Source organism: Amblyomma americanum, chromosome 2 (assembly GCF_052857255.1).
Source record: "Amblyomma americanum isolate KBUSLIRL-KWMA chromosome 2, ASM5285725v1, whole genome shotgun sequence".
In the NCBI taxonomy this organism is placed as follows: Eukaryota; Metazoa; Arthropoda; class Arachnida; order Ixodida; family Ixodidae; genus Amblyomma; species Amblyomma americanum.
In genome coordinates, this window is record NC_135498.1 from 12,553,253 (window position 1) to 12,624,116 (window position 70,864).

At 48.4% G+C, this 70,864-nt stretch overlaps 4 protein-coding genes and 1 long non-coding RNA gene across 5 annotated transcripts in view; all 5 read left to right on the forward strand.

Moving 5' to 3' along the window:
* The first annotated feature begins 8,835 nt into the window (after positions 1–8,835).
* On the forward strand, positions 8,836–11,198 carry LOC144119528 (uncharacterized). Its single transcript, XM_077652113.1, has 4 exons — positions 8,836–8,841; positions 9,526–9,693; positions 10,271–10,405; positions 11,091–11,198. Exons 1-4 carry the CDS (start codon positions 8,836–8,838, stop codon positions 11,196–11,198), a joined length of 417 nt encoding a protein of 138 aa, XP_077508239.1.
* A 4,332-nt stretch (positions 11,199–15,530) lies between these two features.
* On the forward strand, positions 15,531–17,346 carry LOC144118340 (uncharacterized). Its single transcript, XR_013312014.1, has 3 exons — positions 15,531–15,604; positions 16,506–16,568; positions 17,305–17,346. It is a non-coding gene; the product is annotated as an uncharacterized LOC144118340 (long non-coding RNA).
* A 5,622-nt stretch (positions 17,347–22,968) lies between these two features.
* Positions 22,969–30,706, forward strand: LOC144119529 (uncharacterized). Its single transcript, XM_077652114.1, has 7 exons — positions 22,969–23,213; positions 24,346–24,514; positions 25,044–25,186; positions 26,385–26,517; positions 27,613–27,780; positions 29,530–29,655; positions 30,495–30,706. Exons 1-7 carry the CDS (start codon positions 22,969–22,971, stop codon positions 30,690–30,692), a joined length of 1,182 nt encoding a protein of 393 aa, XP_077508240.1. The 3' UTR covers positions 30,693–30,706.
* Positions 30,707–45,754: 15,048 nt separating this feature from the next.
* LOC144119530 (uncharacterized) lies at positions 45,755–51,474 on the forward strand. The gene is made up of 8 exons (XM_077652116.1): positions 45,755–45,765; positions 46,175–46,294; positions 47,046–47,126; positions 47,908–47,991; positions 48,207–48,369; positions 49,121–49,288; positions 50,243–50,377; positions 51,364–51,474. Exons 1-8 carry the CDS (start codon positions 45,755–45,757, stop codon positions 51,472–51,474), a joined length of 873 nt encoding a protein of 290 aa, XP_077508242.1.
* A 17,300-nt stretch (positions 51,475–68,774) lies between these two features.
* LOC144119531 (uncharacterized) overlaps positions 68,775–70,864 on the forward strand; it is a 6,840-nt gene continuing 4,750 nt past the window's right edge. The window contains exon 1 of the mRNA XM_077652117.1: positions 68,775–68,791. Within this exon, the coding sequence (XP_077508243.1) occupies positions 68,775–68,791 (17 nt within the window). The remainder of the gene's footprint in view (positions 68,792–70,864) is intronic.

Consider the following 70,864-nt stretch of genomic DNA (forward strand, 5'->3'; position numbering starts at 1 on the left):
GCTCGAAACCCTCTCGAAAGCCTGCAGATGAAGCCGAGTGTACGCATAGCCCGTAGAGCAATGCGTTTTGTATGAGAGGAGAAGCTGAGGCTACGGTCGAAAAGTACGCCGAGGTCATTAATTTCATCAACCCTGGGCAGAGGCGAACCATTCACCGAATAAGAGTAGAGAAGACTGTGCGTTTTACGCGTAAATGAGACAACCTTGCTTTTAGATGAATTGAGAGTGAGCCCATTCTTCAAGCACCAATCAGAGAAGTCGGATATGTCCGATTGCAATGACAAGCAATCGTGAAGAGTATGTATTGCCTTGAACATTTTTATATCGTCCGCATAAAGGAGAAATGAGGAGTTTTTGACCACGGAGGAAACGTCATTGATAAAAACAGAGAACAGAAGCGGGCCTAATACCGAGCCCTGAGGAACTCCGCTGGTTGGAGTGTAAACAAATGAGGTCTGTCCATTTACACTGACAAAGCAGGACCGATCAAGAAGATAGTTGCGTAGGAGGGCTACAATTGAAACGTCGATCTCAAACAGCAGAAGCTTTTGAAGAAGTAATGAGTGAGTAACAACGTCGAAAGCTTAGCTCAAATCACAGTACACAGCGTCTACCTGACTCCGCTGAAGGTCTTCAGCTGATGTATACGTCATAAAAGTCACAAGGTTAGTTGTAGTAGAACGACCTTTTATGAAACCATGCTGATTATGAATGATTACATTTTTGAGGTGGAAGGAAAGTACTTTGTGCAAAGCTAATTCAAAAAGCTTAGAGGTTGCTCAAAGAAGAGAAATGGGGCGGTAGTTCGAAACATCAGATTTGTTTCCTGATTTGAAGACAGGGAAAACACGCGCCGTTTTCCACACGCGGGGAAAGGCAGAATTTTTCAAACAGTTATTAAATATCGTGGTTAAAACAGGGACGAAGGTACTATTGAAGGCTTTTATTATGGCGGCTGGAATGCCATCAGGTCCAGGGGACAAAGATGGTTTCAAACACTTAAGACTCTCACTTACTAACTTCTCGTCGAGAAGAACGGAATTATGTGCGCCAGCTGGAAGGCATACGGAATCGCAACGTGGGTATTTGTACACGGAGGAAAAGTGTTGAGCAAAGCCGTCAGCGACATTCCGAATTTCATTCCCATGAGAGTCAACTAAGTGAATATGACTATCAGATTTATTCGAACGCTTGCGAACGTATCGCCAGAATTCAGTAGGACGATTAGAGGCACTATTCTCTAAATATTCAAGATAGGACTCATGATCCCGCTTGTACAGGCGTTTGCAAAGGGAGCGCAAGCGGCGAAATTCATCTGCCCTTGTATCCAGCCCAGGGCGTTTCGCTTTATGGTGGGCCCGCTCCTTAAGTTTCAGCGCTGTTCTAAGTTCCTTGGAAAACCAGAACGGAAACTTGCTGCGAGTAGGAGTGTGCAGAGGTATGTACTGGCGCATACCATTGAGAACTATTTCAGTGAAGCGACTGACTTGTTCGTCAACATCGCTGATTTCGCTTAAAACAGACCAGTCGACAGAAGAGAAGAAACCGAAGAGACCAACATAGTCGCCAAGTGCGTAAGCGAAACGGGGGGAATTCCCAGCACGATTTGAATTAGCAGAATTAGCAGAATAATAATAATAATAATAATAATAATAATAATAATAATAATAATAATAATAATAATAATAATAATAATAATAATAATAATAATAATAATAATAATATAAGTTTTTGGGGAAAGGAAATGGCGCAGTATCTGTCCCGTATATAGTTGGACACCTGAACCGCGCCGTAATGCAAGGGATAAAGAAGGGAGTGAAAGAAGAAAGGAAGGAACAGGTGCCGTAGTGGAGGGCTCCGGAATAATTTCGACCACCTGGGGATCTTTAACCTGCACTGACATCGCACAGCACACGGGCGCCTTAGCGTTTTGCCATCATAAAAACGCAGCCGCCGCGGTTGGGTTCGAGCCCGGCAACTCCCGATCAGTAGCCGAGCGCCCAAACCACTGAGCCACCGAGGCGGGTACCTATTTTTGTAATTTTTGACTTTGAGGGCCCGTGATGTGCCACACGTTGCCGTTGCTCTGTTGCAACGGTATGGCGTTCTCGGCGCATGGTCGAGGTGGGCGTATTTTTATGCTCACTTCTCATGCTGCCGGCTTTGCAGGTACGACCATTAAGTGTGTCGTGCCACTTAGTGTCGGCGAAATTCATTAGAGGTCCAGTGTAGCACACGTCAAACCAGTGGCGTCCTGAAAGCACACTTTCATCCGGTGCTCTGCCCACAACGGCGAAAATCTCCTCGCCTTCGCAGTGCTCGCGAGGACGTCCACAGCGCCTTCCTGCTGGGGCCGTCGCTCATGTGTGTGCTGGGCGGCATCTGCAGCTTCCACGCCGGCGGTAACAAGAGGGCGCTGAGGGTCGTCTCCCACGCGTGAGTATAGCTTTGTAATGATCCTGTGAGGGAAAAGAAGTGCGAAATATCTTGTCTGTTTATATGATACAAAGTATGGCGTGTTTCTATTACCGCTGTCTCGTTTCGTTAAGGCTGGTGCCATGGATGTTTGCCTTCCTTTTACGAAGAGCGTAACGGGAGAGGGGTAGATGCCGCTTTATTTCAATAGGAATTTTACGTCTGCTTGGTACTTTCAAGTTCTTTATTCCGATTACAGATCCGGGTGGGTATACGCGTAAAAAGTGAAGGGAAATTACTTGACGAATACTGGGCCCCCTTTTACAAGGAACGAGCAGCAAATATGAGGACATCGTAATATACAATAAAATAGTAGAATGTGTAAAAGATGCTGCATGATTATAGTTCATTCAGCGTCTTTTATGTATTCTCAGAAAATGTACTTCAAAAGTATTCCATTATTGCCTCAAGGGTGCTTACAGTAAAGCGGTACAAATTGCATGCAAACTGCTTCTTTCAAAAATTGCTTCTCAGAAAGTAGATCATTTAACAAGCTAGCAAGCTTTTTCGCATAAGTGCAACTACCAGCGTGAATGCTGTCATCTAAAGCGCTCGTTGAGCATCTGCTGCGAAAGTGTTTAAGCTCTGGTTTAGTGCCTACCACGATTGAGATGATCATCTGTTTGCGTAGTCGTGCCTGAAAGCCTCGCACTTTACAGCCAGCCAAGTAAAGAAAACTTGAACAACGGCCATGCTTTTTTTTCTTGAGACCAAGCCAAAATGACGCATACGCTACTCTGCATTGCTTAATGTGACGGTAAACATAAGCTTCTAGACAAAATGTACTATTCGGCGGAACCAGGCAGGTCAGGGTACCAATAATCATCCGCCTCATGAGGCAGGTGATTCTAGATGATACAGATCAAAGGAAACGGAAACTAAAAAAAAGAAATATCATCCTCTGCATTGAGAGCACCGAAGACATGGGAGGAGTATGGGCCTTAGTCATGCCTTAATGTTCCTGTACAGAAATGGCGTTTCTAATGTATTATTATATTTATCAGTGTCTGTTGTCAATGCCTTCAGGGCATACGCAGCTTTCGGCGAAATCAGCCATGCAAGACAGCGTACAACGTTCACAGGGACCTGTGCACGGCCTTGTGATCCCAACGTCACGCATATGGCCCCTCACGAAAGGGGCCATATGCGAACGCTATCGCTTGCAAGATGCTTGATGTCACTGGTGAAAAATTTTGAAGCCAGTTCACCAGTAGCGGCCATCCACATGATCTCAGTATAGGTATAGTCAAGGCGACACCTAAGTTGCCCTCAGGGCTGAATGCATGCTATATAATGCCATGAATAAGCGCGCTTCAAGATGTGGCGGCCTCTCACGAAGCGTGTAGGCGGGGTGTCAGTACTCAAGGGCCCAGTACTCAAGGGCCCAGTACTCAAGGGCCCATGCTTAACCATATCGCAGAGCGGACGTCACCTCTCCCCCGATGACCAGCGTCACATGGGCGATGGTGACATTACCCGGGGCCGTGTTGGCGCTCGTCTCCTGCAGCGCGGTCATTTGGCTTCTCTACGTGAGGCCGCAGTGAGTTTGCTTTCCTGCCTTGCCTCCACTGCACAGGCGAAAAGGCGGATCGAGAAGTTGTTAGTTTGGGGAATGGCGCACTCCCGGTGCAAGAATATGTAACAGGTTGAAGTCTAAATAACTGGCTACATCACGCTCAGAGAGGTGTCACATTTCGCATCGAAAATTCGGTCAAAATTTTGACCCCAATTCGCTTTTCCGCCTTAATCAAAGATTATAATGAGTCCGTGCATTATGAGGAGCCGAAGGGTTGCTAAGAATTGACAAAATTATCAGGTCATCTGTATAGTCGAATGAGCAGGTAACGTGGTAAACGCTGCCTGCCTGTCTGCAACTTTCAGCGTATTGTTACGACTTCTAAACAGGAGTTTCTGAAAGGAGCACTTTTATTCCGATTCATATCGATTTGGTGCAAGTGCAATCCACCCTCGGCGTTTCTTGCGTCGCAGTGATCCGGACCCGTTCTCACCGGAGAACCTGTCCGTCATGAGAGCTGCTCGGGAACGGCGCGCGGGTCGGCAAAGACAAAGGTCAGCCTCTCTCGCGCGTTTTGCATACAGCGCGCTTTACAGCGCCTCACGATGAGCCCAAGCCCCGCATATTTTTAGGAGGCTTAGGTTAGGCGCGCTGCCAACCTCTCAACGCATAGATGATGTTCGTATGACAGCAATTGCAGTTGACAGAAACCATCCACAAGGCGGAAATAAATGCCTCTAAAATTCTTTCTCTTTCAAGACAGCTGCTCGCTGTCGGTAACGTCACGTGGTCAGTCACGTGATGGTGACGTGACAGTGGCATTCGTGTCATGCGGTGTCACGTCACGCTCTACGTAAACGACGCCGCTCTCGCCCTTTCCCGGATTGTGCGCTCTCCCTTTGTTTTTCAATCTAATTTTCGCGCTATGGTTGCGTGACCTTTTAACGCCGTCAACCTCTTGACCTCGTCATGTCACCTTGTGTCACCTTGTGACCTTGTAGCTGTCTCGCTGGAATCATGTGATCTTGTGACGTCATTGCCATCTCAGCATTGCTTACATCGAATGATGTGAAGTGTAATGTTGAGAGGGCAGTGACATCCATCACAAGGATGTGATGTGAAGTCTAATGCTAAGAGGACAGTGACGTCACAAGGTCACGTGACCCCGGCAAGAGGGCGATGGCGTCACAAGGTCGCACGCATTAATGATACATCGATTACATACGAACAAGAAATGAGCTATACAGCACCCGCTGCTTAATTTGTGATTCGCCGCATAGTTGTTTCCTTGTTTGAAAGGAATGGACATCTTTTGTGGGCGCCTCCACTGCGCAGGGGCGTGGAGTTTGCCAGCGCTATGTACGTAGCCATCTTCAGCTTGGCGTACGCACCTTCGCTTCTGCTCGGCATCGATCCCCGGTGAGTCACGGCTATATGTATTGCCTGCCATCCCTCCAGCCCATAACAAAGCAGCAATAGTACACAACCTGATAGTATAGCGATTGTTCAGAAGTTTTAATGATAATGAAATCACAGGCAAGCCTCAGGCAATCATTTGGGTATAAGAGTTCCAACGGGTCTGCAGACACTGGTGTCAGGTATTAGTGTTTCTCTGAAATGATATGGAAGAATAGGCGCCTCTCAGAACGGTTTGCCCTAAAATGACGCCTTTATCTAAAAGAAAAAATTTGTAGTACTGCAATGCTCATTTTATGCGATGCAACGTGTAGCAACTACCTGTGCTTACATGCCGTAGTTATAAACTACGTGACCAGTACGCCTCTAGCTGTTTGGCAAGAAGATTGAAGTAGATTGTCAGCACCCGAGCTCGCATCCCCCACAGCGACATTGACATTCGATAGCTTTATGTTTACAAAACGACTGAAAAATAATGAGCCCCGCCTGCATCGAGCAAAAGGTACGACGGGAGTTTTCCTTCTCACCCTGTCCTCTTTCTAGGACCTGATAAATCTCAGCCCTGTCCCGGAATAAAAGCTCGGGTTGCGCCATTGCATGCTTCACGGGCAGGTCTTTTCATCCATTGTATGCTCTGCGTTCGGACACGTTTCAGAACGAGTCGTCAGCTTCCACTGCTGCCGAACGACGTGTCTTATTGAATGTTCATCGCATGATTTAAAATTGCAATTATCTAACCGTGGTTAAGAAATGTTTTTACGTTTCACTGTCTGCAGTGTTTCCATCAAAACTATGGCTTCAGAGAAGGCCTTTATTATACGCCCTGGGATCGACATCACCAGGGGCAGTTTGGAAGTGCGAACCTATTGAGGAATCTCCACGAAGCATCATCCACGCCTCTTATATACCATCTTGAGTGCTTAGCACAGTTTATCGCGGAACTGGTGAGCCGCTAAGAGCATGACACAGATGAGAACGTGCAGGATGGCTCTGCTGGGGGCGCTGGCGTCCATGATGCTGGCTACTAGCCTGCTGACGTCGTGCCTGCGGGCGGCTTTCGACTTCGTCCGGTCCATCTGGGAGCTGCTTCCCTGGGGAATCCTCCTGCTTCTCGGAGCCACGCAGGTCGCTTCCAGGCTGATGCAGGCACGCCACCGTGTATTCATTTGAGTTTAGCGTTGTACATTTAGCGTGACCACAAGGCCGGTTATTTAAAGGGGCTCTGAAATGGGCTCCGAATAAAGTTGGGGTATGCCTAGGATATTAAAGGACACTGCTACAAATATCATCCAGGAAAAATTTTTTAACGCGTTTTGTGGAAGCTGAGTTATCTGTAGTCAAAATTTGAATTTACGCGCCATTGCGCTTTTTTCCTCTCCTCACTTTTTGCACGCTGAAATGCCCGCGCTCGCCGGTCCCATCCACTCGGTCCCTCCGCCGGCTGCCGACGCGCGCGGGAGGAGGGTGGAGGGGGCGGAGTTTCCAGCCGCGGCCATGACAGCTGCGTGACGTCAAAATCAGACGTCACGGTGAACCAATGACAGCCCTCTGCTGCTGACGTAACGAGCGCTGCATGACGCGTTGCGAGCGGATTCGGGCGAAAGCTCGGCACCGCAGGTCGCCTCGAGGCGTGGAAGCGCGAATTGTTAGAAATACATTGTAAATAATCGGTGCATTTTTGAGGCCCTGTACGCGGCATGAACACTCGGTGGCCTATACTCTACATGATGCAAGCATATTATAGTCAACCTCAAACAGCCTCTTCAGGGACCCTTGAAGTCCAGAACGCACAGAAAGGAGCTGTGTGTGTGTTCTCATCTCGGTGTCCCTTCCTGTGTTCTCGATAATAGTGCTTATCAGTGCATAAGCAACTCGCCCAAACCGCTATGCTTTTCTCTAGGAAATCTCTGAACGAAATTGTTTCGAGAGTCATGCGTTTTGGTCAAGCAGAGGTTACTCGTTCAGGTCCAGTACAGCTGCCTATATTACATATTGTACTTATAGCTGGCTACGGTATGGATCGTGTTCTTCGCTTCAAATTCGCGACAAACAAAAATAGAGAATCAGCGAAACGAGGTCAAATGTCAATCCTGTATTTCAACTCATTCCTTTTCAGTTCCTTTACGGAACGTGTCCTCATATTTTCCGGCAACCATTACAGCTGTAGAAGGCAGGGAGCCAGTTGAGAAGGCGAGAGTGGGGCAAGACACGAGAACAATTTACAAATCATCGCCAATATTTTTTATTCGCAAATATAAAAAAAACAAAAGTGCGGAATTATTCCCTACCGTCCTGACGTCTTGCTCACCAAATATGAAAAGGCCAGCTAAATACAGTAAAATGTACAGAAATTTAAAGCTTCAAAATGTCGCATTTTGTCCCACCCAAGGACGCAAAATGAGACAGTGTACCGACTATAATCCTTGTAGTGAATATATACGAAGTTGGTTCCATGCCATGGACATCTGTCAATCTTTGCGAGCCTAATGACTGACGCTGCAATTGGAGAGACGTGGGACAGGCTTTTGCCCTGCAGTTGGCGTAGTCAGATGATAACGATGATTATGATGTACTCAGACCAAACCATGAATTTTTTCTACTGCCCACTATTTCTATGCAATTTTACCACCGGGCTCTGCGTGAAACATGGCTACGCGACATTTCTGAATTTCCTGCCTTCATCGCAACTTTTTTTTTATGTTTTAATGTCAACAATCGTCGCTCTTTCTCTCAGGCGAGTTGTATAGACATGCGATTTGATTCGATTCACAGAGCGTGAACCCGAAGTTTTTGTTGTGATAGCCTAAACTGAGCAGAACATGTCTCGTTGAGAGAACGTGTCAAAAAGCGGTTCATGGCCGCCGCTCAGAATGCGTCGTTGAGACATTTTATACAGTTTCCGCCTTTGATATCTTCCCTTTTCTTTTGCTATATATTCTCTGATGGCGCCTTCATTAGCACCAAAACGCTTAATGGTACCAGCATTGCTTGCGTCTCTCTAGAGCTTTCTTCCCGTATTTAGCGCGCTAGTCGACGTTCATTTCCTTTTTGAACATTTAGATCATCGTACTGATGGGAATAACACGGTTAGAGCATTCATCAGGATATAAACCTCTTACATTTAATTCAACCCAGCCAGAACATCACAACGTCGCGTTTTGCCCCACCTGCAGCCTGCTGCTAAATTAAGTAATTGCCCGAGGGTATGAAATAGTGAACTTCTCATACGCTAGGACTAATAACCAATTGTAATAACTAAACTCTACTTGTAATCGTAATAACTGAATTAACGTCACGTTTTTCCCCGTGTCGCGTTTTGCCCGACTCTCCAAAAAATGTGAGAAAATTTGCTGGTGTGTATTTAAAAAGAAGGTTACTTGGAGATCAGTGGAAGAACCTTCTGCCCAACAGTGGACCTAGCATGGCTAATGCTGGTAATGACGGCGATTGGTAGGGTGATGATGACAATGGTGACAGCGGTGATACCTTCCGAAGGCCTACCACTATATACACAGCCAACGTGCACGACGGCGTTTAATTCGTGCCTTGTGCCTTCAGCTGCCAGCATCCCTTTCTCGCTATCCCCCTCTTCTTTGCTGGTGAAAAGATCGGATGGCTGTCACAGTGCCTTGGAGGCCGAACTCGCGTAGCTGAGGAAGAAGCGGTTCAAGTGCGTTTCGGTAGGTTGTGGTACTGACCGCTGACTCGACAGCAACACTTCTGACCCCTTTCCGCTTGCCCTAGAGATTACTAGGCCACTGCGGCAGTGATAGCAGCCATCGCAGGGCTGTTTGTCGGGGTAATTGCAGTTCTTAAACGACTCTTACGCAGCAGTTATTGCTAGACGAAGTATCAGAGAGCTGGGAGTACTACGCAACTTCAACAACTAGAGTTATACTCACGGTGACGTGTATAATTGACATTGTCGCTGTATTGTTAATCAGTAAGAACTACTCTTTTTTTAGCCTGGTGTTTGATTTCAGCCCGTTAGAAGTTAACACTGGTCATCTGGGAAGGCCAAAATATTTACAAGACATTGGACGACATACATCCACAGATACATATTGCCGCAAGCGAAATTTTCGCGGAATTTGATGTTTTTTTTTTGCTGTTGGCAGGTGTACGACCTTCCACGCGAGGCATTCAAGATGGTGTCCCCTTCTTTCTGGAAGGAACGCAGTTCGATCGAGGTCCAGGCCATACTGGCCGTCGCCGCCTCGCTCATGGCTGAGACGGCGGACAAGCAGCTGCTGGTCGAGATGATGGCGCCTGTAGTAGTGCACATCGTGAGTGCGCAACCATCGCGAAGCGAAACGTCACTGCGTTGTCGTCGAGCACAGCGCAATGAAAGAGTCCTCCAGGCATGGAGGTGTCCGACTGGAGTTTTTACTCACTCCTCCACCCTCCATGTATGCATACGGAATCTTGCATCGTGTTAAAAATGAAAAAAAAGAATCACACGCTCATTACGATACTCTGTAACGCGTTACTACAGCGCAGCTGTTATTTGTGAAATCCAGTCTCTACCCATGGAAGTGATTACGTTGTTAATGTTTTTATGTTGATTACGTTAATATTAAGTTAATGCTCACTCTAAGGTCAGTGTAAGGTTCTTGTTTTCTGAGTTATCGACGCTGAGATCAGCAATGAATAGCCTGGAAGAGGAAATGTCAACGCCGTGTTATAAGAGGTATTTACGAGACGTCATGGGCGCCATGTTGTTGTCCAAAGTGCAGCTTGTTGTCCAGAGTGACGACGAAGTTGCCTACAGCAAACACAGTACTGTCTCGTTTTCGTGTAGAAGAGGTATTTTGTTTTCATTTACCCTACAGGGGGATATTTGTGGCCTCTTGTTTCGTGCAGGCCGAGATGCAGGGCATGTACCCGACGTACTACGCAATCCCGGTGATCGTCGGTGCCTCGTCCAATGTCGTCATGCCGGCGTCGGCTCCGCTTGCCATCCTACACGACATGGCTCGGATCTCCTTCGGAAAGTTGGTGAGAAAAGGGCGCCATATTCATTTGCATGTCCTGGCAGTGGCGACTGACTGCGCATTACTGCAGGGATGCGAGTGTGTTCTCACGTTCCCATGGGTAAAGGAAGTAGGCACTTGGTCTACGCAGCTATTATTGTGTAGTGTTTCCACAACTGCTTGCACATCTGGTCACACTAGGTTCGCAAGCACGAGCCATTTCTGCGTAAGAAAACTGCTCACACCACTCGAGATACCTGAATAAATCCGCACACCCCATCGAAGCGCCTCTTCTGGACCGGGTTAGTTATGTCTGTTTTTTTATTCCAATACAGTTTATAATTTTTTATTCCTTTCGTCCTTATTTCATTGTCAGAGGGTCGCAGCGCATTAAATGCCCTCCCTCTCTCCCTATGCAATATATTGGTAGGGGAAGTGAATAAATATGCAAATAATAATTAAATCACCAGAAGCCACCTATGTGCGTAATCTGAGCTCGAGCAAGCAATCAGTACAGGCGGAGGAAGGGTTCAAGGCGTCTCTCTGAGCGACGCAACGACCTGGAATTGAACAGCAAAACTCAGTGTGTGCTTCCGACTCGTATACTTCAGTGTTACCTTTCACTGCATGCTACTAAAGCGTTCTCTTTTATGTTGCCTCGACCTATATCCTTCACGTAGCCTGAGAGAACATCGCCTTTTTTTTCGCAGCTTCTGTTTGGCCTGTTCATCAAGATTATCGTCCTGAGCATGGCCATCATGACAGTCAACATAGCTGGCAAAGCCGACATGCTTGTCAGCAATGCGCCAGCCGAATGAGCCGCATCGTTTCTAGGCAGCAGTGCTCTCGTGACATTAGCCGTGCCCATAGAGCGCGAGCTAAGCACCTATCAGGAGATGTTGTCTCTCGTGTTGTGTCCGAAGCTTCTTAGTTTTTTTTCTTAAGTTTTCGATGTTTCGCGTTTTTGTATTGAATATGGTGCAAAAGCAAGGTGTGAGCCAAAGCTCTCGCGTCATCTTTACCTTGCATCAGAGTTTAATAGTAAGCATAGTTGTTTTATTAGTTGTTTTATACCGCTGAACCACATGACTACTGCCGACGTTTTGTTTCTGTTCTATTATCTAGCGTTGATATATGCGAATGAATGCTGTGATTGAAATGCCAGAACCACCGAGGTGAGGTGTGGATTCCACCTTAACCGCAGACAATGTTATGCAAGTTCTTCTTTCAACTCCAGTGCTGTATATTCGGCTGCAGTGTGGACCATGCTGTGTAAACAATCTTCCAGGGTTAACTGCATTACAAAATGGAGTGAACCCATACGAAGGACTGAGCCGAAATCAAGGAAACGATGCTGTTGCCTTTGTTGAAACTCTGCTGTAGAGAATGTGTGCTTCGCCGCAACTTGTCCTTGTGTTCAGTGTGTGTACCTCTAGTTGACTGCACATGTGCTCCTTTGATGGTAATGCGAACACCCAAACATGTCGAAACGTATGCATGTTCGTGCGCCAGTCGCAAGCAAATGGTTTGCAGAAGGCCACGGTGTGGACTGCATCATAGGTGAGTTTGTTAGTGCTTGACGCTGATGTAATTGCACAAAATTGCATTTATTCATATGTCGAGAAAACTAAATTGCTGGTTGCGAAAAGTGTAGCCTGTCGTTCGTCCTTCGTGACTGTTGATCTGCCAACCCATGTGAAACCTGGGTTGGCAGATCAACAATTACTGTCAACAAGACGGATTACTATTATTCTCTTCTGCAACAAATGATAAAGGTCAAAAATACAGTTTATATAGTTATGCCTAAGTAAACCTTTGTGGACAGCTAACTACTATCACCAATACGGATTATATTACCTTTCCAAATGATAGCAAATGATAATGACCAAAAATAGCGTTTATATCGTTATGATTCAGCTATTTAAACCCGAGAGTGGTGAGCATTAAAATGTGCGGGAAAGCTACATATTACGGCAACATTTCCTGTGTTTTCGGTACCACAAAATCCGTGGACCGGCCGTGTCCGAAAAACCTTGATTTTTGCCCTCTGCCGCACGACACTGTGTTGTCTGAATTTCTTGAATGGAAAAAAACACTTCCACGTGTAACTGTGTGCAGGCACGAAATGCTTCTGAGCTGCTTTTATAGGGTGCATATTTTGGTCCATACCTTCATTACCCATGTAATCCTTTCAAGCTTGCCAGCGTCAAAGGCTTGCCGCAATATACGGCCGTCATCTGGTACTATTTTAGAGCAGCGGCTCTGCTACTCTCTAGCAAAACCTCAAGGTCATGTCGCTCCGAAGAATGTCCAAGCAGCGGAGCGAGGATGTGGCTGCGACGCTTAGACCGCAAGACGCACTTGCCGATGTTTAGTGAAGAGCCAAGCCGGCGCTTTATCGATCATACGATCCGCCCGGCCCAGTGTGTGACCGTGACTAACCGATTTCAGAGACTTTACGGACAATCCATTTGACCACGTTTGCGCAGGGTGTGATAGAGCCTTCGCGCTCTAAACCTTTAGTTCAGCCGGGTTGAACCGCAGCCAATTTTTTCGGCCTATATTGTTTGTGTAGTAGGAAAGCTATTAGTAACGGGTGGTATCGAGAGAAAGCAAGATTTCCAACGACAGGAAACAGTCCGGCAGCCGTAGATGTCACTATGTCAATGGACCAGGCGCGCGATGAAGTGCAGCGTCGATTATGTTGGAATTGCAGAAGCCGGCGGCTTCAGAGAGCCGACATGTACCTAGCCTGCATGTGCCGCGCTATACATGTAGGCGTCCTAGGCGGCTTTGTTTCTCTACGGCCCTTCTTGGAAGGTCCTGACGCCTTGGGGGAAAAATGGGTTCTGTTGACTTTTACCTTGCTAACCGGCCCCCTTCCGAGAGCCATCAATGAACCCCAGTGTGGCGACAGACTCTGAGGGGATGACTCATGCAGTGACTGCGCACGTGCATCGATGTGTTCTGTGTGAGCAGTACCTGGTAGTACTTAGTTCTCTTCGAGGTTTCGTCAGGTGACGTCGTCGCCTGCACATCCGACGTTCTTCTTTCCATCCTGTGCACTAGGAGGAGGAGGAGGAAAAACTTTATATTTGATAGTAAAATGTGTTATTAGCGGTCGCGGGCTGTCTTCTTCATCTTCCAATGAGTTATTGCAGCCCGTCTTAACAGGGTTGGGGCCCCTGGTCCAGGGCTCCACTGAGGTATGCCGCCAGGTAGGCTCTCCGCACCAATCGCGCTGGACGGCCGGGTTCTCGCTGGAGAGCATCCCCTCCCACTGTTCCGCACTCGGGTTTTTGTTTATTGCAGCTAGATCCTTGTTTTTCTGACACACCCACGTTATGTGCATTAACGTGGGTTTTTCTCCACACCACGGACATTTGCTGCTGTATTGCGTGGGGTAGATTTTACTTCAGGTATTTAGATTAGGGAAAGTTCCCGTTTGCAGCAGCCTCCAGCCTACTGCATCTTGTTGGTGTAGGCTGCTATGGGGTGGCGGATATTTGAGTCGCGTTCCCCTGTGATAGTTTAGAATGTCTGAGTAGCTCAGGGGTACAGGGTCTGCTGCTGGGTTGTCGAGGTCAGTTTGAGTGGCGGCTCGGAGGTGAGTGGGAGTGTTTCATGCGAAATTGCCTAATGGCTCCTTCAGTGCATTAACGGCCAGTTTACTACAGTCTGTGAAAAAAATCGTTCCGCTAAGGCACGCTGGCTGTGTGTGAATCAAGCCTACACTCTAAACAATACGGCGATGTAGGAGTAGAAAAGGGGGTATGCTGTCGTGTAGCGCACTGCCCTTTATAAAAGGGAATGCGCTTGAGGACAGCTTACCCCTATCTTACTCCTTTCTGTTTCTATAGGGAGAGTGAGAAAACTCTCTTTTTAGGGAGACTCTAGGGAAGGTGGGGGAATAGGGGGCAGTAACGGCAGCGTTGCATCGGTGAATAATGCGTTTTTTCCCGCCGTGATCTAGGACAGTTGACACAGTGCGCTGAATCGTCATCTAATGTTGCAGAGCATTAGAGGAATGTCAGTATGAAGGTTGCGGTGAATGCATGTTTCTGCCGTCTCGAGAGACGGATAGTGTTGAGGGACTTTGCCTGATGTTCTTGTAGTATTCGGCCATTTGACCTGTGGGCGTCGCGGCGTCTTCCGTTCTCGTTGGAGGGAAGAAATCTGCGCTTCCCTGAAGCACCAGGCGCCCGCAGAATAGTGTAAGGACCCCATATTTTACTTTGCGCGCCTACAGCACCTGTATGAGGACATGGTTTATAACTACTTGCATCATTTCGCTTTGTGCATGAGGCGCCATTTTCGGTTGTTCGGGCTCCACAATAGTCAGCAGACATTTTTCCTGAAATTATTTTATTGCATAGCATTAGAGGTCACGTTCTTGAGTGTCACAAAAAAGCAGGGGACGATGAAATTAATTCAAATAAATTCAATGCAGTTAACATCTTCCCATCGTGACACTGCGCATCGGCTCACTGGGCGAGAGATAGGCAGCCTCCCAAAGAAATACATGCGCAAAAAGCTTTGAAAGGGCAACCTGGGTTTCACAATGCCCACTGGTGGCTGTGTTTGAAACAGCGACCTGCCGGCGTGGTAACGCACCACTTAACCGCTGCGCCACTGCGCCAGTAGTGGTATGTGCATTTCCCGCGATCTATGAATCTATGAAAGAAAAGGAGTAGAAGAGAGGGAGGCCTCCCGCTCTAGAATAGATCCCGGCATCGATAATGCTGTCGCATTGTACTGTTAAGGGTAGGTTAAGCGTCGTACAAGTTTTTCTTTTCCACACTCAACAACACTGGAATGTGCCGCACTTCTCCCACGGTCGCCTTGGAAACTGATATGTAATACATTTGTTTCTGAATGAGTCGTACAATGGCGTCAGAATACGCCACGACAACATTCCGCCGTGCTATGGTCGAAACGTCAAGAAACTGTTTCAAACGTTGGTCTACGTCTATACCATAACTGACCGTGCCAAAAAGACTTTCTTTTCGCTGAATTATATAATATGTATGTATTACGTTCATTGCATTCATAAACTCATTCCCTCAGAAACCGATTATACAGATAGTTTGCGCTGTAACAAAGACGAAGGCCTGGCAAGTCTGCACGTTCCCCTGACGCTTGCTCAGTTTGCCAGCGAAAAACACGACGAGGAAGAAGTCTGCTCTCTAGCCCTTCTTGTCAGGTTTTGGAGAGCTCGCCATGGGTAAGTTTAGGAAGTTCGCTGAAACCCGCCGTTGACCGGAACAGTTCTGTACCGGAGAAGGACTACAGATGAGCCGAGACAGCTAGAGGCGATCATTTTCGGCTCCTCGGCCTGTTTATGAGCAGTTCTTGCAAAGAAGTACCATTCATAACCACGGGAGTGCCCACCGGCGTGGCCTGTGTGGAGAGCATCGTCTCTAAAGGAGCAGATGCAGTTCATAATTCTGCGAACGTATATGACGACAGTGCTATAGTTGCGGGAGAGACATTCTACGTGGAGTTTGGAACAACGTGGTTGCGTCCGTTGACGGCGCTCTTCACTGCCTTAGTCATGCAGCTGCCCATAATTCATGTGTTGGACAGTGGCCACATATGCAGAGCGTGATCAAAGTAACCTTGTTTGCACCACAAGTGAAAGCGGTCGTCAAAGTGTCAGAGCTTTCGGGCCAGCAATATACAGTTGCACAGTAAAGAGCGACTGCGTGGCGGCACGCTTACGGGTGGCACCGCGATCAGCTTGAGAGCTAGAGAAAAATTGAGGGTGTTACAACCGGGTGGCGTCGCGGAGCTAGATCCGCGTGGGCTGGGGCGAGAACGCGCTAATGAGAGTATTTCGTGATTTGATTGGTTATCTTCTGTGAGGTCATTGTTAGTGGGTAGCGAGACGGGCGGCGGCCAGTCATTACCCGGCTTTATATATGTAGGAGTGGAGACAGCCCTGCGGTTCTAATGCACGGTATCTGAACGTCCGACGGGGCACAGCTACGGTTGCATGTTTCCTTTGCGTTCAAGGCGTGTCTTCTTAATACTGAATTTGTTGGCCTCGTTCTCCCCCAAACACGTCACTCACACACGTATACCTAACCGCGCTTAAAAGCCACATGACATGTCTTTCCCCGCAGATTCTTCTGATAGCGACCGCACCGCCATGCTTGACCCTTCGGCCTCGGACACTACAGGCGAAGGTGGGCAGTTAACATTACCTTCGAATGCTACCATACGTGGAGGCATATTGACGTTGTGTTTGCGGTTAATTAGCTAATATATTAGCTTATTCTTCGTCTTGTCGTTATTATCTTTTTAGGCAGTCACCTCGTTTTGCTAAAGTAGCCCTTTTATGCACTCCATCTAAAAATTTCTTGAAGGCATTTTCGTTACCACGGCCACGTAATTTATGGTTCAGAATGGTATATACATACCTGGGTGAGCGTGAAACGGCTTAAAATATGAGAGCATAACATAACAATAAAAGAAAATTAAAACAACAAAATTACCAACAAAAATAAGATTACTAGAGCAAATCAAGAGTACCGTTCGCTGGTATGTAGTTAGACGTGTTATAAAACACCGTACAAAAATAAAAGGTAAAACTAACGCTGAATCCATTTCTTTTGATACGGCTATATTCGAACTCTCATCAATCATGTACAGCGTTGTTCAAAAGCATTCAAGCCACAGAGCTCACGATTGAACCGTGTAGCCGAGTAGTTGCGGTCCACCCGAACTTCAGAATCTCCGGACAAGGAGGCAGACTATTTTCCCCACTTCTGCGAAGTTTTCGAGCTTGTGGCCAGAAGAATTTTGAACAAAGCTGTGCGTTTTGCGCTGCCAAGCTATCGCATACGACACTTGCTGCTATGTCGCTCGCTTATACGGCTGGCATTCTAACCTGCTTAATTTTATTTCTCAATTTTCGTCAAGACGATGGCCCTGGGACGTCCTCAATCGTCACTCCATTCAAGGGTAAGAAGCTTACTTGAAAATACAAGGCTACTCACTACTCCAGGTCAATATCTAGCACCTAACGGCCTGCGCCAGAATCACCCTCATTTACTTCCTTTTAAACCCGCTCTTGTTTACAACGTGAAAGAGGAAGTTGTAAACTGTCCATGCATCATGTCCCGATCCTGCCTGCCCTTCTCGAGTTCACTGGACTCGCACAAGACGCAACCGTGGGGGATCGGAAAGAATGGCGAATTAGTTTTTTTAAGATGCATTGGTCAGTGTGAATAAGTACGAATGCAAAAAACACTTTCCCCTCTGTAATTTTTTTTTCTGTATCGTGCATGGCACTGACATTTTAAACAACAGTATATGAGAACCACTTGTTACACAAAATTCAGTGTGGAGCGCCGACTTTCTCCTATGCTATCATTTCATTTTGCTTAATGAAGCAGCTGTAGCCGACTGCAGAGAAAAGCAGCGTTTTACGAATCGAGCGGTTGGGAAAAGTCGAAAGTGAACTTAATCACTGCGGAGTCTCTTTGGCCAAGGCCGCAAAGCGAACTGCCCGTAGCAGTGAAAAAGTGCTGCACACAGGTGTTTGCAGTTCAAGAAAGCATGCCACTAGGCCAATTGGTGAATGCCTTCTCTGTCTTTTCTTCTGTCCCTCATCCCTCATAGCCTGAGTAGCTATGGGACGTTAAACCCTGACAAACCGTAAAGCATAAACCATAAACCACCTTCTGCCCTTCGCCTAGTAGTAGTAGTATTAGTAGTAGTAGTAGTAGTAGTAGTAGTAGCAGTTTTCGTGCTGAGTTCTTCACAACAGGTCTTTGCACTTTTCAGAAAGGCTATTAGCGCATGTGCGCCGGTCTCCCTCACCGTCGGACTCTCTGAAGAAAATTTTATCTTGAGGGAGATTTGGCGTGGCACTGCTTTCAGGACGTGGGTTGGCAAGGATGACGCTTTCGGCTGGTCATTGACGTGATGGTTAAATCCGATTTGGATGAGATGGTTAGCTGATCTGTCCCGCCAACCTTTGACAAAGAGCCCCGAATTCACATCACAACTTAGAAATTTAAGCACGGCAGCAAGCGAAAGTACCGTCGTGTAGCTGGTTAGGATAGAACTGCCATATTTGTCTGCGTTGTGCAGTGTTGCCAGACACGTAACTTTTGATGGCTTTGCGAGTACTAACGCATTTTGCTGTAATACAGTCATGACTTGTACCACGCTCTCTCACCTTTGTATAGTGGCCACATTGTAAGTACACACAACTTAATAATTTTGTTGCCTCGGTAGCTTTCGCAGACCAGCATGAAAAAAATTACGAAGTGGCCTAGTGCATAACATGCATACGTGCTCAAGAGAAGCAAAGGAATTCTGCAGAACTACTAACATGGATTGCATGGGGATCTTTTAACGTCAGAAAAATTGAATTCAATCGAACGGTTACATCTAATTTGAGTGGAATGAGGAAAAATGAGGATTTGAGTGTATTGTCTGACACACGATTTGTGACGATTCACGCTTTTTGAAAAATCAGCACTGTAGGTGCTTTTGACGTCTTACTGCAGTTTTGTGAACATGTTTCCTTTCGTTTATCGCACTAAGGGCTTCCGAAACACGCTGAGTCACTGAACTTTCTCCAATCATCTATCTGCAAAAATCATCCGCCCAACCATCAAGTTGTGCGAATTTTCGGGTCAGCGGTATATATGGAGCGCGGTATCGAATCCAAAGAAATGATGAAGTAAACTGCGACATTTCGAGTGGCCCTCTTGACTGATGGAGTTTATTCGACTGCTTTAGAGCCTAGAAAAGAAACCCTACTGAAAACCCGGAGAGTTTCTGGCGTACTTCAGTTACTGATAGAATTTGTCTCTATTGACAGACCATAGAGAACAGCGCATAGGCAATACAAATCCTATAGGCAGTTTATAGACAATCTATAGATTTATGGCCATACATGTTTAGCAGACTTATTTCTATAGGTATAGACTGCTTGAACTATGAATAGACAAAAAGAAATATATATAGGAAGGCCACTGAGTCTATAAGAATTCTATAGAATCTCTATAGACAGTCTATAGTCAATAGTATATATAGTTGAAATGGGACAACAATGCACCTTTCTCAACGTTGTCGCCTTTTGAGCTTTGTGTTTCCTTAAATATAATCCTATACACAGACTGGTAGTCTCTACTGTCGGAGGTATATGTTCTCAAAACCTCACGCTACCGTTTCTTCAGGCAAGCCACTGTCTGCACTCACAGTGCATTCATAGGTCGTCCCTTTTCCCCACCAGCTGCACACCGCCGCTGTTCTTCACCATCGCCGGCCTGCTGCTGCTGTTTCTCTTCGGGTCCAACCTGTTCATGTTCGTCAGCGGTAAACGCACTCACGCTATTGTAACACAAGCGCTATACAGCCCGACAGCAGACGCATTTTGAAGGCTGCAGAGTGGCACAGGTCGTAAATGGACCCACAATTGGCCCAGCTCATTGCTCATGCCCAGGGCTCCTGGGGGTTATACGGTGTCAGTGCTCAGCGTCCCTTTTAGCAACGTTCACATGGATGCCGACTACTATCGTACTTGGGGGTTTTTAAGAATCCTTGGACCGTGCTTTTCCGGCCGCTCTGCTATAATTTTTAGGAAGCAGGCAGTTACATGGACGAAGATTGGGCGTTAACAGTTTATAGCATGAACTCGTGTCGTTTAAGAAAAAAAAAACTTGGTGTGACGATAGTGACAGGCTTTTTACAGCCGCCTCACACAGAATGACAGCATGCGGCCCCTGGCTGCGCTAGCTTGTCTGCGCTCTCTTTTACTTGGCGTTCCTGAATAGATACTCTGCCATTTCGAGAGCGTGAGAGCGGACGGCCTGAACGATGCAGTTAAGAGAAAACAACGCAAGGCTAAAGAAAGAGAAAAACATTACTTGAGGGGCAAATCTTGTGTGGTGAAATAGCAAGCTTTATCATAAAATTGCACGCGGACCATGTTGCTATGTATCCCAACTCGAACCTGTTTTTTTTTACATATTTTTATTCTTTATGATAAATTCGGCTTACGAAAACCATTCTCTCACTGTCGGTATTCTAAACACTCGTTTGCGGTCACACGCATGGTCTAGTTACGTCATACTTTGTTAGTCATTAGTCACATAGTAGTAATAAGACGAGTTGTTAGTAGCGCTCCTCCCGTTATCTTCTTTATCCGAGTTATTAGCTCCGCTGTGGCCATGTGCAGATTATAGGCCTTAAACAAATGTGCCTCTCAGCACATAGTAATCACCTCGTACGAAAGTTTAAATGAAATAGAATGTTATTATTGTAAAAGAAACTCGGGGTATTAATGACGGCATCAAACAGTCGCTCTGTCCAGCACCGGCGCGCCTTGGAGCTTAACTGCCATGTAGTATACATAGCAGCAACTACAAGCTCTCGTTGGCTACGACGCTGCAGCGAACGTGGGCAACGCGCCCAGCTTGGAATTCACAGCCGAGCCTGAGGTGGCGGTGATCGTCACGGAGAACGGTGTGCCTAGCATCGCCGTACGAGCGGAGGAGGAACCCGTAGAAGCAACCCGGGAGACAGCAGCCACGAAGACGCGAGGTATGCTTCTCGGCAAGCTTATAGAAAAGTTGCTTCACAACGCCTCCTTTGCGCAGCTGGACAAGGCTATGCGCCAGTTGGACGTTTTCTCTTTGGAAGCTTTTGAGCTTGAAGTGCGCATCGGAGGAACCAAGGTCACAGGGTGGCGCATCTCCCTGGTAACTGGTGATAAAGCATTAGAGGGAAAAATCATTTACCGCTTGAAACGCCGGAAATCCAACGGTAGAGTTACTAATTCAGACCAGCAAGCAAACGAATGAGCCGTGTGAGCGTGTGGGATTGTGTATCTACAAGACATACACTGCACGTGGGTCCGTGCGTGTGGGCACGAAGGAACTGAGCCCACAAGTTCCTGTCAGTGGACAGGTCCGACGTGGTATTCATGAAAGCCTAGCTGTTCTCTTGGAGGAAAAAAAGAATTTATGGTAGCAGCGAACCAGTCACCATACATTGCATTGGCTGTCGCCTGCTCTAAGACACCAACGGCAAGAACTGTCACTCTTTGATTCATTCCTCTCCTCTTGAAACGTGGCGTGGATGGATCTCTCTGCTTATAAGTGAACAAAGCGCGATATTCATATTATTCATATAACTGAATTTTTTCCAGTGTGTAATCCATTTCTATAATTCCAAGGCTGTTAAATCTTCCAGGCTAAGGCTTCCGGGTGCCTAGTGCTAAGAAATACTAAGTACACAATCATGGATAAAACACCGAGGAAGACTTTGGCGAAGGACACGCACACACATTGTCGCAAATTTCCATCACGTGCTCGTGATATGCGTGTGATGTGGCTTAATTTGAAGCTTAGTAATGTGGTAATTAATGGAGTTACCTAGAGACGTTCTAATTAGTGATATACATTTTAGAGTAACATTATCTCTGTGTACTGCTGTGTGGAAGAGCTGCCGACAAGAATGTGAAAACTGTGGTAGTAATTGAGATAAATGCGCTAATTAAGAACCGAGAGCATTAACTGAATGTGAAGAGAAACTGCTGAAGGGAGCCACTAATGTTGTCGCGCCACGCCTTTAAAGGCTGCGCTAATGTGTCCCCGTGATTTGTTAATGCGAAAGCTTAAGGCTCCCGTTCTGCAGAAAATCTGGCGTCGTCGGCGTTGGCGTTGTGAGCGAAAAATCCACAGACCTGGGTGGGCCACCCACGTGACCTTGTGGTGTCATCACAAGCACCCACCGGATTGTGAGCAAAGTGACCACCGTGGCAGGCGGCATTTAAGATAATGACTGGTTGCGAGGGGTTTCTCTGGAAGAGCAATGTGGGTCTTATAGGCTCCACCGGTGGCAGCATGCACCTGCCATCTCAGGGCAGTGGCGCATCACTTAGCCGCTGCAATACTGCGCCGGGAGTGGAATAAGGACTCCCACAGATTTATGAACGTAAAGCCGAGATTGGCCAATTACGCATATATAGCCATTAACCCATTAAAGCTATCACGTTACACCCTTAAGGTGGAGCTCGAGTGTACTCTCCAATTTTTCTTGGGAGTTTCAAAGCCAGGGCTACAGTTAACCCGTATTAGTGGGGTGCTCGTGGTACTTCCATAGACTTGAGGTCTGAGCGCGGCACGAAGACTTCGTTTAGAAAACTGGTCTATAGACAGTGTGTAGGCTTCTTATAGACTCTATTGCTTTCCTACAGATATTTCTTTTTGTCTATTCACAGTCTATAGACTATAGACAAAATTCTACTATAAATGTATGGCCATAAATCTATACATTGTCTATAGACTTTCTTTAGGAGTTATATTGCCATAGACTGTTCTCTATGGGTTATCCATAGAGGGTCTGTAGACTTTATAGACAGCGGCCTATACATAGTCTATAGACTGCCTAAAGAATTTTTTGTAAGGATTGTCTATCATTCGGTCTAGTATGTCTGCAGAGCTCAGTGAATGCTCTCTGGCGTTCCCCATGGTGCATGTCGACTCCAGCCACCCTTAACCTGCGCTCTGACCTGGCAAGTTCTGACCAAGACTGCACGGCTTTTCAGCAGCTCCCCGGGGTGACATGGTGCGCGTCGACGGCCCGAAACTGCTCCCCGGCCGGTCTCTGGTGTGCGTGCTGGGCGGTCGGGTCCAGGAGTACGGCGTGACGAGGCTGGACGGCCTCTGCGACGTGGTCTTCGTGCCCTTCTACGCACTGCCCAAGGGCGGCGACACTCTCCTGAACGATGGCCACAGGATCACGCAGGAGGTGCTGGAGGCGGCCGCCAAGTCGGTCACCACCACCTACGGCATCCACGTGCCACTCGGGTATGCGAGGCTGCATTGTCGGTCTCTGCGGCATGCGGCGGCCACCGAGAAAGAAAGCCAGGAAGAACCTTAACGTCACTATTTTAACGGGGTCATGGAGGAGCTCTAAAGGGAGTCTGGGGATGAATTGAAGTTGGCCTGCGTCGATAAATTATCGTGTCCTTATGACAAACGCACTAGTTTCACTGAAAGCGCAGCTTTCATAAGCTAGAAAAGATAAGAATATAACACAGGAATCTCCACCACCGGCCGTTTTGCAAACTATCTTGGGGTGGGGTCTTGACAGATTTTTTTTTTTGCGATGCGTATCCCCCAGTTGCAAACGCTGAGTACGCAGTGTGTTTCGGACCTGATATCACGGGCATCATTCATTCACACGAAGCATGCGTTGAGAGGCAGAAGGGCGTTCGGGTGACCACACCTGGAGGAAGGTATCTCAACCTGGTGGGGAGGACCAATAGTGAAGGGAACGAATTCACTGGAAATTACCTTGCGAAGGCTGGTAGTGCATACGTCGATCTGCGAGCTGAGTTTGTCGATCGTAGTTGTCATGTGGTGGCTTCGACTTGAATCGAACTGCAGTTACAACTTTGTGACGAGATTTTTAAAACTATTGTCCTAAATGCATTTTAACACTTGGAAGCCAAATGATATCTGTATTTTTGTTGTATATATCTGCGTATACTTTGATTGCACGAGCGTATGCTGACATGAATATAGGCCGGTGACGTAACTTTTACAAACTGAATTTGATTTCTCCATGCAATATACAGGATGAATCGTTCGGCAAATGAAGTCAATTCTAGTGATTTCACAGAAGTTCGGAGAAAGGATTGGGCTTAAAACCCTGTGTAAATACAGCAGTCAAACTCATATATGGAACTGACAGATGTGTTGTTCAGAGCTGCTACAGTTTGGGTTGGTTACAATGTGAGGCACCATTAAATGCATTAAGTTTCCATTTGAGGCTTTGGATTCTATAGGCGCGAAAAAAATTGATGTACGGCATCGTAACCTTAAGTACGGCGAATACTTGGTTATGAGGTATCGATAAATAATATACGTATAATGCTTGAATTGATCTCGACGCCACTACATTCCTGGCTGGGCTTTGTCACTGTGCGTGTTACAGAAAAGTTTCTCAAGTTATTACCGACCTGAAACGAAAGAGTGCCCAGCAGAGGATGAAAAACTACTGGATGAAATACAACATTTACCACTACGGGGTGCTAGACCTGCACGTCGGGAAAAATGGCACCACGGCCTCCGACGCAGCGGGACGAGTCTTCGCCCTGCTCAAGGCAAGTTTCATAACCCATAATAAGCCTCAGATTTTGCTATGTAGCCCATACAAACGCTGTTCGTCACTTAGCTCACACATCGAGGCTTCTTACAGGATTAAAGCATAATTTTTGAATAAGAGTAAAAAATAAATTGTGGCAGAGTTCTTTAGCTAACAAGTCAGTGCCATTAGGGTATCTACAATAGGTGCGCAGATCAAGAATATTATACTCCTGCAGGTGTTTCAAGCTTCCTCTTTTGCGGGCATAACCTTAAGCTAAGATCTGTAGTAGCCGCATGCACACGATATTAATGCTCGCGTATGTTGTGTGGTATGTAGGATTTAGCATCCCAAAACTGCACTCGGATTATGATAGACACCTTAGTGGAAGACTCCGGATTAATTAAACCGCCGTTGGATTCCTTAACGTGCACAGGTCTTTACTTTAAATTCTTATAGTTGATGTCTGAGCAATAGCCGGACATTCTCCCCGCACTTACTCATTTGATTTCTTATCTTGCTTACGTCTACTTTTTCCGCCACCTTAGGAATTTAGACATACACAGAACAATATCCGTCGGGAATCCGAAGTTGCCTCTAAGCACCACAGAGCGGCATACGTCGTTTTGGGTGTCCGTTCGCTCTTGGCAACCAACGGCCAGCTCTTCAAAACCCTCGAAGAGCACGCACGGTACGGAATGCTTGGGCATGTGGCAGTGATTATTTGCGAGTTTTAATGACTTAAGCAGGCAAACAATGCACTCTCACTTGCCCTGACTCGCTTAATTCGAAGTGCCCATTTTTCTTCATTCACGGCCTGGTCCCGTAAACACCAAGTGTATAAAAAAGTCCATCTTAAAGGTGCACTAAAGAGGAATATGAACTCTTCTTTTTACCGCGGGAACTCGATTCACACGTTGCGAGCATTCTTAGAAACTTCGAATTATTGTCCTGTGTTGCCGATTTTTCTAATTTAAATCGAATTAAACGTCCGGGCTCCAGCCTTTTTTTTTTTTGAACCCAACGCTGAAGGTAGGAGGAGTCAACTAACGCGCGGAGTGCCTTTAATCCAGTCCCGTGGCGGCCTGCCGCTCTGCCTTCGGCGGAGTGATACGCAAATCAGAGTCCATGAGTATTTTTATTTCCGTGGGCCTAATTTGCGGCTATGTTCTCTGCGACTGAAGCTATATTGATTCACAGCAACCTGAAAAAACAAAATGAAAGCGAAAGCGAAGCCGCCACTTGAATGGCACTCCATGCGTTGGTTGGCTCCTCCTACCTTCCGCGTTGAGTTCAAAAAAAGGCGGGAGCCTGGAGGTTTAATCCGATTTAAATTGCGGAAATCGGCCACACAGTACAATAATTAGAAGTTTCTAACAATGCTGGGAACGTGTAGACCGAGTTCCCGAGGTAAAAAGACGAGTTCAGAGCCTCTTTAGTGCACCGTTTAAGAATGAACTCTGCATAATGCGAAGAGATTTTTGGTGCGCTTCGAGTTGAATTTACTGAGAGCGCCCCTCTTACACAAATGGTCTATAGGCAGTCTGTAGACTTTATAACTTTTAGACTCTTTTGCCTCCTTATAAATATTTTCGTCTATTCATAGTCTATATACTGTCGATAGACAAAAGTCTCCTAAAAATGTATGGCCATAAATCAATAGATTGTCTTTAGACTGTCTATAGGATTTGTATTGCCTACAGACTGCTCTCTCTAGGGAGTGTGTATAGAAAGTTTATAGGCTTTATAATTTTTGTAAGGGCCTGTACTAAGGACTTTAAGAGTACATGCCTCACTTCTGGTGCCAACTTACGGTATGTGAGTGGTGTTGCTAATAACCCCAGCGAAGAGAGAGTCTATAAATGGTGCCCTCTTTTGCCAATCAACAGGTCGTTTGTGGTCAGCGCTTTCATATTTCGCACACACATCAGCGACAGTGAAGCGTCGACGCCTCATTACGGATGCAACGTCAACGGCCCTGCAGCGTACAAGATTAAGAACAGCAAGCATTTCATGGGAATGGTGAGGCTGCCGGCCTTAATGCCGTTTAGGCTGCACTCTCGACTGTGATGTCGAAAAAGAAATGTAATGTCCTTATCAGACAATGTTCAGTGCTTTTGATGGATGATACGGTGGTTCTTTTCAGAGAACTGACAAAACAGTCCCACTTCGTTCATAATTAAAGGAAGCTGTTTTCGGGGGTTTTTAAGTCTCACTTCGTTTATAATAAAAGCAAGCTGTTTTACGTGATCGTGTTTTTTTTTTGTACGCTCCTAAACATCTCACAATCGGGTGCTTAATAGCAGTTGAGTCTTGATTGTAGGTAGTTTTCATAGAGACTGCAAGGTTTTCAAGTTATCTTCAACGGATGCATTAAATTTCAGTACGAGCATTCTAACCTTATTTTAATTTGCCTATTTTGCTTATTGAGGAGGGATAGCTGTGCTGCCTTTAATGATGCGATAGCAGACAAAACAATCAGACATAATAGATTCAACGACGTCCTTCAATTTGTTTAACTATGAGAATCTCTGCTTCAGAAACTTAAAATCACGGCTGCTTGAAGCGAACTGTACTTGTAAAGATTTCGAGTATGGCTAGATCGATGTGGGGATGCGGTTTTTTTTTTTCAAAGTACATGAAGCATATGAATGCATCAGAAAGAAATATCTGGGCAGAAAGTCGTTCGAAGGTTTGGCAGTGAAATGGGGAAAATATGGAAAATAAATTTTAACCACTATTTCTATCAGGGCATTACCTTACAACCTGCACCGTGCAGCATTGTACCTCTGGAAACTCTGTTTGTTTTGCTGTTTAAATACGTTTGCCTTCGCACTATCACATTTAGAATATTTGGGCTATGTAATTTTTTACTATGCGCTGTCTAATTTTCGCAATTTAATTTGTGCTAAACGGCTAGGGCCCTTCGGGTACATATATCTAGGATTTATATTTTGTTCCCAAAACAAACGTTGTCGCTTGGGACGCTAATTATCATCCTCGCACATTACTAGACATCGTCTTTGCCGCCATGAGGAAAAGCAAAAACAAGCACGCAAGTGACTCATTTAAAAGTCGCCACGCCGATGGGCTCCGTTGGGTTTCCCTTTCCTGCAGGCAGATGCGGTGTCCTATGCGAGTAAGTTCAGCTGGGCCAGAAACACAACCCTGGCTGTCTCGTTCACCCTTTGCACGCGCCGCTACCGGCCACAGAAGGCTCTGCACATCGGCGCCGAATGCAGCAGGGACGCCAAGAGGAAGACGACGACGATCGCATCGTCGGCCGTGAGTAAAGCTGCGTATTCTCTACAAGTGCGCTTTAGACAATTATTCACCTGCCGCCGTTTGAGGTTTATATAGTGAATCTGCGTGCGAAACGTACAACGCCCGTCTACTTGGTGGCAGTTAGCTGAGAATGGGATGAGAGACACCGTGGTAGCGGGCTCCAAATTAATTTCTGCCGCAGGGGTTCTACAACGTGTTCTCACATCGCACAGAACAAGGGCGTTCGAGGATTGCGCCTTGATAGAAATGGGGTCGTTAAAGTCCGAAGCCTCGCCCCGCCGCGGTGGCTCAGTGGTTAGGGCGCTCGACTACTGATCCGGAGTTCCCGGGTTCGAACCCGACCGCGGCGGCTGCGTTTTTATGGAGGAAAAATGCTAAGGCGCCCGTGTGCTGTGCGATGTCAGTGCACGTTAAAGATCCCCAGGTGGTCGAAATTATTCCGGAGCCCTCCACTACGGCACCTCTCTCTTCCTTTCTTCTTTCACTCCCTCCTTTACCCTTCCCTTACGGCGCGGTTCAGGTGTCCAACGATATATGAGACAGATACTGCGCCATTTCCTTTCCCCCAAAACCTATTATTATTATTATTATTATTAAGTCCGAAGCCATGCTCCCCATGGCGGCAGGTCAATGCTTGTCAAATAACTCTCTCGAATAGAAATCGCTAGTTACTTCAGTTGGCGTTGAAGAGACCTTTGCCGTGCAGAAGGCGTAGTCAGGCTGCTGATGATGCTGCGGCTGCTGATGATGTTAATGATGATGAGAGGGTTAACGTCCCGAAGCGACTCAGGCTATGAGGGACGCCGTAGTGAAAGATTCCGGATAATATTGACTATCTGAGGTTTTTTAATGTACACTGACATCGCACAGCACACGGGTTTATATAGCGTTTCACCTCCATCGAAATGCGACCGCCCGCGGCCTGGATCGAACCCGCGTCTTTCGGGACAGCAGTCGAGCACCATAACCACTCAGCCTACGCGGCGTTTTCTTCCGTTCGAGTACCCACATTTATCAGATTTTGTCAACCGCACAAAATGCACTTTACTTCTTACGTTACTTAAAGCTTATTTAACACATGTGACTTTACATCACAGAATGCCAGCGTTATATGAGACTCTCTCCTAGTCAGTCTAATTCAAAACCTCAAGAAGGTGCAATGCATAGTAGCCAGGCGCGTCTTCTAAAATTTTCATGCGAGCATTTGTTCATAGATATGCTTAAAACACTGCAATTTCCTCCTTCAGCAGATCGCTGGAGACCTGGCAGGCTGAAACTTCTTTATCATTATTCATGAAGTACCTTATCCTTGATACGACACATTACAACAGTATCAATTTCTGTAGTACTACAGTATCAGTATCAGTTGCAGTTAAAAAATATCAAGTAATTTGCTTGAACGCGTGATTATAATCACCGCACTGTACAATCACACATTAACCCAAACATTCACTCATTTTTGCTCAAGGATTACTGCAGAACGAAACTGCTCACCAGCTGTTGTTCAGAATGCGATACATTATTATATTTTTAAGATAAAAAAATATGACCCGAATTTTACATATCTTGTAATGAGCACTCATAATTTTATTTTTTATATTATTGTTTTTGTCTAACAAACTTCACATTTTGTTATGAAACTGTGTGCGAATCTTTTCTGCCCTCCATCCTGTAACACCATTTACCAAAGAATGGTATTGTAAACTAAATAAATAAAAGACAGCATCTTTTTGCGCTAACATTCGGCAGCTGTGCAGTGAAAGGCCGGACTTCTACGCGAACCAGGCCATCGACAAGATCCAGCACACGGCCTACTCGTGGCGTAAACCGGACGTCGTGGCCACGTACGACACCGCGGATACGATGCGATGGAAGGCAAGGCGCCCAGCTCACGCACCGCACCTTTTCAAATTTATCTTTTACGGTGCAGCCGTACATTTAGTTGTGTTGGGCCTTTAGCAACAGCGCTCCAAATGGAGGATTTTACATAGATTTACATTTCACACAGACAAGAGAGCACCTGCGTTTAAACAGTGAAAAGCGCAATGTTGCTTCATGCTGGCAAAATGACGTGGACGCCCACTAGGAGCAATATTCAAAAATAAAAGTTTGTGGCATTTTCCACCTCCTCGGCACAAATTAGCAGTTGTCGTTCCGCTCCTGTGCATGTCTCACTGAGGCTCATGATATAAATACGAATAACATATGAATTTCTGCTTAAAAATATCAGAGGGGGCGCCTATGAGGCCTGTCGTAATGAACTTCTCAGGATTAATTTCGAGCTCCTTGGGTTTCAAGTTGGACCGAAATCTCGGTACACGGGCGTTTTCTCACTTGACTTCCATCAAAATGCGACCCCAAAAAGAAGTGTTCCCCTCCCATGCTGCAACCTTGAACAAATGCTTTGAACGAAGATTTCACACCGGCCACGTGTGAACTCAGAAGAAAGCAATTGGCTATGCACCCCTGCACCCCCCCCCCCCCCCGAAAAAAACACAAACAAGAAGTTCATGGCGCTATTTAAAGGTACCGTTCTTTTTCCTTTCCATCAGCTTGTTATTAATTTTATTTTCGTTACGAAGCGAGAGCGGAAAAAGTGACGGGCCAGGAAAGAGGTCTCGTTTATGTGCGGTATTCCTACATTGTGATTCGTTAGCAACTTGCCCATCTGCCTATTCATATCGTCTTTCTCTTTGCTTCTCTAAACGACGCAGATATGTTCCCTGGAGAAGACCCACCGGCATCTCAAACTGAGCGTCGCACTGTTCGACGCGGAATGCGAAGACTGGCGCGGCATGTGCACCCTACCCAGCACGTCGCACATGAGGGGCTCCGACAGGATGCGCAAACTGCACGCCTTCTTGCGCCAACTCTCTCGTCGGGGCAAGAACTCAAGCAGGGCCTGCCCCTAAAGTCCCCATGTACCGTGCGCGTTTGATGTATGCCATGCATCCGGTAGTTTACATATGGAAGCCGCACACTTCATGCGTGCCGCATAGATGCCCATGTCGCCCAATAAAAATCGATGAGCGGATCGACTAACAACAACTCGATCAATACTTATTTATGCATACTTGCGTGTCTGCAACCAATGTGACAAGAATGTGTCATGCGCCGGCTTCTCCGCTAACCTCTTGCTGGCGTCGCTAGTTTTGAACATGTGGCACCTCGTTCTTGCCAGAGCTCTGTTCTTAGAATCATTCCAGGCAATTATTCAGTTCAGTTCAGTTTATTACCTTAAAAGTCCCCCGGAGGGGCATTACATAAGGTGTCTAAGCTTGTCTAATTGTCTAAGCTCTTCCACGTACTACTTTATTACTATTGCAAGGAACAGCAAACAAAAAATGAAGTCAAAAGTAGCGCCGTTGTCTGCAGTCGAAATACTATCCACCAATTCCTCAGATAACAAAGATCCGGCTCCTGATTGTCAGCAGGTTGGTATGCAGTTTAGAGGGTGCTCCAAGCAAAGGTCCTCCTGCCTTTTTCGTGAACAATGCACACTTTCAAAATGAACAACTTGAAGACAGGAGCAGGCAACGAAGACAAAAATTATTTGTGGACTAAGAAAAAAGATTAAGAAAAAAGGGTCCCTGGCAGTGCCACTGGGTATAACGGGCTAGTTAATGAAGATATAAATTATATTGGGACTAGAGAAAGAAAAAAATTTGTCCTAGCTCGCTCAACTAAGTACAACGGGCTAGGTAATAAAGACAAAATTATTGTGGGACGATGAAAAAGAACGAAAGATAAAGATAAATACAGACAGACTGAATACAGGAGTAGGTAAAGCGGGAATCCATGGCGAGGAAAACCTAGAAGGCAGAAGTCCGGCGGCAGTTTTCCCTGGCCGCATACTTGGGCGCCATAATTTTTACTATAAGCGAATTTTATGAGTATATTTCTAGCAGTGAACAAGAATAATGAGAGTCTTTTCTCGCTGCATGGTGCTGAGAAGGTAGAGCAGAGAAGCGTTCGCCGTGTTCCCCGTTTGACTGTTCCCCTCGTATGTCTCCGTTGTGCCGCAAATGTCTTTTGTTTGCTTCAAAAAGATATCGTCTCACATCCGGTATATTCCACTGATCTGCCAAGAATCAGACAGTGGTCAATAATGCAGGAAGGGTGGACTTATAATACGGGGCGGAAGTTTTGTCAGTTAGACAAGTAATTGAATGAGGTAATTATTTCAACTGAAATTCACTCTTTTTTTTGTTCTGGCTAACCACTGCGGGTCTGCTAAAGAAAATAGTTCTTCGACTACAAGAAAATGGTCGTGCAAATATTCAAACACTCACGATATAAAAAGCACTTTACTGGAGGATTTCGTAGCATTCAGCAGCACATGAGCATTTGGGCAAAGACGAGCACCGCTCGCTGACTCATGGTTCGCCGAAGAGGAAGTGCAAGGCAGGGCGCGGGGAAGCACGTGCGCTCAGATTCTCGGCAGCGTTACTCGATTCTGGCATCCTGCCCAGCCATCACTGATTGGACTACGCCACTCTTGACTGTTCCTGCCGTTCCTCAGCTACCAGCATTGCCTACGATGGAGGAGAAACACGCATTTCCCAAGGAAGCAGGTGAGGGCGTTCGACGGTTAAAGGTACGGGGACATCTTGACGCTGTGACTACGGCGCAACGAAGCAGTCCTGTCCGAAGCCACGAGTGTACAAATGCGTCCCAACTAATTTTTTTTTGCTTCGGCCTCAGCATGTCGTTTTCTAGCCTTAAATCGATTTTTTTTGTTCTAACTGCAGCGCCACCTGAAGTGAAGCATTGATTTAGCGCTGACTGCGTGTCAGAAACCGGCAACGTATGAGATTGCTAGAAAAAAAGGCGAAACAGGAGTACAGAGCTTAGCATGAGGCTTCAATGCTATCGCATAAGACGCCTGTGTGATTTTCGATGTCAGCACACGTTGTCCTCTGGTGATCGAAATTGATGCGACCCTGCGCCGGTGGTTAAGACCTCCCACCTTTCCGTTCCTTTCCATGCACGTCAGATGAAGCATCACCACGCCCTTTTTGCAAATAGCGTTTGAAAGAGGATGAAAGTTGATGAAAACGACGATTTAGAAAGCATAGCGTGCGAGGCTTGCAGTTTAATACGTCTGGTGAATGGCTGCTCCGATGACTGGGTGAGCGACAGTTGTAGCTGTCTGTTCGCCCCTCCGTGCGTTCGAATCCCGCTCGCGGCTGTTTATTTATTTTCTTAGGAGGCGAGGGGGGGGGGGGGGGGGTGGCTGATAGACTCAGGTTGCTCTTCCCGAGCTCTTACCGTACACAACCTGCTACGATTGGCAGGCGGCCGATGTAACGCCGGACGGCGGTTGCCGAGTGTTTGCTCCAACGAGGCTCCTATATGCTGTCGCATAAAACGCCTGAGTGCTTTTCAATGTCAGTGCACGTTGGCCTCCAGCGGTCGAATTAATGCGCAACTCTGGGAAGTCAAATTTTCCATGTATAATGGAACGTAAAGTAGATAAGTCTCTGTATATTTTTATAATAACAATAATTGGTTTTTGGGGAAAGGAGATGGCGCAGTATATCAGTCTCATATATCGTTGGACACCTGAACCGCGCCGTAAGGGAAGAGATAAAGGAGGAAGTGAAAGAACAAATGAAGAAAGAGGTGCCGTAGTGGCGGGGTCCGGAATAATTTCGACCAGCTGGGAATATTTAACGTGCAATGACATCGCACAGCACACGGGCGCCTTAGCGTTTTGCCTCCATAAAAACGCAGCCCCCGCGGTCGGGTTCGAACCCGGGAACTCCGGATCTCCGGGAACTTCGGAGCAAAGGCCTTCGCTAAGAAGAGATGACAGTGTATTATAAACACCTAACCAATATGAACCATCCCCTTCCGCTTCCGTGCGTGCAAAGGCGAGCGACATGCGGAACCCGGCACACCGCACTCCCACAGCGCGCACTGGAGGCAGCGTGCATCGTCCATCTTGGTGGCCGATGAGCGCCGGCAGGGGTCTCGCAGCGTCTCCCATCTGGGGATCCTCATGCCGCTCTATCTGCTGCCCCTTCTCTTCATCGGCTCCGAGGTTCGTCACACGAGCTCCTTTGCTCTCTGTCGCTCTTCCGCTGCGTCATCCTCCCCTGCACGCGTGGGGCGGAGCATTTCCCGTTCACCCTCGCCGGGTGCGTGCTCCTTTTGCAGTACGGCGGCCTTCTGTACTGCGTCTGCTTGCCTCTGCTGCTGTGGACCTTCAACGCACTGCCCAAGCCTGTCACTGCGCTGGTGCACCTCGTCACCTTGCCGCTGCTGGGACTCATGGCACCGGAGAACGTCGCCAGCCAATACCTCGCAGTACGTAGAAGGCAGCGAGGAAGGGGCAAGGGAAGGGCGGCTGCTGCTAATCACATCATTCCCATTACACCTATAAAACCTGGAAAATGGCTGCGACAATCTTTACCTTAACGGCTAAGAGTTCAGCGGGAAGACTCGATTGGTCTGGTTCGAGATTTGATGAATGGCTACGGAATGAAATGCATAAATATACTTATTGTGCTGATTTTGAGCAGGCAAAGAAAAGAGAAATAAAGGGCTCGTTGCGGTATACACAAGAAAGAAGCACAGAGCCATTGAAACAGAGGAAAGCACTGGGGAGCGCGTTTTTTTTAAATGACGATGCTGATTAGAGTAGAAAATCAGGTGCGACATCAATTTGGATTCGAGATAACTTTACAGAAAGCAGAGGCATTAAGGTTGTTACAAGTACCCGCTGACCTCCAAAGATCGCCGTCAGCGCTGGATGCGCTATTATACTTTGCATTGCTGTTCCAGTGGTTCCTGTTCGGGTTCCTCCGTACTTGAGCGTTTTAGACAAAGAAACCTACGCACCACCTATAGGCTTTCGGTGATGCCCCATTAGAGTAAAGCTCGAGATGTGCACTGACAAACCACGGAGGCAAAGGAAGCAGAAGACACACCTGTCTCCTATGGTTTCGGCATTTAGTGTAGAAAAAAAGGTTGTCCGAGTTATATGCGTTCGCGTCCACATTTTCCGACACGGCGCACGCAGGGCAATGTACAGTCTTTGCCAAAAGTACACAGCCCAAGGCGTCCGCTTCTGAGCCCTTCAGCGCGGCTCCTTTTGCATACTCAGGGACCCTAATGTTACGAAGCCGGGAGGAACTTCAGTCCTCAACCCTCACAAGCTTAGGACTGTTAAATGTGCTAAATAGCCCCGCTACATGGCTCAGAAGAGAACCCCTTGGGCTGTATATTTTTGACAAAGACGGTACACGCCTCTGGGAACTACAAGTATACTCAGATGCTCGCCGTGTTTAATGTGTTCGGCCTGGCAACGTGTTCTGGCTGCCTCACAGGTCGATGTTCTGATCGTCGCGCTGCTGCTATTCCTGGTCGTGGTCGTCGACGCCTGGAGCGAACTGGTGAGGAGCCTGGCCCAGGGCGTGTGCGCACGCTTCGGTCTGCAGCGCCGCACGCTCTTCGTCGGCGTGTGCCTGTGCTCCTTCGTAAGCGCGTGGCTCTTCTCGGCCGCCGTGGCATCGGTGGCGTTGCTGTACTTGCTGGACCGCATATGCGCGACCATCTTCAAGAAGAACATGGACCGGCCCCCGGACGTCGCCCACTGCTCGCTTAGGCGCCCGTCGCAGCTGGAGTGGAGCTCTGAACGCCCAGTCCGCGTCGACGACGAGGCCCTCTTTGACCGGCTGGCGCAGGTCGTGCTCAGCATGAAGAAGCCCAAGCGTTCGGAGCACCGCCTTAAGACAGGGACTGAGTCTGAGGACAAGGACGCGGTCGTGAACCAGGGTTCCTCTGCCGCCGCCTTGACCCCCGTATCTATCGTCAATACTTCTCCCGAGGTACGTGTTCGGATGAAGTCTTGACTAAAGGTGTCTTATTAAGTTCGCGTCAGGCGTTGATGTCGTCGTTGTAGGCAAGGCTAGGGCCGATTTGCTTGCTCATCTGAGCCTCTAGGAGAAGAGGGCGATTACGAGTTAGTATCTCAGAGCATGAACACCGACGCGTCCTCTACTGATGAGGTCCTTTTTGTAGCCATTCTGATACCTGTAAACAGGATCTGCGATCAAACATAGAAAGACTGACACGTGCGAGGACTCTCACAGACTACAGCGATATATTTGTTTAATTGAAGTGACATAGACGAAGGCAAACTCAGAACTCGGATCTCGGAAACGCCTCAGAAACTGAGCCACGCAGATGAGGGCTTACGAAGCTTACGCAATGAAACTGCGATGCTGCATGATTTGACTGATTCCACAGTGTCTGTCACAACCTGAACTGCATTCCATGTTCAATGCCTGGTGTCGCATGTACTTTGGCACTCCACGGTACCTTTACGTGAGGCATTCCTGCTGGTTTAGTTCATCTTTAGGTGCCTAAATACGCGCCACATCTGTGCAGGTACATCGACAAATGCCTGAGGCAACTTCTTCGAGTGACGATGTGGAACTTACGGACGCCGGCAAGCCGCAGAGAAGCGGCAAGGATAAAAACGCGCGTTTTGGTCTGTGGCGCCTGCAGTGGTCCAAAAAACGTGCACCAGTCGACCCACAGGTCAGTTGCTGAGTCGCATCAATGAACACCCAAATCAATGTGAAAGGAAAATATTTGTTCATGATCATTCTAGGTGGAAGAGCAAAGAAAGCAACAGTCAGAAAAGCGTAGTTTTTTTTTCTTGTTGTGAGTCCTGCAGTGCGACTTGTGTGGCATTCCCATATCTGCAGATATTGCATGAATAAATTCCCTCCGCACCCCTCATTGCTTTGAAATGCTAGAGGCGCAACTGAACCTTTTCTGCGGTGCCCCGCATAAAGACTGGGCGATCTTGAGAATTTTGAAAATGATACCGAAAAAAAAAAACGGAACGACTTCTCTGAAACCTACAACAATGCTTTTGTCATTATTTCTCTTTACAATACACTGTCTTCACTGTAGTCGGAAGTAAGGTAATCATTGGTCCCTTCTATAAAAAGGAACGGTTGCTGCAGTGTTAAAGCAAGGCGCATTCAGCACAAGCTTTTGTCATGAGACTGAAAGCGGGCGAAATCAGGGCACCTGCGATTCGGTGCCCTCCTCGTTCAGTTGAATCAAACGATACACCTGTTTTGATCTTGACGCAGGAGAGTCGGGAAGCTCCGGCGGGCTCTGCTGCTGACTCGAGAGCGGATAGGCGACCCCAGGAAGACAAAGCGATGGAAGGCGATGACGTAGACCACCGAGCAACTTTGACGCCAGCTGGACCGTCAAGCGCAATGTCTAGCAGGGAAATCAGTAGCAGCCATCCCCGCCACGTGACGCAAGGTATCTTTTCAGGGGGCATATATTTCAAGGGCCTTTCTGTCGCAATAGGTACCTATTTATCTCCGCCATTGTAGAGATGTTTACCGCCGGTCAATAGGACATAAACACAGGCCTAATTTGAAATTCTGTCGAATGAGAATGGCTGTGGCAGTCGTGTACACCATCAGCCTGACTACTCCCACTGCAGAGCAAATGCCTCTGCCATGTCTCTTCAATTAACACGGTCCTTTTCCAGCTGCGCCCACCGTATCGACGCAGCAAACTTTTTAATCTCATCCGCCCTCCTAACCTTCTGCCGCCCATTGCTACGCTTGCCTTCTCTTGGAATCCACTCCGTTACTCTTAAGGACCAGCGGTTATCTTGCCTTCGCATTACATGCCCTGCCCAACCCCATTTCTTCCTCTTGATTTCAACTAGGATGTCATTAACCCGCGTTTGTTCCTTCACCCACTCTGCCCGCTTGCGGTCTCTTAACGTTACACCTATGATTTTTTTTTCCATGGCTCGCTGCGTTGTGCTTAACTTAAGCTGAACCCTTTTCGTTAGCCTCCACGTCGCTGTGGGAGCACGCGCACACACTTATGGTACCCGAGAAAGAATAATTCGTAATGTGAATAAATCAGTTCTTTCGCTTAGATTTAGACTGCATGCCTAATCGCATAAAGGTGCGCCCGCAGTGACTGCGAACAATTGACGCCTAAGACTCCTTGCCAGAACCCAAGGTACGCCTAGAATTAGACAAAACACGTATTCCAAAAGGGCTGATTGCACACAATAAGTGCATAGGAGATCATACGAGGTGATCCGACTAATCTGCGTTCGTTGCATTGGTTGTACATTTCGCTGCTACAATGATCATCTCTCCGTTACGACATAACAATGAAAACGACGGGGCGTTTACAATGACGTTAACCTCAATGTAGCAGCAGTCTCTTTTGCATGTTCTCGAACAATTCAAAATATAGGCTGTTTTGAATAGTGCTTTACCTTAACAAGCAAGAGTGAATTCCTATTATTTTCTGGGGTGAGGGGAGAACTGTAACTGCTTTGCGTTATTAAAGTTTGGCGAATCACTCACATGCTGAACATAGACGATACATTAAGAGTAGGGAGATCTAGGGAAAAATGCGTCACAAATTTGCTAAATGTCTCCATACTTCTATTTTCCCCAAAAAAGGCAGTATTGTTTGCTTTATGTTTTAGATACACGCTCAATAGAAATGAGGAGACCAGCTGAAACGAAACATAGGAAAAAAAATTTAATTTCAAAATTTCAAAATGTCGCATTTCTTCCCGACTCCGCGGCGAAATGAGTCAGGGCATGGGGGAAAAGTGGACGCCCCTGCAGAGTAAACGCATTAGTCGGTCTTGCAGAAAATGCACTAGAAATTTTCTCCATAGGCACCAGCATGGACTTATTTCTGTTGGCTTTCGTACTTTTTTGTCGACATGCAGAAAACGTTTTCTAAGTATTTAATCCATTAGACAGCTTATTTTAAGCAATGCCTGTTCTATTCGCACAGAACCCTTCAGCCAAGTGAGCCCACTTGCTACTGTGATGAAGAAAAAGCCGGGTAGGAGACAGCGGAAAGACCAGCGACTACAACAGCCGGAACAAGCGAAAACACAGCAGGATATTCAGTCCCAGGTTCCCTCACGGCCAAAGGTACTCGTGAGCGAAGTCGACAATCCGAAGACGATGCCGACGCCCATGGACGATGATCCCTCGAAATTTTCTAAGGGCACTCGCCAATCAGTTTTTATCGACATGGGGCAATATTCCCATCAAAACCAAGAAAGAAACAAGAGGAAAACTGAAAACATGAAAGCGCAGCCTTTAAGCAGCCCACGCTTCAAGTGGCTTCGTAAGTTCAATATCTTCGCGGGCACACTGCGTCGTCAGCTTCCACCCACCTCTCAGCCCGACCCGGATGCGGAACATGCTGCTCCCGAAAACTCCGCCGCGGCCGTGTCAGCTGCGGAGCTCTGGCGGTGCGACAACTTCGTCGAGGCCCGGGATGATGTATGTGCGCTCAGGCTTGCTTCGATCGAATACAGTGAGAGTCCCAGAAATGACATCGCGACGCCAGTTCGTGTGGCACTGCCAGGTACTGCCATCGCGGACAGGACGACCGCAAACCCTACCGTTCTCGACGCACTGGCCGATCAGTTTGACGTTGCAGCTAAGGCCGTTGTGTCTGCCGCCAGCAGAGTCACCGATCTTGCCCCGCAAACCGCTCCCTTTGGTACTGCGAAGAGTCGCGAAATTCAGTCAGAACCGGCGTACCTCCAAACACTCACGGACAACCGCGAACCCATCGGTGTGATTGAGGACACAAGACCTCTTCTCGAAAAATCTCGCAAGGCTGTTCCCGTTACCGCAGCGGTGATGGACGAGCCTCTCGAGACTAAGGAATACCTTGACGATGAAACCACCAGCAGGACACACTTTTCAACAACGCGGTCCCAAACTAACAAAAGCGCAGCAAGGAAGAAGAGAAAAAGCTCTGGAAGTAGCAGCCATTCCTCAGGGAGATCATCTGGCCGTGCCACTCCAAAATCCAAGAAAGGGGAGCTTTTAGACAAGAAACGAAGAGAGTCCGTTTCCGACAGAAAAAAAGACCAGTTGGAAAGTACTAAACATTCCGAGACCAGTCGTTCCTCAATGGAAGATGAACGCCACACAGCCAAAGGTGTCAAGCCTGCTCAGACCCAGAAGGAAGACCACCAGGGCGCAGAAAACAGTCACAAAGCCGTTCCTCTTCAATCGAAGCAACTCCAAAGAACCACAGCAGAGGCATCCCGTTTAGGCACTTCAGGCCTGGAGAACGCGGCACGCGAACATTTGCCCCCTGCCCCGTCTGTTGAGAAGCCTAAACCAACATCGGCAGCCGCGACTCATTCCTGCAACAAGATAGACGACAAAAAGCGCCCAGATGATGAGGGAAACTCCGACAAGGCAAGCCAGCTGTCGAGGTCTTCAGTTAAGAGCAAGACCTCTTTCGAACGCCTGAAGGAGACCAGTAGCGGGAAGAAAACCGTGAAAGCGGTGAAGATAAGACCCGACATTAAACAGTGTGTGAGGAAAGCGACGAACATTGAAGATTCGCGTCCGCCGCCAGCACCCTCTGAGAAAGCTCAGCAGGAGCAGCAACCTGAAATTACAACGACGGCTAGAAAGATCAGCCTACCCGATGCCCTGAAGCCATACGGTAGACAAGACGTACCCAAAAAGACGAAGCCAGTTGCGGAGGAAGCGGTACTCAACAGGTCTGACTCTGAATGCACTCCGAGCAATGCTCCGAGAGCTGGTGAGACAAAAGGCGCTTCGACCGACGTTAATGTCAAGATGTCCATACCTACTCGCGCGTCTGAAGCGGGTTTGACATCCAGGCGGAGCATACCGTCCGGTGTGTCTTTCGGTATGGACGTGAAAGAACTTAACCGAGATGAACCGTCATCATCGGACAAGGTAAGGCATAGTGGAACGCTGTGCGTTTGGTCGAGAGTTCGCGCACACGCTTCAGAGGCGCCCTCCCTGATTATTAATGCGAAAGCAAATCTCGGCTATGTCGACGGGGTCGTGTGACCAAAGCGTGTCACCAAAACGTGTACGCAGCGATTGTGACGTTCGCAGAAAAGGAAGTTTGAAACGAATGGTTGTGATAGAGAACGATGTGAGGATGATGCGCAAAAAAAAATGATGTCAACAGGATGATTAGTTAGAGCCAATAATGTCAAAAAACGTTGAAATAGCTTGGACGTCGATATAGTGAGTGTACGGGAAAACAGTCGTGGACGGCAGAATAGTGGGAAAATAGTCAAAGAAGTGAAAATAAAGTTTGAAATGAATTGAAATGTATTTGATGAGTGATAATTAATTGAGCAATAAAGTTTGACATAGATTAAGTAATCAGTTTGAAGCAAACGTCAATGGACTCAAAGAGGGGCAAGGAGAGGCGACGAGTGTCGGGGGGGCGTCAAAGCTTTCGCATTCCTGCAATGCAGGCAGCCGCATTGATCTCTAACGTTTTTCTAACAGCCCTCGCCCCTGGCGCACCTTGTCGAACTGGCACCTCAGACAGCGCGCAGACGACGACGCTCCTCAGCTTTTCCCTCGACTTCTGGTTCGTCAACGTCTAGGACTCGAAGGGCATCATCGGTGGACTTTGGCCCGGCGCAATTCGCTCTAATCAGGTGTGTATGAAAACAGCGCCAAGCTTCACGATCTGTCATTAGCTAACTGCCTCGGTGCTACAGCTATCAGCTGCATACACCTGCACCCATACACGTGCCCCCAAAATAAAATGGTTTACTTCAATACCATAAAAAATTCCGCGTGTTTCTGCTCTTGTTAAGACTAACTTCAGGCTACATATCTTTGTCGCAGAAATGAGCAGCTGTGAAACGGCATGTTCACAGACAACCTAACTGTCGGCTGACGAGCCGCAATATATAAGTTGGGGAATGTCGTAGTGGCGCTAGATCGGGGTATCACGTGAGCTGTGCCCACAGCCTCAAGGGTGAATCTACCTCTCCTGATACACCTTCGCTTATCCTGTGCACAAGGGCACATGCGGGAACACCGAACATCATTGCATAACCGGCCAGTGTCCCTTGTAAGTGTGAGTGTTCTAATGGACAATGGAGGGGCAACGCATCTAACATGCGTGACTCTCTTTCGGGTGTACGCGCTCCGCACCGGTGGCCTAATGGTTTGAGCGTCCGCCTCGCATGCGGGAGGTGCGCGGCTCAATCCCCAGTGCCGCCGGGTACCCACCGGTTATACAATGGGCACAAGCTTCCCCTGCCTGGTGCTCGGCTTCTTTAGGATGAAATGCGTGGGAAATGAGTCCTTGACACCACCTTGAGAAAACGAAAACCCTTGTGTCATGGCATTTTCTGGCCACAGATGCCCTTGCGGCATAAAAATTCATCATCTCTCTATTCGAGAGGATTGATCCTCCGCACAGCGTTGTCTTGTTTCCGTTCTCGACGTATGAGCAGGACGCTCCGTGTATGGCTATAGTTGACTCGGAAACTGAAGGGACATGCATTTCATTGCTGAGAACTGCTTCAGGCGCCAACAAGTTACGGGTGTTTTGATGCCGCGCGTAGCCCCGTGCAGGAGCATGGCGTCGTCGCGCCGCCGCTCAGTCTGCGGCGGCTGTCCGCTGCGGGCACCAGGCAGCGGCGTTCATCCGCAGCCAGTCTATCGTCGGTGGCTGACAGCGGTGCGCTGGACATGAGCCGACGACTCTCGACCCCTGTGCGCTATGTGGCTCGTTTCGAAGAGACGCCCACGAAAAGCCCATTTTATGGCCATTCACCTTTCAGCGGTGAGTGGAGGTCACGTCACGCGCCGGGTGATGGCGGGAACGGGGGGAAGCAATAGTTTGCAGCTGACTTGCCGTCAATTCATTTCATTTCATTCATTTACCTTAAAGGCCCCTTTCGGGCTATTACATAAGGCGTGGGGTAATCAAAATCCTTGTTACATTTTGTCACGATGATATGAGAATTTCAATGTTGGCGTTGAAGGATAATGGGCAGGCGATAGCAGCAACGGAGTGGGAGATGCCGTTCCAGGAGGAGGTTCACACCAGCGCAGACGTGTGATGTCGAAGAGGGAAATATCATGAGGCGTAAAAATACTCAGCACAAGACGGTCGTTTAGGCAACATCGTTTACTGCGAGCACGTATATGCCTTTGCCAGCTCGTCGAAATAAGGAAGAGAACTGCAGTTGACGGATGCCTTTTTCAGCGTCGCATGCGAGTTCCTCCGAAATTTCTGGCCCGCTTTAAAATTTGCCCTTCACTTGGAGAGGAAAACAATAAAAACATGAGCAAAAATGGGCGAGTAAAAATTATGAAACCTGGGAAGCTAGACACTTGATAAAATTGAAACGTAAAAGACCACAGGACATAAGAGCGAAGAAAACAATAACAAAGCTAAAAGGCAAAAAAACAGAACAAGAACCCGCAAGCTAAGAATTATCGTTGACGTGATTACACCGATTTCCGGTCATCACGTGGCAACATACCTGTTTTCTACGAATTCCTGCTTCCTGTTCCTGTTGAGTGTACAACTCGCTATAGTGTTTCTCCAGTCCATGCCTTTATTGTTGCTATTATTATCATGATTATTACTATATATTGTCACTGCTGGGCACTCTGCTGCCAAACACAACGTATATGACGGTGAGCATCGTCAAGCCACTGTTTCTCCCTTCACCTGAAGAATGTACAGTCTTTGTCAAAAGTGCACAGCCCAAGGGGTCTGCTTCTGAGCCCTGCAGCGCGGCTCCTCCTCCGTACTTACGGACCCTGTAGTCTCACCAACGCGAGAGGAACTCAAGTCCTCAACTCTCCGAAGCTTAGTTTTAGCAAATCTGCTAAAGAGCGCCGCTTTACGGTTTGGAAGCAAACTACTTCGGCTCTATATTTTTACAAAGACTGTACATGTGTTATTTGTTCGGAATAAATATTCTACTTCAAAATTCTTGCCCCGGAATAAACTTCCAGTTGGTAGTCAGCACTCATGTAGTCCCATTATCGCTGTTTGTTCCTTGTGCTCTACCGTTCTTTACGCCTAGGCTGTGTGCGCGTTATAACCTCCTTAGCGTGACAGTGTCTGTTATGCGTAATTGTGAATTTTATGTGCCGGAAACTCAAATGCGCCTTGATTTTCTTTTGTTCCCAGTCATACAGGTAGGATGCCAGCTCGGACTGACGACGGAGGCGGCGAAGGCGAGGAGGTGAGAGATCCCTCCTCGAGGAAAGGGAGAAGCGTGCTGTTGCAGGCATTTCTCGAATCCGCTTTTGCAGAGGAGCGCCTCGGATTTGTAAACGTAACCTAACGCATAACACAGCCCATGCACGCTGGCTTTTTTGTTCCATTCTAATAATAATAATTGGTTTTTTGGGGAAAGGAAATGGCGCAGTATCTGTCTCATATATCGTTGGACACCTGAACCGCGCCGTAAGGGAAGGGTAAAGGAGGGAGTGAAAGAAGAAATGAAGAATAGGTGCCGTAGTGGAGGGCTCCGGAATGATTTCGACCACCTGGGGATCTTTAACGTGCACTGACATCGCACAGCACACGGGCGCCTTAGCGTTTTTCCTCCATAAAAACGCAGCCGCCGCGGTCAGGTTCGAACCCGGGAACTCCGGATCAGTAGTCGAGCGCCCTAACCACTGAGCCACCGCGGCGGGTTCCATTCTATGCAAAGCAGTAGTTTTTGACGGGATATCATTAAGGGTTCCGTTCCGCAGAAAACCCGGCTTCATCGGCGTTGTGAGCGAAAAAGCCTTTGTGAAGCTAGAGAAGCAACCTAGGTGGCCCACCTATGTCACATGACCTTGTGGCGTCATCGCAACCTGTCAACAGGATTGTGAGCCAACTGACCACCGTGGCCGGTGGCAGCTGAATTAAAAATGACTGTTCGCGAGAGGTTGCTCAGCAAGAGTAACCTGTGTGGCAGAAGCCCCTCCGGTGGCAGCACCTGGCATCGCAGGGCAGTAGTGCATCGCTTAACCGGTGCACCACTGAGCGATGGCCGTGTACTTTGCGATGTCAGTGCACGTTAAAGAACCGCAGGTGGTTGAAATTTCCGGAGCCCTTCACTACGGTTTAGAAGAACGTCAGTTTGGGCTAGATGGTGCATTATTTGAGACAGAAATGGTAATAGCGCTGCAATTAGACGTACACAAGAAAGACTGACACAGGACATGCGCATGTCCTGTGTCAGTCTTTCTTGTGTACGTCTAATTGCAGCGCTATTACTATTTCCTTCACTACGGCGTCCCTCATAGCCTGAGTCGCTTTGGGATGTTAAATCCCCGTAAACAAACACAAGCGAACCACTAGTGGCGTGAGGACTACCAGGGATCTATGAATGTAAAGGAGCCGCCGCGGTGGCTCCGTGGTTTTAGGGCTGCGCTGCTGACCCGAAAAACGCGTGTAATGCTAAAGACCAGTGTACTGACGGACTAATTCTTCGTACCAGTGTTCTAAATGACAGCGCTAAGTCATGACGCCACGCGCTTAACTCGTTTTCAAAGCCCGTTATTGTTCGCTATCGTATTCGTGGAATGTCTACGCCGGCCGTCGTACTCCTGGCACTGAAGACACAAAGCAAAGCAACATCACACGCCGTGCCTTTTTTCTGCTCTATTAGCGATTCTTTCGACGCTCGTACTACATTTACTGCCACGTGGTGTGAATGACGTGAAACCACGTCATGCGCGATTTCTGTTCCAAATCAGTCATTCGATCCTGTTCGCCCACCCGGTGTCCGAAATCAATGCAGAATCATCCGCTGCTCTTGCCTCGTAGACAAGAACACAATAAAGAAAGTTCTAACATATTTATTCTTTTTTTATGCGAATGGCAACACATCTCTGCTTGCCGTGTCTTAACACAGCTGCTCATATGAACCGGAGACACTACAGCGATCTTTTTCATGCAGCGCCCGCCTGGACGTTCACAACGCCTTCCTGTTGGGTCCGTCACTGATGTGCGTGCTAGGAGGAATCTGCAGCTTCCACACTGGCGGCAACAAGAGGGCGCTGAGGGTCGTCTTGCTCGCGTAAGCTCACTGACCTCATTCACTAGTGTCCCGTCCGCGGAGGTGTACTTAACGGATGAAGGCATCGGCTGTGGCCGTGTTTCCATGCCGGTGCAGTTGGTTAAACTTAGCACGAGGTGTTATTACTTATTCCCAAAGAAAAACGGTGAAAACTTTCGGAACTTTCCTCTGTCTTCTTTCATCCTCGTACTAAGTCAAGTCTCGTTATAATGAAACCGTTTATAACGAAATAATCGATACAACAATTCGATGATGATTTTCCTTGGAATCTCGGTCAACACGCGCTATAACAAAACTACGGCTATAACGAAGTAATCGCCGGGCTTCTTCAACTTCATGGTAACAAAGTTTGTCTTGTCTTCACTTGATCGTTAGGTCACAAGATGGCGGCACCATTTTGATGGTTCACCCTCTCGATGTTCACTGCATTTACCCATGCTGGGACAGAAAACATGTGGACACGTAGGAGAAACACTCTCTGACGACGAGGTGCTCCCCTCGCAGTGCGGAAGTGAAGGACACTCCCGTGAATGCCGTCACCTGGGCGGTCATGACGTTCCCCGGAGCAGCGCTAGCGCTAATCACGTGCAGCGCGGTCATCTGGATGCTCTACCTGAAACCACAGTAAGACACGTTCATAACCTTGTGTGCACTGCGCACGCCGCTAGGGTGTCTCTCTGGCAAGTTAAGAAGCACTCTATCTTAAGCCGCCCTCCTATTCTTCGAACTCATATTGACTTGAAGCAACGAAGAGGAAAAAGAAGACGAAGCTTGAAATTTCAAGTAGATCTTAAATCACAACGCTGCCTTTTGGTTCAAGGCCTGCAAATTGCTTGGTACCCTAAATGCGCGCAGTGAGAACGTTTTAAAAAAAATGCCATTGATAATATCAAATTATCACATTTTGCACAGGCTGTTGCACACTTGGAGGGGGGCGCGTGACCACCGCACTTCGCGAAGCGTTGCCGTTGACAGCCGGAGAGAATGCGCGCCAGCACGCGCATGCGCGGAAAAAGCAGCCTGCCATGCTTATTACGCATGCGCATTTGTCATCGATCCTCCCGGACTTTCGGCGGCAGCGCTTCGCGAAGGGCGGTGGTCACATGACCTCGGTACCCTCTAAGTGTGCAACAGCCTGTACATGAGCTGTCGCTCAGACTGGCAGTGCTGAATTGTCGCTACGATTTGAGGAAGCGGAAGGAGTATATGAGGGTCTCCAGACGAGAAAGGCTCATGCGTATAGAACAAAAAAATCCCGGTGTTTTAGCGTATGACAACGCATCATGAGAGTAGCTTGTAAGTAGGCTGCCGTGCTTTTGATAGCGACTTCCCTATAGAGCGCGCACGGAAACGAGACTCAGACGTTCTTTCGCAGTGAGCCGGAGCCAATGTCGCCTCAGAACTTGGCCGTCATCAAAGCTGCTGAAGTGGGAGGGGCAAGTGGACGAAATCACAGGTAAGATATTTCTGGCCGTCCTCGTGGTACTGCTTATCTGTTCCTCACGGCAAGTTCTAGCGTGACTGTGATGCGGGAAGTATCGATATGCAAAGAATGGTACAGTGGTATCAAATAACGATAGGACATAGTTGTAGGAAAGCTGCTGAGTAGACATACGCAAGGAAACTAGGCACTCGTAATGACATACATATGAAAGAAGCCAACATTCGTCGAAAGCAAAAGGCATAGGAGAATCTATCTTTTTTTAAATTTGTGGTGTTTATCAATGGAAAATTATTAGTGTAGTTATTTTATCACTGAAAAGTAACTGATTAAAGAAGAAAAAGCCACACATGCCGAAACAGAGATCCAAACCCACGACCCCTGAATTTCACTTCGGACAAACAAATATCAGCAAAATCTAAGATTGGTGATTGCAGTGGTAGTGCACTAAAAAAGAAGCACTCCCCTATTCTCCTTGCTTACGGTGACTTCATATGTTTGTTATAAAAGCTGAAGATTGGTGAAGGTTTGTTGCATGCGCAGTTTTTATCACGAGTGTACAAGGAAAGTGTAGATACGGAACGAGCGAAAGACAGGTCCACTTGTGGGCCACTAACTGTATCGTTCTTGTGCTGCTTCATTGCGATCAACACTGCTAGAAGCAGCTGTTGTGGTTTTAGCAGTTTTGTTTACTTACGAGCGCACTCGCCGAAATCGTTTTCATTTTTTAATGGAAACGTTACTATGTTGCTGTTCAAGAAACCAAATACGTTTTTTTCCCTCCCCTTGCCTGTAGGGGTGTCAAGTACGCCGGGGTCGCATATGCGGCCATCTTCAGTTTGACTTACGCACCTTCGCTTCTTCTTGGCATGGATCACCGGTGGGTCAAGACAGAGGGGACTCCTACTCATATTTCGAGGGAGGCAATTTTATTGATTTTCCTTAATGCCCCCACAGTATATGTGACTCCGTGTCACAGTCGGTCGCCCAATACCTCCGCGACTCGTCTGTGTGAATCTCGTAACTGACTGCGTGTTATGTGATGTGGTGCAGTGTTGTTTGTTGAGGACACCTGGTGGCGCTGTGTGTGCCCAGGGTGGCTCTGCTGAGTGCGTTGGCGTCGATGACGCTGGCGACGAGCCTGCTCACGTCGTGCCTGCGGGTGGCCTTCGACTTCATCCGCAACGTCTGGCAGATGGTGCCTTGGGGCGCTGTCTTACTTCTCGGCGCTACGCACGTCGCCTCCAGTCTGCTTCAGGTATGCACCGCGCATGCGCTGAGAAGAGTCCATACTTTGCTGACGAGATGCTGGCTCAAGGAATGCCTTACTGGAGAAGATATTCTACCAGCCTCTGTCATGTCTCACAAGCAATCGTTTAATAAAAATTGAACTGTAGGGAAATGTCTTCATAACTTTAGCGTGAGCGATACCTCGTAAGCTGAGATAGCCGAAATATCTCGAATGTATTCTTGAGGCCCTACTTGAAGTCAGCGTCAATTTTAACACGTTTCTCAAGTCGGGGTGATCTTATGAGTTTACACAAAACATTTTCCACGTGTATGTCCAACAGTTCTTCCTCCATTAGTTTTCTTCATGCTCCCCGATACGGGCTTCTGTGCCTGCAAAAGCGTGCAGCAACGTCTTCCCACGTATATTTAATTAAGTATACGCAGGGAAGAACGCGTATTAAAAATTAGTCTAAAAATTATCCCATGGCAAAGAAGGAGAAATTTGGGAGCTGTTTGTCCCCTATAGGAACAAAAAGCTGATATACACAAAGCAACCAACTTGGAAGGCCGGTCAAAGCGCCTATGTACTGAATGTCTTCCAATAGCACTTAAGCTGCAAAAATAATCTGTTTTTTTTTGAAAAAAAGACACACAAGATGAATCTGCATAACAATGAACACGCGGTACGACCAAGATAGATAGAAGGCCAGACAGGTGGCTCCTGAGATGGCAGATGGTGCGGAAGAGAGCGAGGCGCCTTTGTCTTTGACCGTGCGCAGAATTACGACGTTCCCCACGAGGTTTTCAAGGCTGCGTCCAGCGCGTTCTGGCATCGGCGGAGCTCGCTCGAAGTGCAGGCCATGCTGGCGGTCGTCACTTCGCTCCTGGCCGAGACCACGGACAAGCAGGTGCTCGTCGAGATGATGGCGCCGGTCGTAGCGCACATAGTGAGTGCGCAGCGACGACCAGACAGAGCGGGTACCAAATGTGCCAAATGACGCGCGAAGAGCTAGGCATTTGTAAAGCCTACGGTTACATTCAGTTGTCACGTCGACTTCCGTCGTAGAAACAGCAGCCGCTTCAGCGTTAATAACCATTTATTACTTCCTGCTCAGTTAAATTGTCAGTGAGACTCGTTGCTGTTAAATTTATGAATTACACATGCAACTTTCAAATCAACTTAAGATCTGATAGATTTCTGCATTACCTGGATCCAGGCCTAACTATTACAACAAGATTACTGCATCAGCAATGGGAATGACGCGCACGCTTGACTGGCAAGAGCAGAACGAATTTCCATGGCACTATGTCAGTCGGAGGCTTTAATTCTTTCCATATCAGAGAAGAACACATCTTCTCTATGACAAAAACCTTGACGCCACTTGTGGAATAGCCGGCCAGGGTCATGTTACCGCCGGCGACCTCTCCTCCTCTCCTCTTAAAATTCCTATCTGTCTCTCTCTGGCGCCACTTTGCTATATATTCGGGTTCTTGAAACATATTTGGCGCTATATTACCCCAAGCCCCACATCACGAGTTAGACTTGCACGGCACAGTAGCATCAACAGCGGGATCTGCTGGAACCTTTGACAAGCGTACGACGCTTGTTCCTGACCTCTTCGCCGAGTGAAACTCGCTGAAAACTCGGGCTGTGTCTTCGGAGCACGATGTTCCCGGTCTGAAAGGCGCTGAGCTATCTGGGTCACATGGCAATATATCGCGCGTTCCCACTGCCAATCATTGAACGTTCACCCCGTCGTGTACACCAGAGAAAGTTCCATTAGCAGCTACAGTTGTTATGTAACTTGGGTTTCTAGTGTGTATGCTGTGCTGTAGGCGCTGTAGATGCGGTTGCCGCACTGGTGATTTTGCTTTTGCGCACTATCGTCGTCTTGATGCAGGCCGATATGAAGCGCATGCACCCGGCGTACCTGGCGACCCCTGTGATTGTGTGCGCTTCGAGCGGCGTCATAATGCCGACGTCGGCTCCCTTAGCTCTGCTGCACGACATGGCGCACGTGTCCTTCTGGAGGCTGGTGAGTGCTCTACGCCAGTGTTCGCACGTTGACGCTGTTGCACCAGCGTTGGCTACGCGGACTTGTCGATTGGCCACAGCGTAAAACAATGAGAGTGGCAATAACATTAGGCATAACATAATAGCGGCATGTAAAGAAGTTAAGCCGGGCGCTTGAACGCTTGTTTGATTGTTCATGCGCAGGAGCGTGCGTCGCTCAGTCTGAGTTCCATAAATACGCGAATCCGGCCTCCGGGTCACAGACTTGCAACTCCAAAACTCGAACAAAATGTCTCCCCTCGCTCCCTCGCTAAGCAAAGGATGCGATAAAAATGGTTCTTTGATGTCCACCCTTTAACGCTTTCATACTTGTGGCTAAGCCCCTCTCTTGATTTCTGTTTCGCCGATGGTACAGCATTAACAGCGAAAGTTAAGAAAATGGTGGCCTTTTTTTCATGATTGTGGAAGAAAACAAAAAATCACAGGGTGGTTACAAATATCTAACGAATAATCCACTGTTCATGAATCATTCGTGATCATCAAGGAATGAATCATCGTCATCATCATCATCATCAGGTTGGCTACGCCCGCTGCTGGGCAAAGGCCTCTCCCATGTTTCTCCAATTAGCCATGTCCTTTCCCAGCTGCGCCCACCCTATGCTTGCGAACTTCTTAATCTGATCCGCCCACCTAACCAATATTAATATTATGGTTCGTATCTCAAAGCATTAGCCTCGTGCGCAGGAGGGAGGTGCCGGGTGGCATATGCTGGGCTCATAGGTGGGAGATGCATTTTTACCATTGTGGTGGTGGGCTTGTGGACGCTGACAACGGGGAAAAACTGAGAAAAGAGCTAAGAACCATTAACGCTGTAAAACGAACTGGAAGAATTCTAGACTCGTCGCTCCTTTTATCCTATGGTTTAGAGCGAGCTGCATATTTAATTCCAGAGTCCCCCCTTGCGAGCTCAGTGACGCGGCTGTTCCCTTGTTTTTTGTGTTTCTCCAGTTTATCATTGGCCTTTTCGCCAAGGTCGTCGTCGTGGTCATGGTCATCATGACAGTCAACGCAGCTGGCAAGATCGGCCTGCTCGACGCCCACACGACTCCTAGGGAATGAACCGCCGCCATTCCTGGAATGGAAGCTGAGGACCAGCGGAATGGAGAAAAGGGGTGGAAAGGGGAGGGGGAGGCGTTTGAGCTACAGACATTTTTGCGGCTGATTTTTTCGCTAACAGTAGGTTATTTTGTGCGCACGACATACTGCATGCAGTGACGACATATTTTTAAAGCGCCTTTATTCTGTCAGTATTCAGTATAGAACGGACTGCACGCGCCCGTTACGCTCTGTATCTTGACTGACCTTAAGGCGTTCGTTCTCGTGTCCGAACAGTGCGTGTAATATCGCAAGGACGCTGTTTAGTTTTCGGATACTTTTCTTCAGTTTTCGCTTAGTAGCGATTTTTTTGTGGCACTTAGTTACCTCGAGTTGCGCGCCCGTCGAAGCATTGTTCGACCACAGCAATTTAATGATGGGCACCAGACAAGAAACATGTGTATTAGCAGAATCTTTGTCTAATTTACTGTGCTTGGCAGTTCAAGCTGAGTGTGCGCGGATGTGAGGCGAGTGCACACACTGTGCTGTGCGCAGGGGTGGTGACATGTTTTGGAACGTCAGTTGTGTAGGAGGTGAACGAGATTTAGAAGTTTGCTAAGTGCCAGCAGAAGATCGGAGCAAGCAAATCTCTCGCCGTGTTTAGGTCATACATGTGCAGTGATGTCGCCAAATCACGCGACTATGTTTTGATTGCTTTAACCCAATGTAAGGATGATTGGCTACAAGGAAGTCTGAATTTCTTAAAATGCCCCGCTATTTCCTTTTGCGTTGCAATATCATGTAGCCTGCAGTGCAAAATTTCCTGGCTTGTATATATGCCGTGCCTTGCGTCAAAATGGCTGCGTCTGGCGGACTTTATTACCATGGCTCGTAAGGAGGTCGTAGCGCATCTGGGAGAAGATGAACAATGCGGAGAGATGTACTTTTATGCTACTTGTGAGCCCCTCGGAGAGACAATGAAATGGTACATCGGAACCTGGGTTCTTGCTGTTTTGACGTGCGCAAGGTTTCAGTAGGATGTTCGACAGTGCAACGCCATATCTATACGTGCCATTAACTCATCGTGTGGAGGTAGCCTTGCAATACAATAAAATGTCCGCGTTGAGTACGGCTATCACAGCTGCGATAGCCTCTGAATAAACATTTCTTTCATTATATTGGATTAAGTTGTCACAACCCTGTCACACGGGCGCAGCTCCACTCCTTTCAGCTTTCTTCAGCCAAGCTAGCTTTTATCTCTAGGGAGACAAGTTTAAAGAAGTTCCTATCCAAAGGAGATCGATCATCTTCCTCTACTGGTGAGGGGAGTACTTTCGTTTCCAATGTGCCTTGCTTCCGAGTAAGTGGATAACGTTTCTCTTCACTATTCTCATCTTTACTTGTAATTGCATCAGTTTTTATGGTGTCAAATAAATATTCCAGCTCGGCTGGTTATGTTTAATTTTATTGCCTGCACAATATACTCTCGAATTAGGCACTTGACGGCGGCTTTCCTTGGCTACGCCATTAGGTTCGTTTTCATCTGTCAGACGCATGCTCGCAACTCGCACGTGTATCCGTATAGCATTCACTTATGCCCTGTAGCGCCTTATGATGGATGACTCATTCGTGCAACCTGCACAACATCCGCTAGCGGAACGTCATAGCGGAAAATTCGCAGAGTCGCTATCAACTGTGGCCGCAATCCCTTGCACAGACATTGCAGAATGCCGCGTATGGTTTCCAGCAGAGCGGAGAAGAGCGCTGTGCTGAGTCCTTGGTGGTTGCAAAAATTGTTTTTGTTGTGACAACTGTATTTTATGACAAAAAAAAATGTAGAAAATTCCAATTGTTTCGAAGGTTCTTCTTTTGTGTTTGTTCTGAAACGGACCGTGCCTTATGGACCCCTGGCGGTTCCTCTGAAAGGTTGTTCGTTACAGAACGTGTGACATGGTGACAACTCCTCTGAGGCTAAACTACCTTGTGATCCATTAGGTGAAGGAAGTTCAAGTGGGTTCCAAGTCGGCCGCGTAACACGGGTATTACCCAGCGCTGTGCTTGCCTTGCCTCGTTCTTCGTCTACGTCTTTCACGCTGTTACAGTATCGCAAAATCAAATCTTTTTTTCCTGCGTTTACAGTGCACAGCTGATCAGACAAATCGGTGCTTTTATTGTGTTTGGTGCATCATAGCCTTAGTTGCTCTCGTGCCATTGAACTCAATATAATTAGCTTATATTGACTTTTGCGTGGGCCGCTAATATAGAGCTTGGACCGCGATCTCCTATCCAATCAAATAAGTCATCTATGGGAGTGATTAGTATGTGGAAGGAACGAAGAAAAACCATCAAAGTTTACAAATTATGAACGTGCTTTTGTTAAGCGATTTAAGAATCATCTGTCGTTGCCATTTAACTTAAGAACATTATAATCATGCTTGTACTTTTTTCAGTTAGCATCATACCATGCATCAGGCAGAATAGCATTGAACTTTAAGAAGAAAGGATTTACGTAATGGGCTCGAGTCATGGCTGTTGTGAACCAAATGTGTGTTGAGACAAAAAAACTAACGTATGTTAACTTCAAATTGTTTAGATACTTCGAATGAGCTAAGTGTAAGGAAAATTTGATTTGCTTAATAGGCCAATGTGCACGAAAGTTTCCTGCTTCGTATCACTGTCCGAGATGGATGTTACTCTAGGCACGTACGATGCTTTGATCCTTGTAGCAGGCAAGGGTGGCTCGAAAATATGCGTGTTCACAGGTTAAAAACACACAAAAAGAACTCAACGTTGAAATTGCCGAACTGAAGTATACATGGATATGGTGCCATAGTGTAGAAAATCCAGACAGGATTAGAAGAATTCGTGATATACATTGATGCAATATGACAGTCATTGCGAGCTAGGGCACAACACTGACTGCTTGCTAACAGTTTTGTTAATCAGTAATGGAACTGACCACTGGCCAACAACGTGTCATGAGAGTACGGCGAAAATGAAAAGATCGTGCCCCATATTGTAAGAATTTACCCGGCAATATCAAAGAAACGAGGATTTATAATTTAATATGCCACTGAAAATCGCATAAATCGTCACCTTGCGGTGAAATCCGCCATTATTAGTGTAGCCCACCACGTGGCCACATCTCGGTAAAATATCGCTTGTTTAAGTGCACACTGTTTTTTTCTTTGAGGGTTGTTCGCGGTGTTTTATTGAAGTGTGCACTCTCTCCAGCACGCCGTTCGGTGAAAAACAATGCTCCCTTCGCGTAGACCATGTGCTTTTAGTATTGGCACTAGATGGCGCCACAGTGTTTTCAACTCTGAATTTCTTGTACGGGACGGCAACCACGGCCCGCTAAATGTTTCGTCGACGAGGCATACATCACTGTGTCGTAACAGTTTTGATTGCGGAAAATAAAATGGACGCTACTGTATACTAAAGATATCTTATTACTGTCTGGCAGGTGAGATTTATATTAGTTTTTCGCACAGCACTATTGCCGACGTGCAATCGCCATCGCACTTGCTGATCATGGTTTCCAGCATCGGCATACATTAAAACAATTGCATGCACTGTTGCACTGTTCTTGCACCTGATGTCTCCCAACAGATGTGGTTTTCCGCAAAGTTGGCACTCAGGATGACAATCGTGCTCTTTCTCTGGGTTTTCTTGGCCGCATCCACGGCACGTCCTCTCATTTGCGTTTGGGCATACGTCTGCCCTGTGTCCCAGTTTGCCACACTCGTAACAGACCTCATATTTCTTTCGGTACAAGTAGCACCTCATACTCATTCCCAACATAAAAATCAGCATGGGAACTCGCCAGTCCTCAAAAAGGACCATGATGGTCTGTCCCTTGCCGAATCTTCTCACCCCCAGGATGGGCGGGTTGCGTTCATCCATTCTGATGATTTCTTTCAGCTGTTCACCGGTGCGTGCGGTGTCTATCCCATGGATAACACCTTTCCCGCAGTTTTCTGGGGCGACCTCGTAGGCCGTGACGTCTACGACGGAGTCCATGCTCGTGGCCAGGCCCTTGATCCTCAAGTATTTACGTGCCCTATCTTCATTCGTGGTAGCGATCAAGATGGACTGCTGCTTTAAGTTCGGGATAACCGTATCCTTCGCCGCTTCCATCAGGTCGACTCCAGCTGCCTGGGCGATCACGCAGGCTAAGTTCAGGCTTCCAATCTTATGGAGGATGCTTCCCACTCCTCCGCTTGGTCTCAGCACTATCTTCAAAGCTTCGCTTGGCAGTCTGATCGGTAGTTTTTCAACCGACCTCTCCGCTAGTCTTCTGCCGCGTAGCGGCCGGAATCCCTTCATCCTCGCGGGCTCCTCTCTACCGCCGACGCTGGCCAGCACCGGCACATCCCGCTTTTTCTTCCTCTCGAACTAATTTCCTTCCCGTAATTCTTCTTCCGTAGCTGTTCGTCCATCTACGGTAACCGTGTTGAAGCTCGTAGCGACCACTTCCGATGCCGGGGCCGGCGAAGACCCGGCGTGCATGGCTAGGCAGCAAAGACTGCCCTTCTGCCTCAACACGTGGTCGAAATTAAAATGGTCGTAAAACCTCAAAAATTCGGCCTACCTTCGAAATAATAGTATCCGTAGGCAGGGCTTGTACATCCGGAGTCAAATCCAGCGATATTTTCTATCGATGGTGCTCCTAGTTTTCATACGCAGCGGATTTCTACGGAGCAAACGGACGCACGTCCGAGCAGTGCCGCGTCCATCGCCGTCCTTGAGCCCCAGCTTTCACAGCTGTTGCAAGGCGGATTTATGGCTGTTGTCGGGGTGCTAGGAGCGACAACCGGAAGTTGCAAGAGGAACGTCACCGGATTACGTATTCATGGGCGGGGCCCAGTCCCAGAGCTGTTTTCTTTATTTTTGTCTGGTGCCCCGCGTGTACGAGTTGAGGGGGGAGAGGAGGAGCGTAATTTTTAATCGTCTATATCTTCGGTGTTACTGATGCTAGCTTAAAAATTCTTGCGTTGGGGTGACGAGTGATGAAATGCCTATCTCTCGCCTGCTTCACGTAATCTCAATTAATTTATTGCATAGTCCCTTTAACTTCAGCTGAACCCTTTTCATTAGACTTTTCGCACTGGCAATGCTTCGAGCACCGATATATACAGTCTTCCCAGATAGCAATTAAGACAATTTAATCTCCGGCTTCTGCAGTTCTTGCTGTTGATAATGTGCACTTCGTAGGTTGGTCTTGGGACGACACACACCGGCGAACCCGTATCAACGTCCATTAACAGCTCGACGCCGTTCCAGTGAAAGTGTCTAATCGGTGGCGCCAGTGATTCCTTCGCCGTTACTGACCATAGCTGGGACGCATTATCTGCGCGGTCGTTACCCGCGTGCGCTGTGACGTTCACGAACCTTAGAGCCACAAAATGAAATTTAAAATTTTTATTTAGTGGCTAACTGGCGTTTCTTGCTTTTGAGCACATCAGAGCCAAATGCCCTTCTGCATCACAACTGTAACCGCGTCGATGACGCATTGAACAGGCGGCACCTTTATAACCCCTCTTTCCAGAGCATTCGCAGTGATTTTCACTTTCGTTCCGGTTCGCAGGGCAACGTCGCGGTGTCTTTAGTGATAGAAGATCCGCCAAGTTTCCTTCGCTGCTTATGTTCTGGGAATCAAGCTCTGAATTCTCAGACGCTGAGGCAAGCTTTTCTGCTTCTGCAAGATCCGTTTTTGCCAGCAACTGCTTTTGCACGTTCTTTGAACGAACGCCACATACGATGTGGTCCCTCAACATCTTGTCTATAACAGCATTGTTCCGAAGTTGCAGTTCGTATCTCGACAATGAACGCCTGTACTCGTTCCCTTCCTGCTGTTGACTGTGAAAGAACGAAGATTTCGGAAATCTCGTTCGATGTAGGGTCACAGTACTTGTTTAGCTCATCCACAACTCACTGATAGCTCAACGAGTTTGGCTTGTTAGGAGCGACTTGTCCGCAAAAGGCGTCAATGGTTCTTGACCCAAGCTCGGCGACTAGCAATGCTCTTTTCTTGGCACCGTCGGTTATTTCGTTAGCTTCGAGATACGCTTCAACTTTTACGAGCTACGGTTGACGCTTATCTTTTCCTTCGTCGAACTCTGGCAGTGGCCCATGGCTGCGGGAGGTACGAGGCCTGGATGCTGTTGTCAGGCCTTTCTGTTCGGTGAATCCTCGTCGCCACTGTAGCAACCTTGGCCGGCGGCAGCGCGCCTGGCCGATCCGAACCAGGCAAGCAGTCGGCGCAAATGGCTGTAAAATCGCAAGCCACTGAACAAGTGCTGGCCAAGGAAAAGAAGGAAAATGAAAGAAAGGGGGGTTGTCGAGTGGCGCGCGTGGTCATCGGCGCAAACGATAGCAGAGCGATAGGAGGCACACGTGACCCTGACAGCGCAGTTCGCAGCAACACGCATGGAATTAACCACTCACCCGAAAAAGGAAGCGACGCTTTCTTGGGTAGTAACTGCCTCCATGAGGGCGCATAGTTGTCGCAGGGTGGCAATGGCTGTGAGGCCCATCGCGAATTCGTTCTGCCTTAGGGGCATGCCACGGAAATCGGTCGTCGGCTGCCTGAGCCTCGCGTTGTCTTGCAGCAGCCGGCTCAGGCTAGCTTGGAAGCTGTCAACTCCTGCTCGAGACTCTTCAGGCTGAACCGCAGATCAGTGACGCGACGCTCACGGAGGAAATCCAGCGAGGCCATCTGGACTGTGCCATCCAGACTGAGCCGCCAAAGCTTGGTCCTTGCGTGGTGCTCCTTGAAGCAAGCTTCCCTGAACCGGAGCGGCACTTTGCAGAATTTGCACACGTAGCCGCCATTCGTGTCGCGCCCCGCCCGGACGTCCAGCTGCTCCATGTGTATGCATCCCCGGGGCCAGGCACGAGAGGGAGTCGGCCTGGTTTATGCCGCAGGGAGCGAGCGCCAGTGCCCGGAGGTGATGCAGCGTGAAACCCACCACTGCGCACCCGTCGGTGTCGCGGTCGAAGTAAAACAACGCTAGGTTTAACTCTGTGATGCTGCACACGCAGATCTTGATAAAGAGCAGCGTTCCCTCCATGTAGCGTTTGCAGGCGGTTACAATCCCGGGCGGCTGCTGTCCGTATCGGACCACCCGGACTAGGGACAGGGAAGAGACTTCGTTCCAGCGCTTGGGCTTCGAGGCAACTTCAGCAAGTTGGCGATGTTCTGTGTGGGCGGTGGCTTTCATGATCACGATCGCTTGCTCGTCCCCTCTTAGCTGATCGTTTCCCAGCCCGTTATCGAAAATGACCAGATTACGCCAAGCCGGCTCCGCCTAATCTCTTTAGTTTCCACAAAGAATGCCTTCGCCTTGAACAAGGCGCGGCTCCCGATAGCGGGGCTTTCATGGTGCTTCGGGGTCCATTAACAGTTCGTAGGTGTAATTTAACACGTTCCAGTATCGTAGCAGACGAACCAAGTACATTTCCTTGTCCATGATATGCTGTATGCTTGCACGTTTTTTCCGGATTAAGTGGATGTGCAAGTTTTTCAGTCGGTGACATTGCTTCAGGAGGAGCATTAAAAAGTCAACATATGCTGTTGCGCAGAGACTAGCTTCATGTAGTACATGCTCTCCGGTTGCACACCTGGCGGCTCGATGCTGGGGACCAAGGACGAGTTGTAGAACAAGCCATCGTGCAGCGTCCATTCGAGCCTTCTCACTTTGGTCAACTTGACAGTGTTCTGCCCGACCACGCATTCCGCTGGCCTCTGTGGAAGCCAGCGCCGTGCGCCCGCCATTGCGCAACGCAAGCCCGGACTCTCGGACATGTCGCGGCTTGCAGCTGGTTCATCCAGGCACGCCCGGCGGAATCCTCCCCCCTCGCAAGGGCCGGCTCGAGCCGCAACCGACGCTTCGCTGACGGCCCTTTCCCGGCTGCAAACTTCGAACGGCCGAGCTCCTCTCGTCAAATTCAAACAGTGACCAGTGCCGTGACCTGATTGCAGGGTTTCAACGGCTGGCTGCTCGAAAGGACACCAGAGACTATAAAAGTCGAGCCGCGCGCCGGACAGGAGCAGCAGACGAGCAGACGGAGACATCAAGCGAGAACTCCGGCGCATCGCCCTACCTCTGTGTGAGCCAGTTGTGTTCCCGGCCCCTGTGCCGATAATGTAACGCCCTTGCTTATACTGTACTACATAAATGTTTCGTTCACTCACCGTCGCATTTCCATTTCGTCGCTCAGCTCTGCGCAACAGTGGCGGCAGGCTGAGGCGCCCCAGTCCCAACAGGGTGGGAGGCCCAGTCCTAACAACAGCTAGCAGAGCAAATAGATACAAAGCTTGAACCACGCAGTGCACACAAAACAGTTCTTGCAAATTATTGCAGCTGGCGGCGAAGTTTAGCAGGGCTGCGGACGAAAGCGGAGTGTAATTAGTGAAGCCTAGTTTTTCCACGTGGTTAGAAATGCTTGCTGCTGGAAAGTCCTGTATGGTGCGCTCATCGGTGTACGACGTAAATCTTAGTGCTCAAACAAGACGAGCCTGAAAAAAAAACGGCATTTGCATGAACCCGACAAAAGTCGGGTCGAGTGGCCTCCGGATCTCGGGTTCACGTATACGTTAGGGGGTCGAGCTAAATGACCGTCGAGTCGAGATGGGCTAGTCCGACTGCAGCGGGTGGGTTGACTCGGCCCGGCCCGGTCGCGTCGGCTTACCGCCTCCTCTCTGATCTGGCGCCGCTGCGCAAGCCTCGCGTTCCTCCTCCTCTTCTAGCATCCGCGCGTGGTTTGCTTGCTCGATGTTAGGGGTAGCGGCGATCTCTGCCCGACAAAAAAACGAGTTCATATAAACGCGGTCGCGTCGGATGGTAAGCTCGACAACTGGCGCAACCCGACTAAACCCGCCGCTTTCAGGTTCGTGTATACAAGGCCACATTCATGGTTGGGAAAAGCTTCTGCGAACACTATCGGGCGTGATAATATAATCTGCCATACTTCAAGTGGCAGCATGCTGAAGTTTGCTGGAAGGAATCTTCTCTCGGGGCCAGTGGCACGCACAAATTCTTGAAAAACAGGACCGTAGGCTCGGCGACCAAAGTCCGGCCACAAATATTGAAAACACTCACTTGGAAGAGAACTTTGCATTCCTGACGTATCTTGAAGAACGCAGGCAAAGAACTAACGCGGAGACTTGAGAAAATAAACCACTGCTGCTCAGGATGATGATGATGATGACGTGTTGTAGTAGTAGTTTGTTAAAAGAAAAAAAAGTAAAGGAAAAGAATGTTGTCGCCGGCCACGGCAATTGCTATGAATATCTTAAGCACCCGAGCTGCAGCCGGCGGAGGTGAAAAGGAAAGGGAGAGGAGAGCGATACCAAGAAAGGACAGGGGAGAGCTTTGTGCACTATTTACAAAATACAAAAAGTAATCAAGCCCGCGCCGCTGTGTTCCTTTTGTGAAGGCGGGTGCAAAAAAGCATGGGCCCAGCCAAAAAATAATCTAACACAACATAAGAAAAAAAATTGGCTGTGGTTTAGCTCAGGTTAACCCTAGTTCAATTGCGAAAGCTTCGTTTCCTCGGCACGTCGTCTACGCAGCGTCTCATTCCGACGCTCTCGAGAACTCAAACTGGTCTCTTCCGCAGTTGAAGAGTGACTCCGGGCCGTGGCACCACTTCTTTTAGCCGCATCTTCGTTACGACGCTTCTCGAGTCGTGCGGCACGCTCTTCTAGCGTCTCTTGAGCGCGTTGGCTCTTCCTCGCTTCGTTCTGTCATTGGTGCGTCTCTTTCGCGCTCTCCACAACTACAATGCACCGAGGCGAAGAAGCGTGTATATATATATATATATATATATATATATATATATATATATATTATCCATTCCCAGCGAGGCGACACCTCCTCTCCCTTTACCCCAGCGGAGCACATCTGGTGTAGGCAACGGCGACTCAAGGTCGTTCGTGGGCCCGCGCATAAGGCATACGGCGCGACGTGCCGAAATGGCTCGCTGGCTGTAGTAAAGCTTTCGCTTTAAAGGTGCCTGCATGCGCACCCACCACACTCGCCGATCCAACCCCTCGTGGGGGTCCTTACAGTGCGACTGAAAAGCTACTGTGAGAGGAGAGTGAAAGGTCCTGGAATGAGGAAGGGGCAAAGTGTGCAAAGTAGCCCTGCGAGATGCCCGCACGTGGGAGCTGCCGCCTCACCTTCTTAGAACCTGCTGTTGGGTTGGTTCAACCACACCGGGGATGGAGTGCGGAGGGCGCGCGCTTCCACATTCCCTGCGAAAGTTCCACAGAAGCCGGCGCCTCACCACGGCGAAAAGAGGAAACGCCACGACGGCGATCGCTGACCGCGCAGTGTGTATCCGTGCGTGCCTTTGTGTAGTATTGCTTGCTCGTTGTGTTGTTCCCTGCTTCTTTTCTTCAAATCAACAGAAAATAACAAAGCAACCGCATGCGCAGTGTGCCACAGTGCACCAGCAGGGCCATTCACAGCAAAATAATCCGGCATTCATTTCCGAAGGACCCTCGTTTAAAGGAAGAATGGACAGTGGGTGACTGTCTACAGCGCACATTTCGCAGAAGACGGTTATTTCTGGAGGCGCACTTGTAAAAAAACATTCGACCCGACGTCTTTCTGCGGGTACGAGCATTTCAGCGCGCGATATGCGATGTTTGCTCCTGTTATCCACTCAGGTTTTTAGAGTGAAAGGGTACGCGGCTTTACGTCATCGTGAAACACTCGATGCGACGTACTATATTAGTGCTTGCTGACGTGGATAAATGAAGCCTCTTTTGGTCATGCAGTTTCTCTTGACAGAGCAAACAGAGTAAAGAATTCATGCTTGTGCAGCATGAATCCAGGTAGCAGCTACATATCGGAGCATCCTATTCCGCGAAGACAGGGTGCTGCTGACTTTTACTTTGATTTACAAGCCCCGTTCCGTGGTTTCGGAGTGATTGAGAGGGGACCGAGAAGGCTTGGAGGGGCTATCTGCATTGTTGCAAGCTTAGGGCCCTCAGCATTGGAAGACACCTGCAATCTACACGTGCTAGGAAATTGCGATTTCGCCGCTTGCGATTGGCTTAGAGAGAATTTAGAAACGAGAACGCTTCCAAGATTTCGTCCACTCAGTGTTCGTAGATATTTTCTAATACACTTTGTTGTAAGTTATCAAAGGCTCTGGACAAATTACGCGAGTGGACGTACGACTGAAGGTCTTAATACAAAGACTGTCGATGTCTTCATCCAGCTAGAAGATGGACAACTAACCTTCGCCCTTACGACTGAGGCGAGAGGTGGGGGCGACACGGTGAACTACTATAGGTGATAAGAAGGCAGCCGCGGAACCCCCAGCCTGCTCCGGCGAAATCTACACATTCACTACTAGTGTTAACATGGCGTCCAAAAAGGCACAACCCTTTGGATAACTACAGTGTCTTCTCAAGGTGGCTAAGACAGTAGTATACGCCGTGGTAGAAACAAAATTTAGAGCATGCGATTGCGGGAAATGTTCAATGCAATCTATTTCTTCTGCTTTATGGTGTTGAAAGAAAAAAAACAACATTGAGCATGCACCTGGTAAGTATCCTGCACTCAATACAATATTCAGTGCACACGGCAAGAAGGAGTTGTCGTGACGCAGGGGTTCACTCGAACCCGGGCTCCTTCGGGTAGCGTGCCCGAGCCTTCGAGCTGAGGATAGGTGGAACTTGAAGGTTGGGAAAACGAAAAACAAGCAGGTTTACTGACACTTTGAGGAAACTTATTTACATAATTTAAAAAAGAGCAAACAGCCACAAATTAAAAGTTCATAGAGTCGAGTGACTGGATGAGCCTTGTGGCCAAGGCCCAGAGCGATCGTTCTCACTCAGGCCGCCTGCTCCGCCCTCTCACCACACGAGGCACAGATCGGAAGGGTGACACCGCACATAGCACGCGGAGCACCGTGGGAATGGGCGAGGAGGATTCGGAGGTCCGCTGCTAGTTCGTTCGAAGCTGTACATGTCGATCCAAACACCGGCGCTTGTCAGTCACGGTTAATTTCGGGAAGGCGCCGTTGTCTTCTTCCCCTGTCGTCTGACCACCGCCGGTCGCGTCTTGCGAAGAAACAGACAAAGGGAAGGTCATCTTCCCCCTTCCTGAAGAGCGTGGGAAAGATTCCGCAGGCGGGTTCCCAGCACATCTTTTGTTCTTGGGGTCCTCGTGGGGTCATACGACCTGTCGGAATTGCCGCTACCGCATGATCATCCCTGCCGATTGAATCTTCGCTTTAATCTTCTTCGGCTGGTGTGCATCCCGTTCATAACAGAGTGTAGAAAAAGAGCAATAATGGCGTTTATACAGGTGCAATCATGAGCAGCATCAGGCATGCACAAAACGGCTCGACGATTATTACAAGCCCGAACCGAGGTTGCTTCCTTGGTCGCAGGCGATAGAATTTTGGGAGCTGTGTCCTCGACGTCACCTTAAACACGGTTGCGCGGCCTCACTAGACCGATGTAAGTCGACTGGCAGCAGCCGAGGCAGGGCCCGTTGTCGAGGAATACACCGGCTCCTGAGCGCCGCCGTTTCCCGCTGCGCAGCCTAGTCGCGACGGCATGCCGCTGACGGAGCCACGTGACCGGATTCACTCTCCACTTGGTGTCCATGTAGTGCGCGTGAAGCACCTCCAGCAGCGGCAGTTCGGCCTGCATGAGCCTAAGAGGAGATACACATACGTATTTACTAAGAAAGGCAGAGTGGTAAATTAAGACTTTCTGGCGTGCTACGCGCTCCACTGGAGAACGCAAGAGGCGTATGAAGGGAGATGACATGGGCAAACGTAACATGCGAATAAGTAAATATACACACATATAACTAACCAGTTACCTGAAGAAGGAAGCGACGCTGTCCTTGGTGGCCGCCGCCTGCGTGAGGACGCACAGATGTCGCAGGGTGGAAATGGTTGAGAGGCCCGTCGCCATTCTGTTCTGCGCTAGAGGGATGCCGCGGGTATCGATCGTCAGCTGCTGGAGCCTCGGGTTGTCTCGCAGCATCCGGGTCAGGCTAGCATGGAAATTGGCAGTGTTTATCGCCATCTTCTCGGTGCTCTCCAGGCTCAACCGCAGATCAGTGACGCGACACTCACGGAGGAAATCCAGCGATGCCATCTGGACTGTGCCATCCAGACTGAGCCGCCAAAGCTTGGTCCTCGCGTGGAGCTCCCTGAAGCATGCTTCCCTGAAGCGGAGCGACACTTTGCAGAATTGGCACACGTAGGCGCCACTCTTGTCACGCTCCGCCCGGACGTCCAGCTGCTCCAGGTTTGTGCATCCCCGGGCCAGGCACGAGAGGGAGTCGGCCTGGTTGACGCCGCAGGGAGCGAGCGCCAGTGCCCGGAGGTGAGGAAGCGTGGAACCTACCACTGCGGACCCATTCGTGCCGCGGTCGCAGTGAAATAACGCTAGGTTCAACTCTGTGATGTTGGAAACGCAGCTCTTTAAAAAGAGCTGCGTTCCCTCCATGTAGAGTTTTCTGGCGGTCACAGTTCTGAGCGGCTGCTCTTCAAACGGGACAAAGTGTGCAAGGCACAGTGACAGTGAAGAGACATCCTTCCAGCGTTCGGGATCCGCGACGACTTCAGAAAGGCGGCGGCGGTCTATGTCTGCATTGGCTTTCATGACCACCGCTGCTTCCTTGCTCCCTCTTAGTTCATGGTTCAGCAGCCCTTTATCGAACACGGTCACATTACGGGAATGTACCGGCCTCAGCCGAAAACTTATGTTGTTGTGAACAATGTCTACGACTTGAACACGGCGTGGCTCCCGATGGCGGGGTCTTCGTGGTGCTTCGGGGGCGAACACCCATTCGGAAGTCAACTTTAGCTCGTTCAAGTTTTTCAGGGGACGAGCCACTTCGATACTTATACCTAGGTCGGCGGTGTATGCACTTGCACCTTCTTTCCGGATAGAGTGGATGTGCAAGTTTTGCAGCCCGCGACAATGCTTGAGGAGTATCGTTAAAAAGTCAACATTCTGTTGCGAAGCCACCAGCTCTAAATACATGCTCTCCAGTTGCATGTCTGGCGGCTCGACGTTGGGGACCAACAACTGCTCGTAGAACCGGCCATCGTGCAGCGTCCATTCGAGCTTTCGCACTTGGCTTAGCTTAGTAGCTAGAAGATCGAACAGATGCCAAGGTTGAACGACGCAGTTAACACAATACAGTTCTTTCAAATCACTGCAGCTGGAGACGCAGTTTAGCAAGACTGCGGACGACAGCGAAAGGCAGTTATAGAATTCTAGCTTTTGCACACGACCCGAAATATTTGCCGCGTGAAATTGTTCCATCGTGCGCTCGTCGGTGTCGGGAGTGAATCGGAGCTTTCGAACGATACGCTCCTGGAAGGCGATATATGCGAGGCTGGGAACAGCTTCGGCGAACGCCATCAGGGACCCTCCGTCGAGGAGTGAGAAGATGTTCTCCCATGCTAGAACTGTCAGGGAATCAACACCTTTGAAGGGGCCCGAACTCGGTGGCATGCTGAAAAGTTCCTTGGAACGGAGTTTCGCTCGTGGCCAACGAGACGGTCGAATTCTTGAAAAACAGTACCAGCTCCTCCGCAACCAAATGGTGACCGTAGAACGCCAAATAGCGACGAAGATTCTACTCACTATTCTTTGCAGATCCTCAAAAAGGCAGACACAAAACGAACGCGTAGACTTCAGTGAACGAACTGCTGATGTGGCTGGCAAAACGTGGTACTTGGTGATGATGGGGGAGGGGGAGAAGGGGGGGGGGAACGTGACGCGGCAGTAATCTCTCTCTGATGATTGGCGAACAACCTCTGCGGGGGGTCCACCCTCAGAGGAGGGGGAGGGGCCTGAAGAAAGGGAAGGAGCGGTTTGACAGGCTGAGATATGGAATCCTCACGCGTTAGTCACCACTACCCCGTCGGGCGAGTTGGTTCATTTCCCAAGAAAAGCCTCCAAAACGGAAACCAGAAGATACTGTCAAGGCAAGCACGTCGGCGCACAGACAGCTTATTTCTTCTTATTTTTTTGCGAAGAATTCACTACCCGCTGCCCTGCAGAATTCGGAAAATCTGTACACTCATAAACAGCATACAAGAATTACAAGAAGGACGCGATAACCTAACATTTTCTCTTGTTTATTTTTCTCTTTATGGATTGGACCCTTGATGGGCCCAGTTCCTTTGCGATAGAGATACCGAAGGCAAACTGACAAAAGAAGCGCCGTGCTATTTTTTTTCTTCTTGAAAGCCTCTAATATCTCTCGTTATTTTATCTTCAGCCTTGCTTACTAGGAACTCATTTCTTTTCGAACTTCGTGTGCATTTATCCTTCTTATGATGACCGGCCAGATTATCACAAATCTGATTTGTATGTCAGCACAAGAGGCCATCAGTGCAAGACATCTGATCAGAGTTCATTATAAGGGCCTCCTTTGAGGGGTATATGGAGCTTCGTTCATGAGTTGTTTCCATTATCAGTAGTGATGCTTTTTGCCCGCTTTGAGGCTCTTAGAAGTTTTGTGTAACTTGATGCTTTTGTTTATTTGCTCTGTTTTGAATTCCTATAAATATTTTGTACCTTCTTCCGCCCTGCTGTAATGCTGCAAGTCGATTCAGGTGATTAGTACTCCTATCATGCACGGCGCAGCATCTCGCATTTATTTCCATATTATTTATTTGCACACAGTGTACACTACCCCCTACCCCTAAACTTTCTTACTATCGATCCCCCTTTTCTTTCACTCTCCCTGTCCTTTTATTCGCGCTAGTCGCAGCTCAGGTGCTTCAGGCTCCGATGACAGATGCCCCTGTTAGCAACATCTTTTCCTTCCATTGTTATTTTATTAATAAATAGCTACTAAAACAACAAATAAATAAAATCGATCGCAATCATCTGGACATCGGGGCACACGGATGTGCCCGCGACCAATATGGCGGCACATGCCGCTGCCGCTTCAAGTGGGACGATCAACTCTTCATTACCACCACTCCACAGGGCATATCTTCTTAAGCTACACAGCCTCCTCAGTGAGTGGCTACCATGCAGTGTGCCCGTGCGTCTCTCCCTACTTCAAGTCGTTCCCGCATTAAAGAACATACACCTCCGGTCCTCTTTCCCTGCAAGACCAGCCTTACACCCTCCCAAGAGGTCTTCATTAATAAGGTTTATGCTGACTCCGCATATACCCCATATACCCTGGCAAAAGGGCAACGGCCCGACATCACTTAGCCGGAGTTCGACGAAAACTCGCCTGGCGAGGAAATGATGCCATTATGAAAAACCTAACACTCGCCAAGAAAAGGAAGAGGGTAAAAACAAATGACGTTTCGGGACCATTATGGGTTCCTTGTTCACATATGAAAACGAAAAACGGAACGGCCGTGTTTATACGAGTGAAGGTCGCAGTAATGAGCATGCGTATGCTTCAGGCATGGGCCCACGTGTCCGATTAAGTGTGTGCGGAGTTGATTGGATATGGAATGACTCTAGGAGTAGGCGGGAAGATGAATATTTCTCGGTGGAAATGATACTGGCTGCGTACCAGGCGATAATGTGACTGGTGCACTTCTGGTGATCTGCCAAGGCGTTTTCCTCGGTGCGTCCCTTGGCAATGTCATTTTTATGCTCCCCGAGCTGTCTCCTTTAGTCCCCAGCTTCGCCGATGTAGGCTCCATCACAATCCTGACAAGGAATCTTGTCAACAACCCCGGGGTATCTAGTGCTGTCACTCTTGTCTTTCACCCGCACAATTAAGTTGCTGTCTGAGCTTGTTTCTAGGTACGTGCCAGATTTGTACGTTATAGTCACTGAAGATTCTTGCCAGTGTTTCGCTCACACCAACCGCGTAAGGAATGGCGGCTTACTTCCGCTCGGTATTCTTCTCTGCTGTGAGCGGATTTGAAGATCAGCATTGCTGCGAGTTAAGAATTTGCCTTGGGTAGCCATTTTTAGAGAGCTCTTCTTTTATCCTTCTTTTTCTTCTTTCCTTCGCGCTTGCGGGGATGAACATAGCGGTTGCGCGCGTGTGCCACGGAGCGCTTGTGCCCAACCGGATGCGCAGAGGCAAAGTTCAGGCATTGGCTTGTATGTGTGGCTTTCCGGTAGGCCGACTTCACGAGGCCATTCGCTGTGCGCTGTACTAAAACATCGAGAAAGGCAATGCGGCCGGAACTCTCCTCTTCCATTGTGAACTGTGTCGTTGGTTGGATGGAGTTCAGATGGTGTGGTAGGGCAGGCGCGTCTTGCTGTTTCAACACGCAAAAGCAGTCATCTACATAGCGCAGAAAAATTTTTGGGCGACGAAGCAAGGGCGAGGGCCTCGATGGTTTCCAAGGCAAGGTTGGCGCAAGTGACCGAAATCGAAGCGCCCATGGCGGTTCCAAACACTTGCCTGCCTGTTGTCTGGCAACTGGGCGTTGTCTTAACGAGCGCTTGGTAGAGCATCGCCGGAATATCGATTCAGTAAGTGGCTGAGGCCATTTAGCTGCCCACATTCGTCGTCGCTTGCACAAGCCGACATGCAAAGCGCTTTTGAAGGATACACGTGTTCTGCGCAGGTTCGGCACACAGTTAAGCCACGAAACTTTCGAAGCCCTATGTATCTTGCATGAAAAAGATAAGTGTGTCAGTTCCCCATCTGTCGCGCTCGGAAAAAAAGAAAATTGATTATTTGCAGGCAAATGGGATTGTAGGTTCAGGCAGCTGGTAAAAAAGAAAAACAAAAAAAGTCTGCGATGTGCTCTTGTACGCAGTCGGTTGATTTGCCTTGGTTTAGTTTAGATGCATTCGTCATTTGTGGACCGGCGTGTGTTGATAGCTTTGAACGGTAGGTGGCGATAGCGGTGCTTCTTCGTATATAAAAGTCGCTCGAGTGTGCAATAAATTTCAGATGAAGTCTGGTGTTCGTGTTGTCTTCTGCCTTCGTCCTTGTCTCTTCCACTGGTACCATGTTCCATAATAATGCAAACCAACTAGCCCAGCTGTCTACCCTTAGTAAGGCCTATCTATAGGGCGCCGTCTCTCACAGACTGTCATCATGCCCAGTAAGGTACGCACACACTGGCGGCAAAACGCGCGCGGCACGCCGCCGGCGGGGAGCCGCGTGCCGCGAAACCTGCCGCTGCGGCGGGTAGATCTGCCGCGCAGAGGATGGGTTGAGGAGGCATTTTCGGCGGCTTGCCGCGTGCCGCGGGGCGGGGAGACCAATGTGGGGTGCCCGGCTTAGTCACGTGGGGAGCGTCTGTGTCGCTACCTCTTGGCTCCTAGCAAAGTTACCTTCCAGAGGTGGTGACAGAGCCGCGCGCGCTCCTCCACAAGCCACGAGCAGGAACCTCGACCGCTTTGGCATGAAAGGAGCTTTGCGCGGCGGCGCCTCGCCGCCGGTGTGGCCGTCCCATTTGCGCCGCGAATAGTGCCACCGTTTTCCCGCCGCGTTTTTCCGCCAGTGTATTCGTACCTGTACCTGTACCTGTACCTGTTCGTACTTGTACCATAGACCGACGGATGCAAACTCTCCCACAAAGCGCGTTTCTCGCGTGTCCCTTCCTCAGGAGCGGTCATTCTTCCGGTCTCCAGAATGCCTTGTTGACTGCGCCTCAAGCTGTCAACTAGCGCCACAATAGACATCCCAAGCTTTGAGCAGCGTTGCCTCCGACATGGAACAAAAGTCACGCGACGCGTGCGGATTATGATGGTTCCTCGTCGCTGCACGCGTGCGTCCACCTGGCGGCAAGAATGTGCACAATGGCATGTGAGCCACGACTGGTCTCAGAGGGGGGGGAGGGGGGGGAAGCGCGTAGAAATGCGGGCGCTCCCCTCGAGACCAGCCAGGGGGTAATGGATCAGCCGCGTGAGAGCCGACCTAACGTGTACGCTCCTGGAGGGGTTTGACCTTTCCGGTATTCTCGAAATCCTCTGCTGTCCGGCTCCCATTATCGGGCTGGGTAAGGAATGTGACTCACCCCTTCTCTGCCGCTATGCAGTGGCCAGAAAAATAAATAAAAAGAAAATGGGCATTCCCTTTTCACAAGCCGAAACGGGAAACATTGAATAGCGTCGCGAACTTCACTGTGATTATATATTTTCTTAGCCTTTTCGAAAGCATTCGACTCAGGAGCAGAAGGACGAATTTTTCTTTAACTCCTAAATTTCTGGGAAACCTGTATACCTTTCGTTTGCAGGGGTATGGCTGGGTTCGGCTGAATGAAATGAGTAATTGCACACCTTATTACAACTCCAGTTTTACACAGGTGTCTTCAGGAGTTCGGAAAGGTTCAGTAAGAATCTTGGACACTTACTGTTTTCATTTACATTAATAATATCCCATTTCTTGTGAACTCTCATATTAACCTTTTCCCTGATGCTTGCGTCAATTTTAAAGAAATAAATAACGCTAAAGAGACTGCTTTACTT

Bases quoted from the DNA above. Each gene is read 5' to 3' on its own strand.
- LOC144119530 (XM_077652116.1), top strand. The intron at 48,370-49,120 runs GTATGCACCGCG...GACCGTGCGCAG, and splicing joins TCGCCTCCAGTCTGCTTCAG to AATTACGACGTTCCCCACGA. The intron at 50,378-51,363 runs GTGAGTGCTCTA...GTGTTTCTCCAG, and splicing joins ACGTGTCCTTCTGGAGGCTG to TTTATCATTGGCCTTTTCGC.
- LOC144119528 (XM_077652113.1), top strand. The intron at 9,694-10,270 runs GTGAGTGCGCAA...TGTTTCGTGCAG, and splicing joins CGCCTGTAGTAGTGCACATC to GCCGAGATGCAGGGCATGTA. The intron at 10,406-11,090 runs GTGAGAAAAGGG...TTTTTTTCGCAG, and splicing joins GGATCTCCTTCGGAAAGTTG to CTTCTGTTTGGCCTGTTCAT.
- LOC144119529 (XM_077652114.1), top strand. From the start codon at position 22,969: ATGGTGCGCGTCGACGGCCCGAAACTGCTCCCCGGCCGGTCTCTGGTG. The intron at 27,781-29,529 runs GTGAGTAAAGCT...AACATTCGGCAG, and splicing joins CGACGATCGCATCGTCGGCC to CTGTGCAGTGAAAGGCCGGA. The intron at 29,656-30,494 runs GCAAGGCGCCCA...TAAACGACGCAG, and splicing joins CGGATACGATGCGATGGAAG to ATATGTTCCCTGGAGAAGAC.